We start from the raw sequence: 72,089 nt of genomic DNA on the forward strand, positions 1-72,089 counted from the left end.
TTGCAAAGAGTTTAGGTATCTGCGCTAGTTGCGATTTTCACATTATCTGTGATTTTCCTTAAAACGATTCTCATGAACAATAAGAGAGCCTAAAGTTGACCTAGTTCAAGTGTCTCAATAAATTAACGTGATAGCTTCTAGATCCTAATCCGTCTGACTGCTTTCTCCAGTATTCTGTAAGGGATTGATGATTTAGAAGTGGAAGGGACCACCAGCTCTATTTAACCTAAACTTCTCATTTGACAATGGAGGAAGTTATGGGAGGTCACATAATGAGTCAATAGTGGGGTTGGGAATCTGTAGGTGAATAGGAGGGATTTTCTGATTCTAAATCCAGCGTTTATTCCACTGAAGACATTTTGTTTCAGGATAGCTTCAAGAAAGCTAAACCAGCACTATCCAGGAGTTGGCATGGAAAATACAGCATCAGAAAATTGGCTCAGCCCTCCTTGAGTAATGACTGTATGCCTTTAAGCAAGTCCCTTAACTTGTCTTTGTCTCAAGTTTCCCTTTTTATTAAATGAGGGTTGTTTTAGATATGTTATAATAACCAAAGGATAATATACTTAGGAGCCCTGTGGATTTTTCTGAAATGAAGTATAGTTTTCATAGGAATATCTAATTTTGCCCCCCCAAAAAAAAAGGACCTTTGAGATGATCTCAGTCCAGAAGTGTCAAACATGGTGGACATGCAATGGGATTGCAATACTTCCAAGTAGGGTAGTACCAAATTAAAATGTAATTGGGAAATTAGCAAAATATATAAATATTTAAATTTAATTATTTAACAAAACATATACAAATAATAGAACACACATAATGTTGTTGCGTAGTCATTTCAGTCTTTTTGACCCCTTTTGGAATTTTCTTGGCAAAGATGCTGGAATGATTGGTCATTGTCTTCTCCAACTCATTTTATAGATGAGGAAACTGAGGCAAATAGAATTAAATGACTTGCCCAGGGTCACACAGCTATCATGTGTCCAAGTTCAGATTTGGTCAGGTCTCCTTGACTCCAGACCCAGTATTCTATTTACTGTGCTACTTAGCTGTTTGAACATTATGTTAATATGTGGTTTTCCAAATGAATATGTGGTCTACAGAGACCATTATGTTTGTACCCACCCCACCCTTTATGCTTCAGTTTGATGCCATTGATTTAGTCCAATCCCTTATTAAATGCAGGCATAAATATAGGGACTAAGTACAGAGCATTGGGCATAAAATTAAGAAGGCCTGAGTTCAAATCCAGCCTCAGATATTTACTGTGTAACCTTAAGCAAATAAGAAAAAAAAAAATCTGTTTCCTCAACTGTAAAATGAAGATAATAATAGCACCAACCTCCCAAGGTTATGATGATGATCATGGGAGATAATATTTGTAAAGCATCTGGCACTGGAAGCACTATATATGTGGATGCCCAGATCATCATGACTGATTTTCCAAGACCAAACAAGTAGCAAATAGTAGCCAGGACACAAAAAAAGAGATTCACTGCCTCCAAATTCACTCTTTCCACCATCCTGTGCTGCTTTTACTTATTTCATTAAAATAGATACAAGACAAGAAGTTGATTCCAGAAGGTCAACAAAAATGGAGATTAGGACCATTGGACATTATTCAAGTCAGCAAGCATTGATTAAACACCTACTGTGTACAAAGCACTGTGCTAGGGGTTTAGGATCCAAAGACAAAAAGGAGACAGTTGCTATCATCAAAGGGCTTATATTCTCCTTGAAGATATAAGATTATTCTCTTTTCTTTGTTTCTGTATTTGCCATCTAATTCCAATATGGCTGTACTTCCTCATTAGGTGATTACACTAATTCTGCAAATGAAGTCATTAGTGCAAAGGGAGAATCTCTACTTCATTCAATCAAGGTTATTTTTTCCTTAAAAGTTAATGAAACTATCCTTAAAACTTAATGATAGGGCAGCTAAAGCAAAGTCAGGAAAACCCGAATTCAAATTTGGTCTCAGACACTACTTGTATGATCCTGGATAAGTCACTTAATCCCAATAACCTCTCTGCTTCCCCCCCCCCCAAAAAAAAAGACATTATTAATGATTCCAAAGAACCAACTAATTGATTTTTAATTAACAATGATTGATAGAGGTCATGCTTATCTAAATACAAAAATCAGTACATAAGAAGCCAGGGAATCCTCAGGCTTGATACCAACTCCTAAGGGATATCACCATGGCAGCAGAGGCAAAAAAGCTGAGCTCAAATGGATCAATCTGTATTATTGCTTGCTATCTTTCCCTTGTCACTGTTAAATAAACTTCTCTTTGTTAAATGTTACTTAGAAATTCTACAAGTATCTCATTTTGTTGAGCCCTGAATAAAAATCATAGCCATCCCACTCCCTTTCTTGCCATTAGGACTGGAAAACTAAGTTTTAAAAAAGAGCCCAGGAAAAACTTTACACATCTCACTATCTCCTGCCCTTGACCTTCTTATCTTGATCCCTATCTTGTCAGAATTAAGTTATGATCCTGCCTGGAATCCTCCCAGTGCCCTCACCCCCCTCATCTGCCTTTGTTTCCCCTATAAGATTGTATACTCAGGTTATGTATTCTGTTTGCAAACCCTAGTTAGCCAAAACCCTATATAAGTTCCCTACCTCAGTTTATCTGGACCTAATGCTTTGGACAAGAGTCCTATGCGGTCATATTTTTCTTTTCCTGATTTGTGTTCCTTGAAGGTAGGCATTGTTTTGCTTGTTCTTTGCTTTCCAGTCTCTTAACAATGTGGTTTACATCATAATAACAATAAATATATAATTTATAATAAATAAACAAAAAAAATAATGATGGTCACTATGTTATTGTACTATAATAATAATAAAAACCTTATTATAAGGAGCTGATTTACAGCACAAAGCTTCTCATGTACACACAGGGAAAAAAATGCTCAAAATCAAGAATCATTTTCAAATGTTGGTCAGGGCTCTGAAATGCCACAGTCAGGTTCTGGCCTTAGAATCATACACTTAAAGAGCTGGAAGGAATTTCAGAGGGTTCCTACTCCAACCCCTCATTTTACAGATGAGAAAACTGAGGCCCAGAGAGGGAAGGAATTGGATGCGGTCAACTAGCCTAAACCCTCCACATTAAAGATTAAAAACTAATCTCTGTCTATTTCCTTAGTATTACAATTTCACTTCAATGCAGAACCTGAACTATGAGAATAAGTTAAGCCAAACCTGACCAAGAATGCAATTTAGTCATTTGTAAAAATATATACAGTAAATACAAAGAAATTTGGTGGCGTGATGTAAGACTGGGAGATTACTCAGATAGAGAAGGCACCTTAGTTGAGCCATCAAGGAGGAAGATAAAGAAATGGGGGTGAAGAGGGAGAGTGTTCCAGGAATCGGGAATAACCTTTGTAAAAGTATATATGTAAGAAGTTTAATGTTGGGCAGTGGGAGGAAATAAGTAAGTCAATTTCATTGGAACAGAAAATATAGAAAAGAAATCATGGGAAATGTCAGAGACAATAGGGAGAGGCTAAAGCAGGTATTTTTAACGTATTTTGAAAGATATTGAGATAAAGTCTCTCAGAATTGTGTTTTTAAATTCACAAGACAAAAAGAAGTACAAAGGAAACCAATAATATTGAAATAAAACTGTCATTTTTCTCCACCCAAGTTCATAGACTCCCTGAAATCTATCCAGGCTGAGCCACTTTTCTAAAGCTTCTTAGAGGACATATAGGTGGCAATGGATAGAGTCAGGAAGACTGGTCTTTCTGAGTTCAAATCCAGTCATAACCAGTTGCTAGATGTGTGACCTTGTGCAAGTCACTTAATCCTGTTTGCCTCAGTTTCCTCACTTGTAAAATGAACTGGAGAAGGAACTGGCAAATGACTGAAATCTTTGCCAAGAAAACCCTGAATGAGATTGTGAAGAAACTCTGAACAACAACAAAAAACCTTTTTGATCAAGAGACTGACTAAGTCAGACTTTGTGATTTAGAGATATCAGGGTGGCAACAGTATGGAGGATGTATGGAAAAGAGGAAAGATTAACAATAAGGAGACCAGCGATGAGACTATTCCGATTGTCCATGAGAGGGAGCACAGGGGTCTGTATTAAGTTGATGGCTATGTGAGTAGAGAGTAGCAGCCAGATGTGAGACAAGGTGTGGAGGTAAAGTCAACAAAACTTGCATCTGATTGGAGATGAGAGTGAAAGGGTGGGATAAGAGAGCTGAAGAGCCGATGATCATGAAGGGGTGAACCCAACTGGTCAGAAGGATGGGGTCTGTTAAAGATACCAGTGTCTTAAGTTCATATCAGCATTTTCATGGAATTTTCATTCCCCTTCACCCCAAGATCCACTTTTTCCTACCTTTTCTACCTTCATATTTCTCACATCCAATCCATTTGATATAAATTGTGTCCCCTTTGACTTTTGGGGATCCTGAAGCTTTGTCCCCCTTTTGGGGGGGAAAGTTTCTGAGTCTCAATCTCTCTTCTGAAAGAAGCCCACCCTCAGGAACCCCTGTTGGGTGGTCTCATTCTATTGGAGATCATGGCCAGGGGTATAGTTGAACCCTCTATTGAGTTGAAGATTAGTCCTGTACCACTCCTAGTAGGTCAAACACACAAGATAAATAATCTCTTTTCAATTGGAGATCTAGGCTCCGGGCATTGTCAACTTTGACTCAAACTCCCAGTTAAATAATCTCATTCAATTTTGAATTGAATTGAAGCTTCAGACGGCTGATAAAAGACAACTCTGAACTCTAAGTCCTAAACAGGATTATTCTTGCCAAAGAAGCTGTCTTTTTAGCAAGCTGTCCTGCCAGGATTTTTTGATCACTGATGAAGATATTCTCTTCTCAGTGTAAACTTTTGCTGTCTTCCTAAGAGGACCTTTTTGCCCACTAAGAAGTCTGTCTTCCTAGCAAGCTGGCTTCTCAGTGTCAATAAATTCCTTTTTGCCACACAGGTTTCGGGTTTGCGAATTCTTTCGCATAAGACCTACTGCCTCTGAGCAGAGGGGAGATCCCACTCCAATTCCCTTACCTCATCATAACTACCACTAACCTCGTCATTTGCACCTCATCACCTTCACACAGGTATTACATTAGTTCGGGTGTTCATCACCTCTCACTTAAATTATTGCAGCCTGCGGGCTGGTCTCCTTATTAATGAGCCAGAACTTGGAAAAGGTACTAAGTGGAATTGAGGAGACAATGGTTAAATCTAGTTTAGCATTGATTTAATCCTACAACAAATAACGGTTTCCTAGTGATTAATGATTGGTTTGTATTCAGTGTAGGGCATATATGCTAGAAGCTCTCAGGGCCGGACACAGAAGCCCACTAGAAGCTCTCAGAGACTGAGACAGATTCATTCCATCTTCCACCTTTGTGGTGGCTGGAGGCTCAAGCACAAATTTTTGGATTCAGAGACATTCAGAGAGATTCAGAGAGCAGAGAAGAAGGCAGGAGCTCAAGCTCTCAGATCCAAGGAGAGAGATAGGCCTCTAAGGAAGCTAACCGAGCCCCAGGAAAGGAGACAAAACTTGGAAAGAGATAATAAAGGATTTGGACTTTAACCCTTGGCTACTCTTGTGGTGATTACTCTGAACTGAAACGAAGGCTGCTCCCAAAGACCCCAAAAAAACCTCAATAGAGAACATTACATACACTCCTGGTCTGAAATTTACCCCCAAAACTCTACTCTATTCTACGTACTACTGTTAAAATCAATAAATAAAGATGTAACCATATGTCTCCTTTATTCAGTGGATAGAGTGTCTGGTCCCAGAGTCAGGAATACCTGAGTTCAAACCCAACCCTAAACACTTATTAGCTATCTGACTCTGGACAAGTCCATTAACCACTATCTATTTCCTCTGTACTTTATCTTCACTATCAGTTTCCTTAGCTGTAAAATGGGGATAATAATAGCACCTACCTTCGAGTTATCAGGATCAAATGAGATAATAATTGTAAAGTGCTTACTACAGTACCTGGCACATGTAAGCACTACAGCTATTATGATTACCTTTAGGTTATAATGGAAACTCCTCTGTTTAGCTTTTAAAACTTTTTACAATTTGTCCCCAAAGCTATCTTTCTGCCTTCATTGGATATGGATCCAATGGATTTCTATGAGATGACCAAAGTATTTCTCTCTGTGTTCCTCCCCCAAAACACACCATCTGCCAGGTCAGTGCTTTTGCCCTTGCCATCCCCCATGTCCAGGAAAGTATTTTCTTACTTCCTCTTCAAAGAATACCTTTAGAATGGAATTCAGGCTTCATCTTTTGCATGAAGCCTTTCCTGATTGGTATTGCACAGTTTAACCTATATCTGATTGCTTGCTGTCTTGGGGAGGGGGGAGATGGGGAAAGAGGGAGAAAAATTTGGAAGACAAGGTTTTGCGAAGATGAATGTTAAAAACTATCTTTGCATTTGTTTGGAAAAAATAAAAGACTATTTTAAAATGTTGAATTAAAAAAAATAATAAATCTTTAGAAATAAATAAATAAATGCTCGATTGATTGACCAGAAATCTCTCAAGCACTTGTCCAAGGACACAGGAGCGAAAGCAACGAAAGGATTTGCAGGATTTGAATGCAGATCCACAGGCTCCAGATGCTTAATTGTTCACTAGAGGGGCGCAGAGCCTGAAGTGACAGTCTCCCTGCCCACTCCCCCCAGCCACCGCAACGCAGGGACTCTCCTGGAGCTCGGCCCGGCCAGGTGTGGGCCTCCCCCAGCACGCGGAGCGGGAGCCAGGAGGGAAGGACTTGGAGCGGGCCCAGATCGGCTCATTGCGTGGGGAGGGCCTCTACACGGCTCCGGTTTCTCGGCAGGCTGGGAAGGATCGGATCCTCCCTCCTGGGCGGCCCAGCCTCCAGCCACAGGAGCTGCTGGAGGCGGGGACAGGTGAAGGCGCCGGGCCACCTGCTGAGGCCGAACTCGCCTCCACCGCCCGGGACTCCGCCCGCTCCAGGAAGCGCCAGGGAGCCCGCCCGCGGAACCCTCAGAGAGCCCGCCGCCAGCACCCCGCAGCCAGCGCTCCGTCCGGTGCCGGGGCAGCGGTCGCAGCAGCAGGTTTCTCCCGGGAGCGCGGCTGAGCGGTGCCGGCTGGCTGACCCGCAATCAGGAGCCCAGGCTCTCAGCCTCCGCCGGCCCCGCTGACTTAGAAAGAAGTCGGGGCAGAATCCGGGATCCACTGCGGGCCTGGCAGAGACCGGACGGCCGCTCCGGAGCATGTGCCAGCTGCTCCAGGTACCGCCGGGCTGAGCGCGATGGGCGGGAGGGGGACGGAGAACCGGGCCTTTGCGGAGCTCCAGACAGCTCGGGGAGGGAGGCCTGGAGTTTGGAAAGTGAAACTCGGTCACCTGGGAGACCTGCGGCGGAGGTAGGAGGGAGGCGAGAGGGGGAGTCTGGGGTTTGGGGCTGGGAGGGCTGTAAATCCCGAGAAGGAGGACGGGGCTAGGGGCGGGGTCTGGAGAGGTCTCGGGATTCTGGAAGAGGGAGCGGGTAGCGGCAGGGAGTGGGGCGGGGGGTGGGGAGGGAGAAAAGTGATTGTAAATGAAGCCTCCTTAACCCTAGTGATGGGAGAGACTCTGTGACTTATGAACCCTCGGATGGGGACTAGGAGTTGGCGCTTGGGACCAGAATCTCCTTTACCTGGGGGATGGCGATGGAGTGAGGTGGGGGGTGGGGGAAGGATGAGTTCTGGAACTTGAGCTCTAGTAGCTCGGACGGTGGGTTCCGGGGCATTCTGGGGTGTTTAAATAAAGACTTGGAAACCCGGACTGGGGGAGGGAGTTGGGGGCGGGGCACGAAGTTTGGAATCGGAGCCTCCTTTATCTTGGGGGGGGGAAGAATCTGGGGGTACTGTCCCCTGGGCCGGGGCTGCCCGCTAGATTGGATAGGAAGCGGCTTTGTAGGAAAAGGATAACCTTCCTTCCGAAGAGAAGCTTGCCAGGGGGCCATAGACATTCACCTTGGGGTGGAGAGGCGAGAGGTAGGGCTGGGGCTTGAGGCCGGGACTGGATCCCTAACGGCTTGTTTCCCCATTGCCCCCGGTGGCGGCGGCGGCCCGGCCCGGCCCGGCCAAGGTGTGGGGCTTGGCCGGGAGGGGAGCTCTCCGGGGCCCGCCGTGACAGGTCACCCCGCTGGCACTCGTTGGGGACGCCTAGGACTTCCCAGGAAGTGACTGGAGGTTTTGTGGTGGGTGTAGCGGAGGCCACAAGGCCTGGTGAGAATGCCCAGGGGGAAAGTAGGAGGATGGTGAGAATCCGGTTACTCCAAGAAAGCCTGCTCAGCAGAACCGCCGGAAAACTGAGACTGTGCTGCCTCTGGGGTACTGTTGGCTGGAGGCTGGCTGGAGGCTGCTTGGAGGCTGGAGACAAAACCTGTTGTAAATGTCGATCTTTTGTTCCGCAGATGCCAGACTATGTTTAAACTTTTGGTTCTGCTCAGCAGTTTGCCTGCCATTACCGTTGCGTTTCCTCCCTGCCCAAGAAGTCCTCAGGAGTCTACACATGCTGGAAAAGACGGTAATCGCCTCTTTTTAAAAGAAAAGCAGTTCTGCAACTGTAGCCATATCTTTTTTTTTTCCGTCAAAAATGAAAAAATCCCCTAAAACACCACGTTTAGGGGAATAATCAGCCAACAGGAGCACTATAATTATAGTAATAAAATAATTTCTATAATTTGCAAAAGCATTTTATTTTTTATCCCATTTGGTCCTACTCCTGGCAGATAGATGCACTTGTCTCCATTTTACAGATGAGGCAGTTGAGAGATTAAGTGATTAAGAGTCACACAGCTAATCAGTGATAGATAGATCAGAATTCAGATCTTCCGGAATCTACTTTAACAACCTATTTGGCTTTTGTTTTCCTTTGTTTTAAATTCAAATCAAATTTAAATCAAATCAAATCAAAATTAAATTCAAATTCAAATTCAAAAAAGGGTTTCTTCCCATATTTAATGTGATAAATGCACATTTAAATCCTATCGAAGATTTGTAAGTAATTAAGTACAAAGTGTCTCTGATTATTGCAGAAAGATTTGTGACAATTCTTTAAGTCAGGTCTATATGGTAGTCATAATATGTCAGTCAATATTTATTAAGACCTACTATGTGCTAAGCACACTTTGGAGACAAAGAAAGGCAAAAGATTCAAGGAGCTTCATCTGGTTATGATAGAGAACATGCAAACCACTATGTACAAATTAGATATACCCAGAATAAATAGGATGGGGACTAAGTATAAAGGGGGAGGTTCCGACAGAAGGTGAGGAGGGAGAGCATTCCAGGTATAAGGAATTGGGGAGAGTTGTGAAAATGTCTGAAATCAGGAGATATAACTAAAAGTCCTGGTTTAAAAGAAAAGCAAACAGTTGCTTTTCGAAATCAGGAGATCTGGGTTCTAGCCTAAGACTTGTCTTAATAAATCAGCAAACGTGTTAAATGTCTACTGAGTGTAGAATACTGTGTGGGGTTAAGGGAGATACTAAAGAAAGCAAGGTTCCTGTCCTCCTGGGGATCCTGGGATTATAATTCAAACTAGATCCTCCTCAGAGACCAATCCTCTGATTTTACCAGATTTAGCCTGATTTTCTCATTCTATAGAGGCTTCCAGTATAAATGAGCTACAATTTAGGTACATGACCTTGGACATATGGCACATCACCATTCTAGGCTTCAACGTACTCATCTATGATCCTCAATCATCAGGCAAGATCTCTAAGACATCCTGTCTAAAATAATGTTACTCTGGTAAAGGTGGGAAGTGAAGAAGAAAAGTTAGATTAAGACATTGCTAACTGACATAAATTCTGGATCACTAGAAGCATTTGATACATTTATACCTCTGATGGGTGCCCTGAACAAGACTGAGCCTGGGTAAAATTGAGAAGTGGGTAAAGTTTGTCTGATGCTTGCACTCTCCCACCTAATTCTGTAGTACCCAGGTTCTGAACCTAAGTCTTCCTTCTTTCTCCCATCTCCCATCTATACTTGTTTCTAGCTAGTCAACAGTTAAAAAGAATCCATTGAAATGGACCTCATCCCCCATCTAAGCTCACTCTTACCTAGTCATCTGTTGGAAACTATTTAACAAATCCACACTAACTTTTTAATGATTGATAAGGCTCTGCTAGGGACCTAAGGTCCAGGAGGGCATCCTGCCCAAACTGGAAAGGTGTCAAGGAGAGACATGAAAGTGGAATTCTGTTTTTTCTTTGGGATCCAATCTAGCTAAATTCTTAGAGACTTAATATCAGAGCATGTATTCTTTTAACCACAGCAACATATGAGCTATATACAGAGAGGAAGGGAGATGTCTTGGGACAGTGGAAAAAATACTGGCAATAAAGTCAAAGGACTTTTGTTTATTTCCTTCTGCCACTGGCTATAAGACCTGGAACAGTACACTTTGGGTTTTCATTTCCTCGACTGTAAAATGAGATTAAACTAGATGGCTTTTGTGGATCTGTCTGGCTCCCACACCAATGTAATCATGGTTCCTTCAAAGAGTTGTTCAGTAGATTACTCCTTCTGGGGCAGTCTCCATTTTAACGAGGGAGGATGCCTTATCTCACAGGAATGACATTTCAGGTATCAGAGTGGGAAGTTTTCCTAGCACTGATACAGATCGTACCAAATAGGCAGTTGCCTATGCATAAAGCCAACCAACCCCACCTAGAGTCTGAGCTCCCCACTCCCTTCCCACCCCTCCATACCACAGGAGGGATGCCTGCAGGTGTGATGTGAATCTTTGAATGGAGATATTGTAAGGGGAAATATGACCAAGGAAGGGAAATCTCATTTGGGGGGAGAAGAAAAGGAAGGAAGAAAGGTGATAGGATACTGGGTGATAGGATAACTGGAGTGTTAATCAGTCAGCAAGCATCTATTAGACACCTGCTCTGTGTCAAACATTTGGAAAAATTAAAAGTAGTTTGAAGGGAAAGGCAGGCATGAAAGAAAGGAATGGAAGGTCTCAAATTATACATTTGAAATGTAGGGCTTAGACACAAAGTTAACTATATAATAGCCTAGGTATTAAGCTTAAACTAAATAGGAGGGAGATTTTGGTTGGGGAAATCAAAAGTCTTGTGCTAGGGACATGTTATCAAGAATATCTAAAAGTTAAATGAGGCAACAAGATGTGGAATTGGAAAGAGCTCTGGGTCAGGAGTCTGAGTTTAAATTCAGCCTCAGACACTTATTAGCTGTGTGACCCTGACAAATCACTTATTCTGTGTTTGCCTTAACTCACTGGAGAAGGAAATGGCAAAGCACTCCACTATTTTTGCCAAGAAAACCTCGGGGACAATGTGATCCCACGGATTATAAAGAGTTGGACTCAGCTGAGCAACAATAGTTATATAATACTTTACATACATTATCTCATTGATTCTCACAAGATCCTCATGAGATACAGTTAAGGGAAATGAGGTGAACAGAGACTAAATGACCTGTCCAGGGTCACACTGCTAGTCTGTGGGTTGGATTTGAACTGAGATCTTCTGATTTCATTTTCAGTATTTTAATCCCTGTATCACTTAGCTACCTCCAGGCCAGAGAGGTTTTTTAAAAGTGTCTCAAGAGAAAATGGAGGCATTACTAGTTCAAATTAGCCCTGTTTCCATCAGAAGCTCAAAATGGGTGAACTGGAGGTTTAAACAAAAAAAAAAAAAAAAATGACTACAGTCCTTTAGAGACCCACAAGAGAGATAAAAGAATCAGCAATAATTGACCTTTATATATCCCTCTAAAATTTTAAAATGCTTTGCTGACATCATCTCATCAGAATGTCATAATAACCTGTGATACATTCAACCTTGTTTTACAAATCAGATCACCGAGTCTCCAAAAAGCCAAAGGTAGAATTTGAAGCCAGTTCTTTCTGATGCTAGAAAAGAAGTCAGGTAACCACACCCTTTGCCTACTCTGTTCTAGCCCAGGTCACCTTTCACTCTGCATTTTTGTTTAGGAAGATAACAGTAAGAATTTTCATATCCTATTTTTTGTAGGCTGCTTGTCTTGTCCTTTCACTCTCACTGGTTCCCTAATTGGGAATAAAATCACTCAATTTTTCTATCTTACATTTAAAAAACTAGTTAGAAAAAGAAATCAACAAATTCTCCCATTATTTTGTCTTTCCCCCATAGTCCCTTTCACCCTCTGAAATGTGATATTGAATGATTCTCTCTCAGGGAGTAAAGTATCATTATGGATGTCTCTAATATTTCTTAACTTTAAGGCTATAGGTAGATCACTTTTAACTTCTGTGAGCCTTAGATTTCTCATCTATAAAAGAGACATTTAATATTCACCTCATCGGGTTGATGTATAACTCACATCAGATAATAAATGTGAAGCTTTTGCCAGCCTTAAAACTTTATATAAATGACAGTAAATCTGTCATCCTCCTGATCAGCCTCCCAATAAGTTTGAAGAGGTTCCTGGCTAGAAGACTGATCACACTTCAGAAAAACCATTTCCTTTAGGGAAGAGATGTTGTGATGGGCACCAGCAGGGGGAGGACTTGCACTGACAAAACCATGGTCCACACTATTAACAGTTAATACAGCCTCATTTTGTACTTCAGCCAATGTGTCTATAAAATATACATTGTGTGTGTGTAAGGTTGATTGGCGTAAAGCAAAGTGCTCTGGTCTAAGCCTGGAACCCAAAAAGAGGTGAGAAAACGCAGCTCGGGCAGGGGACCTGAACGTATCACATCACACAGTTAATGTTGGTTCTATTGAACTTTATTTTTTGTTCTTTTGATTTTATTCTTTGACAGTTTTCTGAGCAGTGATGGATATATCCAGAGATAAAGATTATGTGAAAACAAAAAATATCAATGAAAATTTTAAAGGAAAAGAAAGAGTATTGGATCTTAAGAGTCAGAAGAACTAAGTTCTAGTACAATAATACTAGCTTTTGGTCCTGATCAAGTCCCTATGCCTCAGTTTCCTCATCGGTAAAAATGGAAATGCTTTTACCAGCTTTACCTACCTCACAGGTTGGTTGTAAGGAATGGAGAAAAGATCTCTGCTGTGGAAATTGCAGTGGATTGGTTCTAGAGAGTTATCTCAAACACAGAGAGTCTCAAAACTACTAAGTACAGTTGAAACTATTAAAATTTAAAGCTTCATTAAGACTTTTAGGAAATAGTATTAGAGGAAGAATTTGAATCCCAGTCTTCTCAGCTCATAGTCTAGTCTAGTGTGAGAAAGCATTTACGAAAATTCAAATATCACGATTATTAGCTCTATCATATTTATGAATCACCATTTCCTCGAAGAAGATTCATGGAGAAATTGACTAATCAAATCATTTCTTTTTAGGTAGAAGGAAGGGTTGGGATTTCCTGTAATAATTATTGAAGTTGTGAATTTGAAAAGACCTTAAGGATTGATTCTTACAAAGTCAGTCTGACCTTTTACAGATGAGGAAATTGAAACCCAAGGAGATTTTGAGTTTCCCAAGATCCATGTAGTTGACTGGTGGTAGATCCTAGATCTCCTAACTATCATTTTAATGATCTTTTATCATGTCACAGTCTAACTTTGTGCTCAATGGAGAAAATAGCTGGGAAAGGCTTTATCTATAGACTTGGTGTTTGTTTAATTAAATATCTAAAAACAAAGAATATGCCTTTAAAACAAACCTTCCCTTATATATAATAAATGTTCCTCAGATTGTTAGTATTTACTTTACAGAACATATTTTTACTAGAGCAATTCCCTTTTATCAGAAATTAGATATCATTTAGCCACAACAGCAATGTTTTTCCCCACCCTGAACAAAGGCTACACTAGTCTGTGATCATGGGGAAGCCTTAACTTCCATATCGGTATAATTGAAATAATAAAACTATAATATTTGTGTTAAATTGGGGGGGCACTAAACTTATTTTTAATTTAAATGGTCCTCGTTTAAAACCTTTTGTTGCTTCGTTAGTCTTTACATCAAAAAAAGAAGCCAGCGTCTTCATCCATAGACGTCTCCTCCACAATAGATTTGACTTGGAACTCTTCACTCCTGGAGATCTAGAAAGAGAGTGTCATGAGGAACTGTGCAACTATGAGGAGGCCAGGGAGATCTTTGGGGATGACGACAAAACGGTAATGTAGCTGTTTCATGAATTGGTTGGAAGCATTAAGTAGTTCTTCAATAGCAAAATCTCTTTTCTTTGAAAATTATAAATATATTCTTATAGTCTTAAAATGCTTTTAAACCATTCCCTTGATGTATTTCTGTCTCACCAAATATTTTTAGGTACTGGGTCTGTACTAATTACTAAAGTATTGACTTATACGTTTAGGTGAGTTTAACATCTCTTTTACTTAAGGTCAGTTAAGAATAAAAAATTGAAAACAATTTTAGGAGATAACTAGATCTAGTTGAAGGACTTAAGTGTCAAAGTTGATAGAGCACCTGGGTCTGGTGTCTTTCTGATCTGAGTTCAAATGGGGCCTCAGACATTTACTTGCCCATTACTGGGCAAGACACTTCTGTCTGCCTCAGTTTCTTGAACTATAAAGATAAATAATAATAATACCTACTTCCCAGGGTTATTATGAGGATGAAATATTTGTAAAGCACTTAGCAATGACAAAATCATGAGTCCTCACATTATTAACTATTAATAAAGCCTCATTTTGTACTTTAGCCAATATGTCTGTAAAATATATATATAGATAAATATACATGGGTATATGTGTGTGTGTGTGTGTATTCACATATATATATATATATATATATATATATATATATATATGGATAGATAGAGAGAGAGACAGACAGACAGATAGATAGATATGTGAGGTTAATTGGTGTAAAACAAATTGACCCCTAAGTCTGAAACATAAGAAAAGATGAGAAAATGCACCTCACTGCCATGTTTGTAGAGTCAGGTATTATGTAATTGCTTCTTCCTGTGCCCAGTCCCCAGACTGAGGCACATCTCTAGTTTAGCTATGTGTCAAGTTATGATGCTAATTTTAAAGATTTCCTAGGAGTGAGTGGACATTCTCTTATGCCTCTTATTCTTTAAATAACCATTTAATTTCTTATAATAAAGATTCTTCCTTAAATCTAATTAAATTCTCTCTTTCCCAACCTCTATCTTGTTCAAAAACAAAAATCAATGAAGGACCTTACTATAATAACAGGTCTCACACCTCACAATGTTTTTTGCCCCATAATCTTTTATTTTGCAGCTCAATCATAATTTTCCTTAATAATTTTGCTTTGTGTGTTGTTTTTCTTATGAATCAATTAGTCTCTCTAAATATTCTTATGCAGATGTGAAGACCAGGGATCTCTGGTCTTCTCTGTCTGCCACAATTGTACTTAACTGTCTTTACTTTGTATTTGTAGCCTATTTGGGCACACAATGATTATATTCTATATTTATACTGTCTTTTTTAATTTTATCCCAGTCATTTGAAATTCTAGTCCTTTCTTTTAAGTAATGATCTTAGGAATATCTTTAAGATGTACCTTTTTTGATTGACCCTGACATCCTGATAACTGCTGTCCAATTGCAAACTCACCTAGAACAAACTAGGCTAGACTAAGTCTAGAGCATCTTTGGTGGGTCAACCCCACCTCTTCTACTAGGTACCTATTGCCTCCTTGCTTCAAGTTTCTGTCTATGCCAGTATAACTTTCTAAAAGCCATTAAAATGATTTTCCCCTAAAATTCACATATATTTGTCATTCTCTGACTCACTAAACTCCATTGATTCCTTATTGCCTTTAAGATCAATTATGAACTCCCCTTTGTCTTTTGGTTCCCAAACCTTCCTTTCCAGCTTATTGTACATCACTTCCATTCTCTCACACTGGTCCATTATCCATCTTTGTATCTTTGCCAGGGTTTCCCCTTATGCCTGAAATAAATTCTGCCTTCACCTTCTCTCAGAATCTATTTCCTTAAAAAACTTAGCTCTGTATGATGAGTTTCTCAGCCCTCCCCAGCTGCTGGTATGTCTTTGTCCCCCAGTTACCTCTAATTTATTTTGGATTTGTCTCATATAAATTTATATAGGTACATGATATAGCCCACCAAAGTATATGCCCTCCTTGAGTATAAGATCTGTTTCATTTTGGTTTTTGTACCCTAAGTATCTAGCACAGTGCCTGACACATGTAGGTACTTAACAAATGCTTTTTAATTAATTATATTGGTCATCACTAATATTTACTCAAATTGTGGTTGGGTAAATGAGAGAAAGGCTGCTCCCATCTGGTAGTTGGTCATCATCCTGGCTAAACCAGGGCCAAACAGCAACCCTGAGGTTAACAGCCCTTAGTTTATGCCATATCTCTCTCCTTAATTGGTGAGTATGTTAGACAGCACAAAATAGAACCATTAACAAATATCTCCTTCACTAAACTTTGATTTACTTTTGCAGATGGCATTTTGGAAGGATTATTCAGTTCGAGGACCAAGCACAAGATCAGGTGAGTTAAGAATTAATTAAATAGAATTCATTTCTCTCCTTTCCTTTCTTATAATAAACTTCAGCTTTGTGACTAATGATCCTAACATTAAGTTTGCTTGTTGCTCAGTGTTTTTAGTCTGTAGTAGACTTGCATTTTTCTCCTTCCCCTTCTTATAATAACCTTCAGCTTTGTAACTAATGATCCTAACATTAAGTTTGCTTGTTGCTCAGTGTTCTTAGTCCAGGGGTCCTCAAACTTTTTAAATAGGGGGCCAGTTCACTGTCCCACAGACTGTTGGAGGGCAGGACTATAGTAAAACCAAAAATTTTGTTTTGTGGGCCTTTAAATAAAGAAACTTCATAGCCCTGGGTGAGGAGGATAACCGTCCTCAGCTGCTGCATCTGGCCCACTGGCTGTAGTTTGAGGACCCCTGTCTTACTCTGTAGTAGACTTACATTTTTCTCCTTCCCCTTCTTATAATAAACTTCAGCTTTGTAACTAATGATCCTAACATTAAGTTTGCTTGTTGCTTGGTGTTTTTAGTCTGTAGTAGGCTTACCAATTATCTACTCGGGTAGCTGAGGCAAATGGAGGTAAAACTACAATACCCAGGTATTGAAAATCGAGTTTGCTGAGATATTAGGGGAGTGAGATAATAGACTTCCTTCCAACTGACACCACATTTCTAAGGGACTCTTGAAGACTACAGGAGGGAAATAGACAAAGTCTAGACTTGCATTATTACGAGTTGAATACTCTCTGCCAGAGTCAAGTGGATAAATATTTTAATTTTTTTTAACTGCTTAATAAAGTAAGATTGTTAGACTGAGTTAAGAGCCTTTTGGAGAAAGTGATCTCTCTCCTATCTTGGCTGATTATCTCTAGCTGTTATTCCTGCCAGATTTTCTTTCAGTCCCCTCAAGTAGGGCCCCACATGCCTTGTGGACTTTGTTACAATGGCCCTACTTGGAGGGGATAATCATATTTATCCAAGATCTTGCTACTAAATAAAATTGAATAGGCGAGATGCTGTTTCTATGATTTTCTTCCTCTTTGGGTCACATATTATTGATATGAAAATTGCAGAATGATTATCAATCTGCATGGGAAGAGAAAGTTTCCTTACAGTAGAATAAGTCCTGTATCAATGAAATCCGTAAGCAAAAAGGCAAAACCAAATTCAAAAACAATCTCTGAATGATATCTGGAGCTCTACAGATGCCATTTTAAATAATTTAAGTGTTATGCTAGTAACCAGATCAAGATAAACAGATTTGCCTTCAACAGATTTTCAATATTAATAATAATAGCATTTTCATATCCCTTTAAGATTTGTAAAGTACTTTACAAATATCTTATTTGATCTTTATCAGAGCATGAATTCAAATTCAGCATCAGACATTTATAGCTATATGACGCCAGGCAAGTCACTCAACCCTGTTTGCCTCAGTTCTGTAAAATGAGCTGGAGAAGAAAATATTGAGCCATTTCAGATATCTTTGCCAAGAAAACCCAAATGGGGTGGCAAAGAGGCAGACATGACTGAACAACAACAACTCTGGGTGGTGGGTGGTTTTCTCTGTTTTTACAGATAAGGAAACTGAGGCAGAAAATGTTAATTAATTTGTCCAGGGTTACACAACTAGTAAGTGCCCACCAGGCAGTCTTCAACTTGTCTTACTCTTCAGATCTACTACTCTATCCACTGTAGCATTTAGCTGCCTAACTTTAGAAGGATCTGAGTTCAACTCCTGCCTCGGATACTTACTAGCTATATGACTCTGAACAAGTCACAGTGTCAGTTCTTCATCTGTAAAAATGGAGATAATAAAAGCACCTAATTTACAAAGTTGTTTTAAAGAATGAATGAGAATAGGTTTATAAACATCTGCTACATGCAAAGCACTGTGCTCGGTTCTGAGTTTGTTTTCAATAATATACAAAATGCAGGAGAAATTCAAAATTATAGATGTGTTCTGCAGTTGCTATAGGAATATTGACAAGAAGTGATTGAATAATTTCCCTTAAGATGGTGAGAGAGAGAAGATCGATGTTATGGGACTTCTGACTGGATTAATTGTAGCTGGAGTGTTCTTGGTTATCACTGGATTACTTGGTTATTATTTCTGCATCACCAAGTGCACAAGAAGAAGACAGCCATGGTACGTATAGCTGAGAATCCGTTCTCAACAGAACATGACACTGTGTATTGTTAGCCATATGTTAGGAACATAGATTTTGTGAGATAAAGTAAAATGGAGTGATTCTGCAAAGTCAGTCAACCTTTATTAAGCATCTTTTATGTGCCAGTCACTGTATTAAATTACAAATTTAGATACAAAAAGGGGAGGGGAGAGATACTCCCTGCCCTCAAGAGCTGACAATCCAATAGGAAGGTATAGGAGAATCTAGACATGGGAGGGTTTTAAATGCCAAGTTGAGATGTTTGTGTTTTTTAGCAGAAATTATAAAAAGTCAATGAAGATAGAAATCATATTTATTGCATATGAAATGGACTTTTTATTATATTATACTTACTGCAAGGTATAAGAGCAAGATGTAATACAGAAGTGTCAAATGTGCAGCTTCCTAAGCATGTATCTGGAACCAGATGAAAATGTAATTAGGAATTTTTTTCTCAAAAACATTTTCTTTTTCCAAATGCAAATAAAGATGGTTTTCAACATTCATTTTTATAAGACTTGTATTCCAAATTTTTCTCCCTTCCTCCCTTACTTTCCCAAAACAGCTAACAATCTGATATAGATTAAATATATTCAGTCCTTTTAAGCATATATCCATATTTGTCAGGTTGCTCAAGAAAAGTCAAACCAAAAAGGGAAAAAAAACAAACAAAAAGGTGAAAATACTATGCTTCAATCCACATTCAGTTGCTATAGTTCTCTCTCTGGATGCAAATGGAATTTTCCATTTGGGAAATATTTTTAAAACAAACATACAGTTTAAAATGATTGAATGTTGAAATGTTGAATGTTGAAAACTATCTTTACATGTAACTGAAAATAAAATACTATTGAATTCAAAAAATTTTAAAAATAAATATTCAGTACTGTCTAGATAACATCACAGTTTAAAATCAAATCCATATGTGGCCTGTGAGGATTCTTATGTGATCAGTGGTATCATTTCTGTTTGAGTTCGACAATACTGATAAAGTAGTCTCAAAGCTGCTCTCGGAGTAAAAAGAAAGGATGCTAGTTTCCACTGAACTACTACTAGCTGTCAGAGGAAACTAGCATCATGTCTGGCATATAGTAGGTGCTTAATAAGTGCTGGTTGATTGAAACTAGATTTTCCTTATCTCTAGAGGCAGCCAAATGGGTTGAATCTGGAGCTAGAAATCCTAAGTTTAAATCCTGCCTTGGATGCTTACTATTATTTGTGAAGTATATATAAATGCCAATTATTATTTTTCCAAGCTAGCAAATCTGTTAGGTTAAATGACTGTTTTGGTCAACTAAATAGGTTTCATAAAATTCGATCCCTACTTAGAAAGACAAAGTCATTATTGCCATAATGATTGATCTGAGAAGTTTCTGATTTGCAATGGAAAGAGATCTAGATTGAGAGTCAGGGAAACTAAGTTCAAATCCCCATCTTGTCATTTGCTTGTCTTGTGTGACCTTGTACAAAGACTGCTCCATAATCCATTTCCTTACTGTAAAAAGACTAGTTGGATTAGCTGGCTCCTGAGTTTCTTCCTTATCTGTATCAGAAGCATGTGAGAGAATAAGATATAATAGAAAATGCACTGGATTAAGTTAGAAAACTTTTTTGAAATGCTTCCCAAAATCAGCTTTTGGACTTCAAGTAATTCACCTCTCAGAGTCTCAGTTTCCACATCCATAAGAATGAATGGGTTGGACTAGCCCAGCTTTTTAAACTGTGGGTTATGACACCATATGTGGTTGTGCTGAATGTGGCAGTCACAAAATTATGATTATTAGTAAATGTTTGATTTATATTCTTATTTTATATACAAGATATATACATGGGTAATTTTTCAGCACTGACAATTGCAAAACCTTTTGTTCCAACTTTTCCCTCCCTTCCCCCAGACAGCGGGTTGACCAATACATGTTAAATATGTTGAAATTTTATATCTCTTTATAAACAGGGTCACATAAAAGTATCTTGAGTAAAAAGGGATCATGAGTAGAAAAGTTTAAGAAGCCCTAGATGACCCCTAATATTTCTTTCAGCATCTCCCCTTTTTCTATTATTAAAAAATGGTTTATTCAGTACTTTAAAAGTTATAACCCAGTTTCCTCACAAAAATCCTATGATATTGGTGATATGGCTCTTAAATCTCTTGAGTTTCAGTATTCTCATCTGTAAAGTGGACATAACTGATTTACCTACCCAATGACTTGGCTGTAGTAGGTATGAGAATTATGATTCTGATATAGATTAGAGTCTTTTCATTACTCCCATTGATGTACTTCATAACTTTCACTGATAATTTCTCAGGCTAAGAAAGAGTTCCAAGATTTTGGTTTTTTGTTGTTTGTGGTGATGTAATTTTTGTTTTGTTTGTTTTAATTGCTTGTAGTAGGTAAGCAGCAAGATGTAATGGATAGAGATCTAACTTTGAAGCCAAGAATACCTAGATCCCACCTCTCCTAAATACTGGCTTTGGATCCTGGGAAAATCACATAACCTTTCAGTGCTTCAAGCATCTCTCTAAGACTAAGTTGTAGACAGGATGCTGATCTGTATTGATAAAGAAAGTTCTTCTCATGTAAGCACCTAATGTCAGTGAGATATCAACTCCATCCTTATCCCTATAGAGTAAGCATCGGTTAAATGCTTCTTGCTTGGCAATGTTGAGTTAATAGAGAATGTAGGAATCGAGCCTTGGGGACTGTGACTATATACTAAGCACAGAACACAAAGTAAATGTTTAGTAAATATTTGTTGAATTATATCAACTTATATGAATTTGGAAAATACAAAAAAGGACCAAGTCTTGTCCTAAAAAATAATAATATTCCAGAGTAAATAAAATTATCTTTTCTAATACTTGGAATCTTTATCTATCTCTTTTACCGCTTTACAGATCAGTATCCTTCTGATATCATAGAAGAGATTGCTAAGGACATCCTCTTTATAAATTAATGTTTCAATTTAAAATTTTTTTTAAATCAAATTAATTTCATCTGCTGTAAACAGCTTAAGTAACTTACCTATTCCAATGGACCCATTAGAACTTTAACAAAATTAATCAGCAATATAAAAAGAGATATCTTTTTTAAATGGCCTAAAAAGTTCATGAACTCCAGGTGAAGAGCCTCATTAATGTGGTTCAACTTACTTCTATTTTATCAACAGAGAAAAATAAAGCAGAAAGTCAACAATCTTCCTTCTTGATGTTCTTTGCCTCAATAATGTTGTAATCCATCATTTTCATTAAATTTTAGATCAAGGAATAGAAAGATGTGGAATGGCCTTTGGTAGTCCATATAGATCCCATTATAATTGATTACAAAATCCATTGACTATCCAGAGATCAATCTATCAAAGCATAAAAAATACCTGTAGAGCTGTAATTACAAAGTATCCTGTAAGTCTGAATGCAGATTGAAGATACTTTTTTTAAAATCTTATTTTTCTTGGAGTTTTTTTCCTTTGGGCTATTTTCTTTCACATGACTAATATTAGAAATATGTTTTACATGACTGTACATAATAGACCCTATATCAAATAGCTTACCTTCTCATTGAGGAGGAAAAGAAGGGAAGGAGATAATTTGGAACATAAAATTTTTAAAAATGAATATCAAAAACTATTTTTACATGTAATTGCAAAAAAAATTTGAAAAAAACAAACAAAAACCAAAATACTCCTTAAAGAAAAAGAACAATGTAAATGGCTAGAGGAATATTCTGTGTTGATAACTGGGTCATTCTATGTCAGTATAATGGAAGAAGTCCCCCTAGAGCAAAATTCAGAAGGATCTGTCCAGCAACTGTTTGTTTCCCCTCACTCATGTCTCCAGATCTACAGACCTTCAACAGTTTTCTTTAGTCTGTGAAGTTTCCACTAGTCTTCATTTGATAGTTATCCATCCTCAGCTACTAGTGCCACTAGGCTGCTGTTGTTTCTGCAGTTATATATTGCCCACCCTCCCAGATATAACTTTATCACCAATTAACAGCATCCTGGAATAGAATAGAATAAAATGGAAACTTCTTTAAGGCAGGGAACTTTTGTTTGGAGGTTTTTTTAATCTTTTTAACTCCAACCTAGGGCTTTGCTAGGAGTAGAATCTGATAAATGTTGTTGAATTGAATTGAATGGTATGAATATATTAAAAATATGGGAGAGACGAATATGGGAAAGTATATGGAATATGGAAATATGGGAAGTATTGGAAACATGGAAGAGACATTGGGGAAGCAGACAAGTTCATCCTTTAAGAACCTCTTTAGGGATAGCTAAATAGTACAGTGGATGGGGTACCAGCCCTGAAGCCAGGAGGACTTGAGTTCAAATCTTAACACTTAATACTTCCTAGTAGTGTGACCCTAGGCAAGTCACTTAATCCCAGTTGCTTCAGCAAAAATAAAAATTAATAATATGGAATATTAATAATATATAATAAATACTTATTTAATAATAATTTTAAATTTAATTTTATATTTTAAAATAATAATAAATAAATATTAATAATGATAAATTTATTCCATTCTGTCATTTTTACCATATTTCTCTATCCTCATTCATCAAAGTACCTACAATGTTTTATGTTAAATGCTGGGGTATTAAATGACTCTCGTCCTCAAGAAACTTTCAGTCTAGCAAGAGGAATATGAAATATGCTCCTCCCCTTTTTCTTCCCTCCCAACTCTTATAATAAGGAAATGTTTTTGTATCACTTCTAAAAGCCACGTTATCACATATGGTGCTGTTTCTACAGTTATTTGAGTCAGATGGTCTAGCGCTGATTTAATTTCCTACGATTCATACTCTTGCCTGTTACTTTGTCCTTCATTTTCTTCCCTTTTTATCTTTTCTTCTTCCCCTCTTTCTTTCCTCCCTTTTTTTCCCCCTGAAGTACTCCTTCCCTTTTGCTCTCCATATAGACCACAAGGGGAAATGTGGAACAGTTGTCTTGGGTACTTTTGTTCTGTAAAGATTATAGGATGCATGTAATTAAATGTTTCACCTGTTTTGAAAATTATATCCTTTGAGTTTCTGCAGTGTTAAAGTAACAGGATACTTCATTATTGGAGGCGGGGCAGTAAGGTGTGGTAGAAAGAGCGCTGAACTTGGCATACCAGGGAGCTGGTACCAACCCCGTACCAGTCTCACAACGGTCCCTAAATCTTCCTAAGCTTCAGGGTCTTCATCTCATCTGTAGATCTCAGGTTAAGAACAACTCACCCATCCCTGATCTACACTGATGAAGCCTTTTGTGCTATTAAAGTATGTGTGCTAATGGGAGAGAGCCAGAGGAAAGACAAGCAGCCTTCTTTCCTTCTTGGTAACACATATATTTCAGTCATGGCCTTCAGGAAACAATGCCTTACTTTGTATTATCTAACCCAGAGGAGCAACTCAACTGGCCAAACTTTTGACCCAAGGAGGAGGGGGCCGGCCCTCTGCCAGGTCTTTGGGAAGCTCTATTGGGAACCATGCTGCTGCCTTCCTAAAATTAAATCTGAATTTGTCCTGTTTATTTCAGAGTCCTGGCACAAGATAGCCCCTGTTCTGGGGAGATGGTGAGAATTCCTTGGGGTCATTGCCCCCAGGCAGGTCCTTCCCAGATCTATCAATGTGCAGCTGGGTCCCTCTAGCTGGGGCTCCAGCCTCCCCACAGGATCTGAGCTTTGGTGGGGTTTTCCAGAGCTGGGGAGATATCTATAGTTTGAGGCTAGAGGTTGAGGTTCCCCAGCTGTCTCTCAGTGGTTTGTTGTAAATGGGTAACGGCCAATATAAATTCTGAGTCTTAACTTCTTCCTGGGTCCGTTGGGGAAAAGATTAAGGGCAGAGGATTGCTGTGAGGTAAAATTATGCCCTGTCTTTGAAATCTAAAGGCGGGCAAAGTGTAGGAATTAAAAACAAAATGAAACCCAGAGAAGATAGTTGGCAACAACAACAACAAAAAAAAAAAGTTTGAGGAAAACTATGGTATTCAATGTTTTGTTTTTTTTTTGAAAGTTGAAACCAGAGCATTATTACATCATCTTGGCAATAAACACATGCCAGATAAATGGATGATATAAAATCATTTCATTTCTGTTATGTCAGGAAGAAAGTGCCTAATGTGATATTCTTCATTTCAAGATGGGATAACTATGAATTCAGTTAAAATGAGCCCATAATAGTGTTTCTAGAAAATAATATTTAGAATGTTTTTTTTCCTTCTAGTCACAATGGTTGGGTGATATTGTACAGAACACTGGAGCCATTCACTGACTTGGTGATAGAATTGCTCCCTTGTTCTCACAATGAAAAGGCAGATTGCTTTAAGATGACTTGTAATTAAAGCACAACCTGGAATGTGTTTATGATAAGGACTTGTCACTTGCTTGATCCAGCAGCTTAGGGCAAAGAACTATTCGTTTGTCTTATCTGACATACCTGAGCCTTATGGGCAAACAGAGGGCTTGTCTCCCTCCCAAATAGAGGGCAGTTCAGCTTGATTGAGCAGGGGATGAGTATTTATCATAAAGACATTCCAGATTTCTGACACAAGAGGAAGTGTGTTTAATTTGTTTCCAAACACACTTGTGCTAGTCTCACCAGGAGTCCATTATCAGTTATTCCAGAGAGGATTAGCCAGTTTATGAATTAGCCTTTCTTTGCCTCTCTTCTCTGTCTCTCAGTCCCCTGTTTCCCTCTCTCTCTCTTCCTCTCCTTCTCGTTCTCCCCCTCCTCTTCTTCCCCTACACTTTTCCCCTCTTCCTTTCCCTCCCTTACTCCATCTCTGCTTTTCCCCCTTTTAACTGCAGTATTCATCAATTCCTCCCAAAGAAGAATAGCTGACATTTAAAAATGATTCACATTTTTTATTAAAGCATTTTTTTCAAAACATATGCACGGATAATTTTTCAACATTGACACTTGCAAAACCTTGTGTTCCAAATTTCTCTTCTCTTCCTCTCACCCCTTCCCCTAGATGGCAGGTAATCCAATATATGTTAAACATGTGCCGTTCTTTTATACCTATTTCTACAATTATCAAGCTGCACAAGAAGATCAGCTCAAAAAGGAAAGAAAACAAAATGCAAGCAACAACAAAAAGAGTGAGAATACTATGTTGGGATTCATACTCAGTTCTCACAGTCCTCTCTCTGGGTGTAGATCGCTCTCTTCATCACAAAACCATTGGACTGGTCTGTGATTCACAATTTTTAAAGTGTTTTCCTCACAGTATGCTAGAGCAAGTCTGATGCAAGTTGTAGTACCTCCATTTTACAGGTAGAGAAGGTGAGGGCCTCTAAATTCAAGGACTTGCCCAGGAAGTAATTAACTAGAATTCGGGACTTACAGTCTTTTTCTTCTGTGTCCACTTATTTCCTTCCACAATGTCCCCCTGCCTCTTAACCTTCAAAGGCAAGAGAAAAGAAACACAGATCAGTGAATTTCTCATTCAATCTGATCAGGAGGAAATTATACTCATCAGCTGATATGGGGATTAGATATTGCCTCTGGATTTTCAATATCCAGTTTCAAATGACCACAGTCATTTGGACCATTAGTCCATAAATAGAAATCAGTCAACAAACAAGTAGTTGACTGATTATTTTATTTATAATTTATTTATAATTATGTTATTTTATTTTATTAAGTTTATTAAGTAAATACTGTGTTCCAGGTTCCATGCTAATTACTGCAGATACAAAAATATATAGTCACCTTAAGGAACTAGCCACTTAATCATTCAATGGAATTAATTAATTTATGAGTGGCTGGGAAGGAGGTTTGAGAAGGAATGCATGTCCTAATATTTAACAAATAATAAAATTAAATAAGTATAATCTTATATATCAATAAATTGTGTGTTTAAAATGCATACAATAGTACTGAGAGAGATAACCATAACCATAATAATAGCTGATGATAGTTTAAAACACCAAAGCTGTTTCATATCAACCACTCACTAAGTGTTAAGTACCCAATACATTTCAAGTGACTAAACCCTCTGCAAAATACCAGTGGGTAGGGATGGGGACAGATATAAATAAAGATCTTATGGATAAATAAAGCTAACACATAAAACCATACACATTATAGAATAGTAAAGGCATCCTTGACTACTTTGGAACTTATATTTCTCTCTTTTCTTTTTAAAAATTAAATCCCCATCCTGACACATACTGCTTATGTGGCCCTGGGAAAATCATTAACCTGCATTGGCAAGGAAGATTTTTCACTAGGTATATCCTATACTAGGCAGCCAGGTGATAAAATGGTTAGAGTTGTTGGTTTGGAATCAGGAAGCTCATGTTCCCGAGTTCAAATCCAGCCTCAAATACTTACTGGTTGGGTGAACCTGAGCAAGTCATTTAAACTCTGTTTACCTCAATTTCCTCATCTGTAAAATGAACTGGAGAAGGAAATGGCAAACTGGTATCTTTGCTAAGAAAACTCCAGATGGAGCCAAAAAGAATCAGACAGGAATGAAAAAGACTAAATGATAAGAGTCCCCTAGCCTAAGAAAATCAATTCTGAGCCAAAAAATAGTGTCATACAAATTATAAGTTCTGTAAGAGTTGAAAAGAAGAAAAAAAGGAATAGGGAAAGAAAAGAGTTCTTTCATTTAATTCATTATAATATAACAAATACATTATGTATTATATAATATGTAACATTGCATTGTTATTACATATAATTATAGTATATGAATTGTATATAATATATAAATATGTATAATAAATTCATTAATTTATAAAAAGAAAATAAGGAAAAATAAGGACTGAAACTATTAAGGCAGACTTAAGCCAAGCTTGAATGAACAGGACTTGGTGGAGGAAGAATCTGCAATGCACAGTAAATCAAGGAAGGCCTCTTCTCTCACAGTGAGGGCACTGATCTGAGCTAGAAGGTCTTTCAATTTTAGGGAAAAGAAGGAAATAATTAGGTAGGATGAATGATATCAGATTATGGGAGGCCTTGAAGGCCACATAGTAGAGCTGGGAAAGATTTTGAGTAGGGAAATAACAAACTACAAAGACACAAAGATGTCTAAAAAAGATTAGCACATTGAATAGAAGTTGAAGTCAGAGGTAGAGTGGGTGCTCCAGAAATCCGAATTATAAAACCATTCATCAGATCAGGACTGGGAATGATGACAGTGATTATAATGGAACTGAATAAAGGAAAAGATCAGTGGACAAAATCAAATTATGAAAACTACAACTAGAGCTAAAAGAAATCTTAGAGATCATCTCATCATAATTTCAGCACTTACAGCTGAAATCCAATCTTCTCATTTTATAGATGAGGCTACTGTAATTTAGAGAAATTAAGTGATTTGCTCAAAGTCATCAAGTTATAGAATAATTATAAGTAATTATCATAGAAATTTATATTATTTATATAATCACATTATTACTGATTATGAATAATTATAGTGTGAATATTACAATCTTTTATAAATGTTCTCATAATAATAAAATTATAACTAGTATTTATATGGTATTATACAGGTTGCAAATCACTTTACCAATATTTTCTCATTTTATCCCCCAATATTCTTGAAGATAGGTGTATTATTCTATTGAAAGATGAGGAAACTGAGACAGACAGAAATTAAAGGCCTTCTCAAGGCTTATGCTGATAAATGCCTGGGGCAGGATTAGAATTCAGGGCATTCCCATCTCCAAATCCAATGCTCCAGCCACTGCACTTTCTAGCTGTCTCTAGCTATAAAAAAGTGTACTATAAAAAACACAGTCTTTGATATGGCTTCAGACACTTACCACTTCTGTGATCCTAGGCAAGTCACTTCAACCTGTTTGCCTCAGTTTCCTCTTCTGTTAAGGGAGCTGGAGAAGGGAATGGCAAACCTACAGTATCTTTGCCCAGAAAACCTCAAATGAGATCATGAAGAATTGGACTTGACTGAACAACTAAACATCAACCAAACTGATGTTTGAGGTCTCTCCCAATCATTGCTTTCAAGGAAGTGGGCAGTCCACAGCTGTTACACATTATACATGGTTTCAGATTTTTTTCAGTGTATCAGTCTGTTGTACTGTTTTTTCCTCTAAAAATAACTATTTTTTTTTATAGAGAGTGCCTCCCTGGGAAAGATAAGGAGCATAAAAATTTATTTTAAAAAAACTACTCTTTGATTTAGAAATATCACCAACAATGTTTTTTATTAGTATGAAAATGAAATCGGTGCTATTGATATGTCTCTGTTTAGTTCCTCAGCTGTCTATGTAAGAACGGGTCGACACCATCCAACTATTATTTTTAGAAGACATGAGGAATCTGCCTTAACCCCGTCACCTCTTCCCCCAGAGGATTCAGGACTGCCTTCTTATGAACAAGCTGTGGCACTGACTGGAAAATATGATGTTCCACCTCCTCCATATCCTGGACCAGCAAGAGGGTTTAAGGTGTTTAAAAAGTCTATGTCACTACCTTCCAACTAAATCCCATGTCAATTTGAGAAATGGATGTTTATTCAAAGAAGGAGCCATGACTCAGTTCTCCAGTAGCTTAAAGGGCTGGCCATTCCACTCCTGTAAAGGTATTAAGATGCCTGGTTGTTTACTCCAGATATCTGGACTTTTACTCTGACATCAGAATAATGAGGAAATGGGCTTCATTTTGTGTGGATATGTGTGTGTAGGTAGGAGGCAAGCACTGATTTAAATTTAGGAGTATTCAGATCATTAGCCCTAATCAGCTATATTAGGCAAAAGATTACTAATTATAGTGTTCTGAAGGAAAAGCCACATATCCACTATAACAGAAAGGGTTCTAGATTGGTTGTGTTGAGAATTGAATTAATGTTAATACGAGAATTTTTTATTCTGAGGCATCTTGCGTCGAGATACTAAATATTTTGTCCCCTGTTGATTTTAACCATCCAGCAAAAGAAACCTTGTGAAAAGTTTTTAAATCTCATGATGAATCAGTGGTCTTTAAAACATAAAAAGGAATCCTGATGCTTATTGTATATAAAATAGCACATAATATTCCTTACAGGTATTTGTACTTAAAGATTATGTCCAGTTATACAATAGTGGGAAAATACCTTCATTTTGATCCAATGGATGCTGCCATTAGAGCTTGGGGGTCAGAGGTACAGTGACACAAAGTTGCAGATTATAAATCTAATTCTTTCATATCACCAAAAGTGTTTCTAGGACCTAGAATCTCTAGATTCTGTGTGAATCTGCCCATCCCACGAGGAAATAGTTGAATTCCATCTGTATAACTAATATGTTTGGTTCATATGAGATTACTCAGGTTGGAAGTTTTGTTCTAACTTATAACTAAGTTTAATCAGGAAATGATAATTTATTTATCCTCTTATTATCTACATTCTAGTTAAAGATGTATATGATTTTGTCACCAGTGATCCTTTGCATCTCTGGGATATGTTTTCTCAGACATTAAAGCACACTTAAAATGATCACTCAACCCAAATTCCCTAAATATCCTCTCTTCTACTGTCATTCTTTCTTTAAAAACTTAAATGAACTTGAACTTTCTATTTATAGATGTATAGATGTACATATTTTTTCCCCCTGTGGGGTGAGATCAAACAATACCATATCCCTGAGATGGGAAATAGAAAATTCTATTCCTTAAATATTTGTCAATTATTACATTATTTTTTTTTGTTTTATATGATAATTTACAGGGTTGTTTTTTAAGGGGGGAGGCTAGAATTAATTTGTCAATTTGATGATATGTGCTAAACCAAAGTGGTACTGTTGGTTTAGATAATATAAATCACACACCTAAGTTGGAGGGGTTTATATTCTTGGATAGTAAGATCTTATTCAACACAGGCAAAAATAAGATCTTTGCCACTCTAAACTTCTCAAGGTTTTGTACTCTAGGCATGTTTTTTTCATAGTCCCTTCCATTTTTTGGCCCATTTGTCACTAACCTAGTTACAAATTCACAGACTGTCAGAGGTACATGTTTCACATCCTCATTGTACAGAAGAGGAAAAACAAGACCCATAGTGGGGAAAGCACTTGCCTAATACCATCCAATTCATAAGTGGAAGAATCAGAAACTTCACATTTAATTTGAAAAAGTAGCCTTTTCTTTTAACTACACATTACTACCTACCAAAAAATACTATAAATAATTATGCACTAATTTTACATAACACTTCTTCTTGAATTATTATAAATACTTTTTCTAGTATAAAGACTTCATTTCTCTCCCACAACCTGTTTTCTGCCTTTGACAATGGATAATCTAACAGATATCCTTCAGGGAGACCAAAATTTCCCAGGGAGTTCAGGACAGGACTGAAATAGAAATTTTTCTTCAAACCCCGAATTGGCTCACAAGATCACACATTACCTAATGATATGTTAGTCAAAATTTGTCTTTATTTAAAATTGATGATTGAAATGTGCCTTTCTCCTAAATGACAGTAGGAGTTTTTCTTCTGAAATGTTGTGAGTCCTGCCCATTGACACACAAGCTACATCCAAATTAGCTTCAGAGCCTCTGACTCCCTCCTTGCTATATGGCACTTATCATTAATCATAAAACTTTAATATGAAATGAATTAATCTCTGATTCATCTTCAGAGAAACTGTGAAATCCATGGTGTTTGTAGAGTATCTCTACAATTCATGATAAGAGGGAAGACTCTAATTGACAAATGGCTTTATTAAATGCAACATTTCAATATTAACTTATTATAATTTTTAAAGTTGTATCCTATTACTTATTTTTATTCCTTTTTTTTGTCGTTTAGTATTTACTATGAGATCTCTATTGTTTCAAAATGCTATCACCTCGCGTTCCACTGAGCACAAAGTTTCCCAGATAATTAGACTAGGGTTGGGTTTTTTGTTTTGTGTTTCATTTTAAATTAGAGATTGGATGGAATGGAGGCTTTCTTTTCATTTGGTTTGAAAGAAGCTGGCTAATAAATCATGACAGCTTCAGTGTGGTGATTCTGTTGGGCCAACCAAGTCCAGGAGATAAGTGATTCACTTTTACAAAGAATATCTCTTAAAAAAAAAAAAAAAGAATTCTATCTGTGGTGTTTTGATTCTTTCCAGATGTCTGTAAATTTATAATAGAGAGTATAAGAAACTCAAGTTTATTTTTAAAAGTTTAAATAATAAACTATTGTATCTTCATTTGCCATTATGGTCTAAAATAAACTACCATTTTATATGGGGATAGTGGTAGGGGAAAGGATCTTATCCCTTACCTCGGGTAACTTGCGGCAATGTATTCCCCACCAATAAATTATGAATGTGTATGAATGTATCAAATTGTTTATGGTCCTAGGTGACACACTAGCAAAACTAAAAACAGTAACATCTTAAATTGTTCCTCAAAACTCGTTTCCAGAATTGAATTCTAGCACATTCTTGCATTTTTAACATAGGGCATTAATTTCTAGGATAAAAAAGACAGCAAAAAAACCTCACATCCATGACTGTTTTTATATCTTCATTGAATATGAACTCATCTATTGTACTACGCCATTAATTGAATATGAAAAATTTAGAAATATTTGTTTATATATATATATATATATATATATGTGTGTGTGTATATAAAACTGTGTATAAATATATGTGCAGTTGATTTATTTTCTCTGGAGTGTTTGTCATTTCTGTGGATAAAAATCTTCCTGACATTTGGCTAAGTTAGATGGTATGATCTAGATGCTTCTGAATGAATGGGCCAAAACCCATCTCTTCTGCGCACTAAGTCAGCCAGTCAGATAACATTTTAAGTGGCTACCATGTACAAAACCTTGGATCAGACAGTTCTGTTGGATGACAGAGCTTCCATTATAACAGACAGTGACTAAACTGTCATAATATGAAACAATAGAGATAAAGATAGGACCTGTAATTTCATTGATAAGAAAGAATTCCCACATGAGGAAGAATAGGAAATGGTAGTTTTATAAAAAATGGATAAGGTGATAGTGGGAGATCTGTGAGCTAATAATTACAATGAATTTTTTAAATTTCAAGAAGGTTTATTTTTCAAATATGACCCAAAAATGTTCCAGAAATTGTGGGTACTACATATTTAGATACTTTAATGAGGACATTGAGTAATGCTCGTATTACAGGTCACTCATGTCAATAGAAAATTGAAGACTGACCTTAGTTATTGACTCTACCTCCTGTGTTCCCAGGAGAGTCAATTATTCCTCGGGCAGGATTTTGTTCCTACTTTTCAGTGTGTCTATTATTAGAAGAGAGAAGAATCTAGGATGGGGGAAGGGAAGATACTAAGGATGAAAAAGGTTAGCTTTCAGTGACAATTACATTCAGGTTTTTAAAGTTAGACATTACCATTGCTGGGCATTTCTCAAAATCAGCCTCAGGTTCCAAAGATTTCATTCAGGAGAAAGCAAGGGGGAGAAGCTTTAAGATCATGTACTTAAACATAGAATTTGCAAAATGGCAACAAATCACCCACTGTGCACAGAATTAGTTATTAGTAAAAATATTTTAGTTCTGAACTCATTGAGAATGGATTCATTTCCCATGTTTTCTATTCAGTTGCACTTTAAAAGGCTGAGTTTCCACATTAGTGTAACCTGATACTGTAGAGATTTAAAATTTTCTGATCAGTTAAAAACATTTCTCTTTGGTTATGTGAGGCAATCTGCCCAATGTGTACTGGTATTTTTATCCATTAGAACAATCAACTTTTTTTTTTTTTAAAAAGCACATCTTCCCTAAAATCTTCAATGTATCATAAATCATCATTTATTATTATGTACATTTTTATAATATAAATTGTATAATAAACTTGATTTATAATGGCATTTTATACTAAGTAAATATTTATTACTTATTATAGCATTTTAGTAGCTTCATTTTACTATTCAATTCATTGTCATTTTAAAAAAATCAGTTGGTACAAGTTGTTACTTAAATTTGAATATTGGACTCATGTCAGACTGTCTGCCATGTACAGCTTCAAATGGGAATCTGCATGGTAAACACTGAGAAGTGGAACGCTATTAAAAAGGTCTCTTTGAATGATTTTGAGGTTGAATACTGAGGCCCCATTCCTGGAATGCAGGATTTGACATTAGGAAGACTTTGATTCAAATCACTGCTCAGATACATACTAACATGATCCACAGCAAAGGTACCTAACATCTATGGATGTCCAGCAACTATCTATCGATCTAATAGTCAGGCTGCAATCTGCATGAAAGTTGTTATTCCCATCGCAAGAATTGTCTATGAAGATAAAATCACAGATCTTCTCCACAATCCCAGTATGTTTTAAGATATTGTTTTTTCTCTTAGAGTTGTTGTGATCAAAATATTACATTAATTTGTTTTTCTTCTGAAAATGGAAGTCATATCTATGGCCAGCAACTGGGTTTAATCCAAATACGGAAAAATACAACAGAGCCATATTATATTTCAATCCACATCTTATATTTACTTAGAGACTTAGATAAATACATTTATCATAGTTACAGTAATGCAATCTTCATAAAGTCAAGAATGCTGGTCATATTCAACATTGATCTGTGAACACATTAAATATTTACTACTTGGAAATAGGTTGTGAGCAGCCTGGGATGTCAGTTGCAAATAGGAACATGAATACAATCTCTCTTCATCTTTAAATTTTATCAGCATGTCTCTATTATCACAATCCAGTTCTCTACAAGATAAAACAGGCTGTCCACATCTACAAACTAGTCCATTCATCTTGACATATTTGATCAGTCAAGCCAATAAAACAAAAATTCACAGCTTAGATGAGCTCCAAAAAGATGCTGGCCTGGTCTCTAAATTTAAAATACTGAATTTTATTTTTAAAAAATTTAAATTGCTGTTAATACATAATTTCTATTTCTGTTCTGGCCTATACAAGTTTGTCCTCTCAATGTGGTGGTGGAAAAGATATAGTAGAGGCAACTAGCATTGCACCTGGAATAAGAAAAACCTAAATTTTAATGCTGCCTCCTATATTAGCCATGTGACTAATATAGGGAGAAAAGAGTTAATGGCAATATGGTAAAAAGAAAACAAAACAAACAGGTTTGTAATTTCTTGACCAAATATTATATTCAAATGCCAGAGTATGTTAATTAGTGTAAGGTAGATAGAGAGAGAGACAAAGAGACACATACATACAGAGAGAGAATGCTGAGGGGGGAGATATGGCCGGTCTTGCTCTGGGAGAATACTTACTACACTAAGATTGATTTTATTATTGGTCTCAGAAATTGAGTTAAAAGCAAGCAGGAGAAGAGAGGGACAACAATATGCCTGGAGAGCAACATGGAGGTTCTGGGATAGGTATATTTGGTGAGGAGTGTGGCTCTAAGAAGCTACAGCAGATTCAACTGCCATAGCCCAATAAAATTAGACAAATAGACTAAAACAAGTTGAGGGTAACTGACAGGTATGAAGCCTGTTGGAGAGTTAGGGGGATGTTTCACCCAAGTATAACCCAAGTATATGAAGACTTTCTTTCAAGATGAGTGGATCAGAATAATTTGTTCCAATAACCATGAAGGTAACTGAAGACTTAGAGTTTAATCAATCATCGAGCACTCCAAGGTGATCCATGTCTTTCTGGGCCATTGCCAGTCACCTGAACTTTTGTCCTGCCACTAGACTTTGATGACACTGGAAGATAGAGTGAGACTGAAGACTTTGTGCAACTCTGTCTCAGCTAAATCCAATTCACCTGCAAATCAAGACATCACCCATAATGTCATTGATCCTTTTTAAAAAGAAAGGACAAACAGCAGATTTGGTGAATTTTTATTATTTTAAAAGGATCAAAGAGAGGCAGCTAGATGGCCCAGTGGATAAAGTGCCAGCCCTGGAGTCAGGAAGACTCACCTCTGACTGGCCAGTTATCCAAGGCAAGTCACTTAACTCTATTTGCCTCAGTTTCCTCATCTATAAAATGAGCTGGAGAAGGAAATGGCAAGCCACTCTGATATCATTGCCAAGAAAACTCCAACTTGTGTTACAAAGAGTTGGACATGACTGAACAACGGCAACAAAAACTATCTGCCAAGACAAACCCTTCTGGGTTTGTCTAGATGAATATAATCACAAAATTCTTTTCACCTAAAGAAGTCAGATCTAAACAATCTAAAGCCCAGCCAATATAATAAAAAAAAGACAATTCTACCTAAATTAATTTACCTATTTATTGCCATACCAAACCACTTTTAATGTCTTTATGTTATGTTAACCCCAAATGGGACCATGAAGAATCAGACATGACTGAAAACAACTGAGTAACAGAAGCAGGAGAAAAGCGAGAAGGATCCTCTTCATATCAAATTATTCATAGCAGAGCTTTTTCTGTCAAAACAACAACAAAAAAAGAAATAAATTTTTTGTCCACTAGTGGGGAATAGCATTGTAATATATGAACAAAATAGAATAATTAATTGGTTTAAGAAAAGATAATATGGGAATTCAGAAATTATTAAGAAGACTTCATGTGGAATGCAGTAAGCAGAACCAAACAATATATAAAATGGCCACTACAATGAAAATTAAAACTACATGAACTGCAGCATTCTGTGGATCCCAGAGAAAAAAATGATGAGACATACTTGCTTCCTCTCAGTGGAAGGTTGCATATTGTATCAGATCTGGTCAAGCTCTGGTTGGTTTTGCTTAACTGTTTTTTATTATTGTTGTTGTTCTTAAAAGTTCAGAGAAATATTAAGAAAAAACTGCACTTGGGAAGAGAATGATTTAAAGCAGCAAAACCCCACAAGGAATATATGAGAGGAAAAAGGTACCATGAGTCCAGACCCTCATGCCCCACAAATTTTGTGTGTGGGATACTCACTTTTTTTACCTTCTTGTCCATTCATCAGTCTGCCTGAATTATTTTCAAATGTCTAGCTTATCTTTGCTACCATGCAACGCAGTTGCTATTTTTGAAGTACCACTAAATACTAAAAGAACCATATAAAATATTTCATAGTACATTGCTTAATAGAATGTAACAATATTTAAAGAAATGAATTGGATGTGACCAAACAAGCCTTGGCAGCAATTTGAAATCATGGCTCCTCCATGGCAGAAGTAAATCAACTAAAGTTAGGGGTTTGATCAGTTTCTAATGATTGCTTTTCCTACCAATATATGACATTCAAAATTAGCTTCAAATTTTTGCTCTCATCTCAGCTAGACCCTGGAACTTCCTTAATCCTTACATCCACCACATTCTGTCTTCTTCCTCCTTGTCTCTTTCCCTTGCAAAATTGCCTATGAAAATATGGAAATGGCTTGCTGAAAGTCCTGGATTGCATCCAATTAGTTCAACACTCTTGGACTGATAGTACATCTGGGCCTAGAATGGAAAACGAGAAGCAAAATAAACTGGATTGCCTTTGGGAAATTGCAGAGGACCTTTAATAACCTTCAAATTTCTCCCTGAAACAAAATCTTAACTTTTTGAAACCAATGGTTTTATGGGATAGTGACATACTGTAGCTATACATTGTGAAATATCAAGTTCTAAATAATAAAAGTTACAGGTCACTTAAATGGCAATAGCGAGATGTATTGGGGAGGACATGGGATATTACCAACATAATTTTCCAGAACAAATAATAATAATTATAATAATAACATATATAATAATATATGATATCCTGGCTCTGGAATAGAGACTCTGGACCCCTAAGATATCAAGGCACCCTAAGGACCTTTAGAATTCACAAGTTATGGAGGCTCCATTTCCTTTATCTAAAAATAAAAAGAACAAACATCAAGGCAAGGATCCAGGATTCCCCTTTAAAAGGTCATGTGGCCTCAGAGTGGAGGCAGATCCATTGTGTCTCTCCCTTAAAGTGTTGTTTTTCCTGGACAGTGGAAGTAAAAGAGTCCCTAAAGGAAGCCATAAGAATGTGAGCAAAGTTGAGACCATTTTGAATGATTTTTTAGAAAATCATGATCTCCGTCTTTAATCAAGAATCAGCTGGCTATAGCCTGTTCCAGAATAGCTATATATACAATTCTGTCTTGTCAATGTAATGTAATGATCAACCACAATTCCAAAAGACTGATGATGACATTTGGCATAGAGATGATAATCTCATGATGCAGAATAAGACATCTACTTCTGGATGTAGTAACTGGAGGAATTTGTTTTTGCTTGACTGTGTGTATTTATTATAAGTATTTTTTAATTCATTTTTGTTTCTGGTTTTCCAATAGGAGAAAGGTGGAAGAGTGAGGGATAAGAGAAATAGGATGGCAAAAACAGAAAAGAGTATAGTTAAAACAATTTTTATGCAAAGTTTTGAAGTATTTTCAATGCAGAAAAAACATGGACGAATAAAACAGCTTTGAAAGATGGTTTAAATTTATCATATAGTTCAAAAGAGAATTCACTGTATATATTAAAGATCTGTAATTTCATATGTAATCCTCCATATCTTGGCACAGTTTATACCTTCTTTAACTCTCATTTAGATTTATATACATTTCGCACCTAAAAATGGTTTGCATTTTGTCTCTCCTATTAGAATGCATGCTCCTTGAGGGTGGGGATACTTTTTTTGCCTTTCTTTGTACCCTCAGGACTTAGCACAATGCCTGACACACAGTAAGTGTCTAATAAATATTTGCTGTTATTGTTTATATTTTACTGTGTACATGGAAATATCCATATTATTTGTTGTTTCTCAGTTCAGAATAAATTTTTTTTTATTAAAAAGGGCTAATCACTACTTTTTTCCTCTAAGAAGTAAATTGAACTGAATTAAATTCTCTCAGGCTGAGGTGAAGATGGGAAAATCAAAATCACTTTAATCTTTGGGGAAGCCTGATAAGGAGGAGAAATGAAGATGGAAAATTAGCTATGCAGTTTTGGCATAAACTTTTCCATGTCAAGTCCTTGATACCTAGCCATTGTCATCACTCAAATTGTGCTTTTCCCAAAAATCTTGTCCTCCTAAAATTCAGTAACCTGAAGACACTTGCCCTGTTCCCCATGGGCCTCTAAGAAAATGTCCTTTAAACAAAAAGATGTGAGAAGGATCAGCCAATGCACACAGACACATACTTGTTTTCTCTATCCAAACTTTTCTATCCATAGGAATTCTCTATTTTCCAGATTCATCATTGTTATATGAAATTTTCTTCTTCTTTTCCCTTGATGGCCTAATAGTAAGTATTAAGTATTAAGCTTGGTATAGTGGATAAAATACTGGAATTGGAGTAAGAAAAGACTAAGTAAACCACTTAATCCCTATAAACCTCAATTTCTTCATCTGTAAAAAGGGTGTAATAATAATAGCACTAATACCTATCTATGGAGGCTCAAATCAGGTAAAATATATATGTGTGTGTGTGTGTGTGTGTGTGTATATATATATATATTGCAAACTAAAATATTACATTAATGTCATTTATTATTACTGAAAGTTGTTACTGATTTATTCTCTCCTAGGGATTGGTAACATCACTCATACAGAAGGTTGGGAGGTCAAAGAAAGAAAAGGTTAACAAACATCACGCAATTCCTCATTTTGCATAAAATCACTTTATCTGTGACTAAATAAAATCTGTGGGCAGAGGTATTTTTATTCTGCTCAGCATACCATCTCCACTAAAATCCTGTTTTGATGCTTAATTGTGGTGTGACCGGTCCCTGGCTTCTCAAAAGTTAAGTAAGCAGGCCCTAAGCTCTAGCACCAGCAAACAGGGTTAGTGATAGTGTTAAAAAAAAAAAAAAAGGCTGGGGAGAAGAATAGCAGACTTAATAAGCTGGAAATACATTAAGAATGGGTTTAGGAAGACTCATCTGTTGCCTAAAGACCAATTTGACTAAACTTGGAGGAACTCATCATCAGCTTGGCAGGACAAATTTTTCATTTACAACTCTCTAGATTGCCTTTTGTCACAGAACGTTTGTTTGTCAACAAACAGACAAAACAACACATTAATTAGAAATCTTAAAGTATGGGTTCCTTACCCAGCTTCCAGGTTAGGTGCCTGATAGTGTCACCCTCAAAGCCCTGTTTTTCTCAAAGCACAGACTGCCTGGTCATAAGGCAGGATGTCTGAGTAACAAATAAGTGGACCATCTGACAATTTCTAAAATTTCACAGGAAGGAGATACTTCACTGTGGTATGGAGTAGTTAAGGAAGGCTTCACGGAAGAGGTGAAACTTGAACTGGTTTCTAAAGGGTGGGTAAGACTTGGCTAAGTGGAAAGGAATGAAAAGATTTTTTTAGAAAGAGAAATAGCACCCCAGAAAAAAGAAATTAAATAACCCAAATCTGGAATTGGGGTGTACATGGGGATGACACCAGCCAAATTAATGCAATCTGGAACAGAGTTCATACAGATGAATTATATTAATTGATAGTAGAAGGTAAATTGGGAAGAATATTGTAAGAGGGCTTAAATAGTGATGTTAAGGAATTTGGATTGTATCCTACAGATAATGAGGACTCATTGAGTATTTTCAGTATAATAAAAACATGTTTTAGGAAGACCTTCCCAACAATTTTGTGCAGAATATGTAGAAAGAGAGAGGCTAATTAGGAGACTACAGCAGTACATGAGGTAATGAATGTCTAATCTAAATTCATGGAATTAGAAATAGAAAGGACAGATGCTACATATAATAAGTGACTGATTAGATATAAAGAATGAGAACTCAAAGATAAATAATCATGTTGAGCCTGGGTCACTAAAATGATAGGAGTATGACAGAAACAGGAAAGACAAGAGCATGAGCCAATTTTATGTTTGTATTTGAACTTAGCTTCTGGCCTATTCCCAGGAAGACTGAAATCAGGGTTTGGTCTTTAGAAGAGTGAGATCCATAGCAAAAGATTATTAATAGCACTGCTTGGATATATTTTATTTTAATTTTTTACATTTTTGTTTTTTCATGGTAGAAGGAAAAAGAAAGAAATGAGAGGTCTGCTGCTCTTTATCACATGCTATATAGGCTTTCCGCCCAACCCCCTACAGTCTTCCCAATAGGTTCAACTGCAACAAACACAAAGCACTGGTACTTTGCCAGATCCTGGGAGAGACATTTCAATTTTCTTTAGGGTAGGGCCAAATGTTAGTCAAGTTAATTTTGGAGAGATTCAGGTTTTAGTGAAAAAGTAAATGTTATGGGGCAGCTATGGGGTGCTGCAATAGATAGAATACTGGGCCTGCAGTCAAGGAGAATCAACTCTATGACTCATGGCAACTCACAGCCTCTGTTTGTCTTGGTTTTTTTCAGCTATTAAAATGGGGATAATAATAACACCTACTTTCCGGGGTTGTTTTGAAGATCAAATGAGATAAACAGCACCTAAGCTAACAGTATTATTAATATTATTAATAATTATTATATTATATAATTATTTTATATTTATGTTATATGTAATATTATTATTATTAATCCAGTGCCTTGAAGATAGATAGTAAGAAGTTAATTGGTGACATTTGCCAGCTTCCAGTTCATTCTCCTTTTTCAAGAATTTCAGATATGGACTACAGTCTTTTCCACTATTCCAATCCCTGCTCATAATTAAAGATTTCATTAAGATCCCCTCAAACACAGTGGCTTCCCAGTTCATCAATCTCCTCAACTCCCATATTTTCAGCTTTATTTTGCTTCAGCCACTTCAAGGGGATACCTATCTTTTGTTACTTCTATAATATGTCACTTGTTCATAATCTCTCTCCCTCCTTCCCTTTCTCTTTCTCTCCTTCCCTCCTTCTCCTTCTCTCCTTCTCTCTCTCTCTCTCTCTCTCTCTCTCTCTCTCTCTCTCTCTCTCTGTCTCTCTCTCTCTCTCTCTCTTTTTCTTTTTCTATATCTGCCTCTGCTCTGTTTCTGTCTCTCTCCAAACTCATCTCACTAGTTCTAAATCTTTCCTCTTCCTAAATATCATTATATCCTTGGAACGTTCCCCATCTCCTTTTTCTCCTAGTCCAGCACCCCACCTTAGCCTGTTTCCCTTCTTCACAGTCTTGACTTATTGCCAAGCTGTACGCTGCTTCTCACCTGGGGATCTTATTTCTCTTTGGGTTACTGCTATTTATACTCCTCTAATCTTCACTTTTGAGATTTCTCCATTCACCTTCTCATCTACTTATTCCTATATTTGTAAATACAGCTAAAAGAATTAATATTCCTAAAATAAGTAAGGAGATATGAAGAAGGCACCTAGCTACCCTTGATGAATTCAAGTCTGTGACTATGTCCTCTGGTACTCAAAAAACTGGCACATAGGACTGCTGAGCAATTGCCAATGATGTTTAAGAGATCTTATGGGGTTAGGAAGGTTCATCAGGACTAGAGAAATGCAAATATGGCAATTTTCACAAAAGAGGAGAGAACATAGAGGCTGCACCATATAAACCAGTGAATTCAAGTTCTGAGACAATTTTATATCTTTTTAAAAATAATAATAACTTTTTCTTTTTCAAAATACATATAAATATAATTTTCAACATTTGCCCTTGCAAAAATTTGTTTTCCACATTTTTCTTACCCTTTTTTCCTTACCTCTTTTCCCTGCTCCTCTGGACAACAAAGAATCTAATACAGGTTAAATATGTTAAATTCTTCTAAATGTATTTCCACATTTGACATGATGCTCAAGAAAAATCAGGTCAAAAAGGGGAAAAAACACACACACACAAGGAAAAAAAGCAAACAAACAATAGCAACAATAAAAAGGTGAAAATACTATGTTTTATCCACATTCAGTCTCCATAGTTCTCTCTGGATGCAGATGGATCCTTCCATCACAAGTCTATTGGAATTGCCTTGAATCACTTCATCGTTGAAAAGAGCCATGTACATTATAGTTGATCATCACATAATCTTGTTCCTGTACGTAATGTTCTTTTGGTTTTATTCACTGCACTTAGCATCAATTCATGTAAGTTTTTCTAGGCTTTTCTAAAATCAGCTTGCTCACTATTTCTCATAAAATAATATTCCATAACATTCATATAACATAACTTATTCACCCAGCTTATGGGCATCTACTCAGTTTCTAGTTCCTTGCTACTACAAAAAGATTCACTACAAACATTTTTGCACATCTGATTCCTTTTCCCTCTTTATGATCTCTTTGGGATACAGGCCCAATAGAGACACTGCTAGATCAAAGGGTATGCAGTTTGACAGCCCTTTGGGCATAGTAGAACAGATTTTTGGAGAAAGTGAATATGTAAAAAAAAAAAAAAAAAAAAAAAAAAAAAAAAAGGAAGCACAGGTGACAAAGAACTAACAAGATACTGAGAACAGGTTATGGCAGAAAAATCTTTTTTTTATTGTTTCTAACCTAAAGGCAAATAAATCATGCAGTGAATAGAGCACTGGACATGGTGCAGGAAGACCTGAGTTCACATCTTCTATTTAGATACTTACTAGTCGGTATCTCTGGACAACCTTTCTATATCTCAGTTTCCCTATCTATAAAAAGGGACTAATAATAGTCCTTACTTTCCAGGGTTGTTATGGGGATAAAATGCAAAGTGTTTTGTGAACATCAAAACACTATATATAAACTTTTGGACAGTTACTAACCTGGTCAATCAGGAATTAAGGTAGATAGGATTTGTGTAGATTTTAGCAAAGCGCTTCATTTAGTATCACATGGATTTTTATGGGAAAAGATGGAGAGATATTGACTAGGTAATAATTAAGACTTACAACTGATTGAATGAACAGACTCAAATGAATGGTTTGCTGTCAGTTTGATAGCTCTCTAGTGATGGGCTCCAGGGACTAGTGTTGGTTCTTTGCTGTTTGACATTTTATCAATGATAAGGCTAAAGATGCCATGAAATGCTTATCAGATGTGCAGATGACATCAAATTGAAAGGCCCAGCTAATATCCTGGTTAACAGACTCAGGATCCAATTATTTTTGACAGTTTAGAGTATTGAGTTGAATCTAAGAAGATGAAATTCAGAAAGAATAAATGGAAAATTGTCCCCTTGGTGTATCTTCACCAATGTAGAATGAGAGAAATATTGTTAGGCAATTATTGTCTTGAAAAAGATCTGGGGTTTGAATCACCTAGAAGCTCAATATAAGTCAGGAGTATGGAGTGGCAGTGAAAAAAGCTAATATTAAGAGAGTTGTAGCCTCCAGGAATAAGCAAAAAAAAAAATTCTGTTAGGCTTTGAAAGGCTTCCATAACCTGACCATTTTTTACTATTCCAGTATTCTTCTATCTCTGTTCTTCAGTGTCATTTCTACTTCCATTCACAGCACATTGTGGAGTATAATGCTAGAATCCAAGTGGGATGGATTTTTATTACCTAACAGAATGTTTTAGACTTTCTATACATTTTTTCATGTTTTGTTTGTCTATTGTCTTTTTCCTAGTTTTATCCTTATATACTCTTGAGATGATTTTGCTTGGTTGGGTATCCTGACTTGTTTTCTCTAAATCTGTTCCTTTCGACTGATTCTTCTTATTTCTTTAGATGATATTGCTAATAATTCTCCAGTACCAGAAGGATTTTTTCCTAAATGAGTTTATATTTTAAACTGGTGTTGGCCTGAACTATCAGAGTTCTCCACTTTTGGCTGAGGTTGTTTCCAAAGTTATTGCATTTTTGGTCTCCTTTTCCTGATCCTTAATTTACACTGGTTAAATTTCTTTAGGAAATTATTATAACCATATTAATGCCCTTTTCTCCACCTATTTCATACTTATTTCACAATGTGTTTATATCAGGTAGAAGTTGTTTTAATTGCACACCATATGTGTGCATTTCTCATTTCATTTTCTCTCATTTCATTCTTTATTCTAGTTTTGTATTCATTTTTGATGTTAACTTTAACATGTTAGTGATCTGGTATAGTTAATTTAATAATTAAATAAATATAGTTAACATATAATATAATATATAATATATTAATATAATAAATAGATATAACTAAATCAATAATAATGTTTCATGTCAGTAAAAACAATAGCAATTGTACTGGAAACAAAGCGGGTACCCATCAGCTGGGGAATAGGATTAACTGAGTAAATTCTGGCATATGTATATAATGAAATATTAGTATGCTGTAAGAAATAATTGAAGTGATAGAATCAGAGAAATTGGGGAAAACTTGTATGAACTGATGCAAAAATAGAAGCAGAGAAACCATTTATAAGAGAAGAAAACAACTGTGAAAAACCCAAAAATGTTGATTATTGCAATGAACAATCAGCCACAATTCCAGAAGACCAATGATGAAACATACTACCTACCTTCTGACAGAGATACAATGAACTGGAGGTATATAGAATGAGACATACATATTCTGACATGTGAAATATATGGATCTGTTTTGTTTGACCATATTTATTTGTTACAAGTAAGGTTGCGTACTTCTGGTTTATTTGTTTGGTAGAAATATTAATAATAGTTTGCATTTACATAACAATTTAAAATTTGCAAAAATTTTATCCACTTAATCTCATTTGATCCTTATAAAAACCAATGAGATAGGTGCTATAATTATTCTCATTTTATAGACGTGGAAACTGAATCAGAGAGAAATTAAGTTTCTTGTTCAGGGTCACACAGTTGGTAAATATCTAAGGTAGAATTCAAACTCAAGTCTTTCTGATTCCAAGTCCAGAAACTGCACCACCTAATTTCCCTAATAGTGATGTCAAAAAAGAAAAAGAAATAAAAAAGCATTAATGAAACACTGATAAACTACACAAGAGTAGAAGTTCAGAGAAACAGTAACTAGTAGGACTACTGGAATTATTTTGTTAAAATCATTGAACTTATTACTAAGTTAAAATTATTTAATATAGTAATATATTAAATTCATTTTTTAAATGCTATAGATGAGACTCAAGGTTTGCTATGTAATTTTCTTTCTGTCCTTTGTGTGGAATGATAATATTTATTGATGTCTATCAAATTCATAATTTTAAAAGGGAAAGGGAACAAAACTCGAACCATGGTCCTTAACTTTTATGATAGTCATGGGTGGAATAAATATATACATATAGTGTATTCAATTTCATTTTTCTGAGGTTATTTATATATGATTTTATATACATATATGTATGTATATATATGACTGCCTTGAAGTTTGTCACATCCAGCATTCCTTTACTATTTTCTAGAAGAAAATATTTATGATGTAAAGGTTATAATGATCTAAAAGTCTCTGGCCTCTCTCAATTGTTATTCCTGAACCATATTGTCCAACATATACATGTATATGCACACACACACACATACGCACACACATTTACTGTGCTCCTCTAGGTCCACCTTTATGGGATATGACATAGTCATAGATCACTGAGGTATATGTTACTTTTTTTTTTTTTTTTTTTTTATTTAATAGCCTTTAATTTACAGGATATATACATGGGTAACTTTACAGCATTAACAATTGCCAAACCTCTTGTTCCAATTTTTCACCTCTTACCCCCCCCCACCCCCTCCCCTAAATGGCAGGATGACCAGTAGATGTTAAATATATTAAAATATAACTTAGATTGAGGTATATGTTACTTTCATTTGGAGGGTCTTAACAAGCTATTCACAGGCTTTCTGTAATTTCCCACCTCTTGAAGCCAATGTTTGGATGTAAACTGCAATTATTTCCTTGGTATCTTTTTGCAAGCACTTTTCATGAGTCCTCTAATATAAGATAGTGAAATATTCCATTAAGTTATGCTTCTTGTTATCTTTGTATATATAATAAAACCAACCCCATCAACCCCTTTATTTCTCTCTTTTAGAAGAAGTACCAGAGAGCCATTAAAATACAATTTATAGTGAAAATTTCAAGACAAGCTCTGATATTTTCATTAGGAATAATTCAAAATCCTCTATTTCATTAAGCACCCACCTGTTCCCCTTCAGGATAATGTTCCATTTTGTTGGATAAGTTATTCTTAGCTATGAGTCTATATCCTTTGCCTTCTGGAATAGTATTCTAAGCTCTCCCCTTCTTATAGTGAAAATATCAATCTGATATAGTTCAGTTAGTTACTCCAGTAGAATGTCTGCTCATTGGTTTTTGGATATAGACTTCACATTTGGAATATTAACAACCAAGTTAATGTTTGTGGAGGATATAAAGAGTAGGTGATTCTTAGCATCCTCTATCTCTCCTTTTTCTTTTTTCTAATCAATTCACAAATATTTGTTAAAAGGTGATTGAATAACTAAACTTGAAGCTAGGAAGAACAGGATTCAAGTTTTACCTCTGACAAATCCTGGCTATGTGGCTCTGGGCAAATCATTTAACCCCTCAGTGCTCTAAGCAGCTAATTCTATACCTTATAGGAAAACTGCCAACTTGCATTAGCTGGATGAGTTTCTTTACCCTGGAGTCTCTTGTACCAAAGAAATGATAGATCTAGTCCTGTTTTTTGTCAAACTAGGTGTGAGGCACTATGCTTGGTGCTAAAGATAAAGACAAAAAGATAAAATAAAAATAAAAAATTAAGTGAGAGAGAGAGAGAGAGAGAGAGAGAGAGAGAGAGAGAGAGAGAGAGAGAGAGAGAGAGAGAGAAAGAGAGAGAGAGAGAGAATACTTCAGCCTGCATTCAGACACAATCAATTCCTTCTCTGGTTAGAGAGAGGATTTTTCATCATAAATCCTTCAGAGTAGTCGTGGATAATTGTACTGCTGAGCATAGTCACTTACAGCTGGTTATACCAGAACATTGTTGAGTCTTGATAGAAATTAGAATTCCCCAAAATGTAGTGGGGATGAGGGAGAGTGTTTCAGGTGTGGAAGATAAACAGTGTAAAGGTATGGCAATAGAAGATGGAGTGAGGAATGTGTGAGGAATGGCAAAAAGGCCAAAATAGCTAGAGCAACGCTTCTTAAACTGTGAGTTGCAAACCCTTTTGGAATCATATTATTGAACGTGGGGGTCATGAAATTATGATTATCAATAAATGTTTGACTTGTATACCTCTTTTATATACATATATACTCAGTGTCATATAAAAATTTCTTGGGATGAAAAGGAGTCATAAGTGGAAAAAATTTAAGAAGCCCTAGAATAAAACAAGCTGAGTAATTTTTTTTGTTCTAATTTTAAATAAGAGAGATAGACAGAGACAGAGAGAGACATGCAGAGAGAAACACAGAGGAAGAGAGATGAAGAAACAAAGACAGACAGAATTTCTGTATAACAAATCACAAGAATCACATATGCAAATTGGGAGGTAAGGAATCTAATCTTGTTTAATCCTTTGTAATTTTTCATTCATATTTACCTTTTTATGTTTCTCTTAAATCATGTGTTTGCATGTTAGAGTTTCTACTCAGTTTTAATCTTTTCATCAAGAATGACTGAAAATCCTCTACTTCATTAAAGATCCATTTTCTCCCCCTGCAGGATTATGCTCAGTTTTTTGGGAGGTAAGTTAATTGTGACTTTGAGCCTATATTCTTTGCTTTCTAGAATATTTTATTCTAAGCGCTCTCCTCTTTTTTAGTGATGATTGCCAAATAGTATGTGATTTTGATGGTGATTCTTCAATATTTGAAATCTTTCTCTTTGGATGCTTGCAGCAGTTTTTATTTTGAAGTTTCTTTCAGAAGGTGATCAGCATATATTCTTTCTATTTCCCCTTTCCCTACCTCTAGTTCTAAGAATCTGGGCAGTATTCTTTTAAGATTTCTTGAACCATCTTAACCATTTTTTGGTCATAGATTTCAGGTATTCTAATCAATCTTATATTTTCTCCTTGATCTGTTTTCTAAGGCAACTGTTTTAAATAAGATGGCTTACATTTTCTATTTTCCCAATCATATAACTTTGAATATTTCTTGTTATTTCATAGTTATTGACTTTTATTTAGTGTATTCTATCTTTTAAGAAGTTTGTTGTTTGTCCTTCCTTTGTAAATTCCTTTTCTAATTCTTTGTTAATTCTAATATCTTTTCCATTATTTTTGTTCCAGTGCTCTCATTTCATTTGAAGGAAGTTTTACTTCTTTAAACAAATAAAAAACAACCTCTTGCTTCATTTCTTCTAAGAATTCTAATTGACTTTGTGTTCAAGCCAAGCTTTCCTTTAAGGCTTTGCTTGTACATGTTCTGGAATCATTCTTTTCTTTTGGGTTTCTGTCTTAAACATCTCTGTCATCATAATAGCCTTTAAATATAGAATTGTTTTTTGTTTGCTCATTGTTCTAGCCTAATTCCTGACTTCAAATATTTTGTTACAGCCAGGTTCTGCATACTTCTGGAGGCAATGTCTGGATTAGTCCTGGTATTGTTTTCTTGGAAACTGAGTACTGAGTTATTTGAGTTATAGCTCAAGGATAACTCAGTTCTAGTTCTCCCAAAAGAGTCTGATCCAGGGCAAAGTCATATTGCTCCTTTCCCTGACCTCTGTAAGTTTCTGGTGTGTATTTGGGTCTGAACAATTGGCCTCTGAGTTTGGTTGTTTGGAGTTCTAATAGACATAACTACTGCACTCAGGCACTATGAGCTAGATAGAAAGTTTTGCTAGTTCAGAGGGATAGAATTTCAGGCTTCTCTTTAGTCTAGTATTACTGCCTTGATTTTCCTGCTGTAGACTTCCAACTGAGCTGGAGAACAGAATTGAGATGCCACTCTGCTTCTGGAATCTAAGCCACATAGCTACTGCTTACTTCTGAACTTGCTCCCAACTCATACATAGCCTAGTACCTATGACTGCTCCTCATCCTGGTGATTAAAATATGCCCTATCATCTCAAGCCCAAACAATTGCAATAGTTGCTGATGGGTTTGGTTGCCTGGAGTTCTCTCCCTACTTCAATCCATTCTTCATTTAACTGCTAACATGATTTTACTAAAGTCACTCTCTTAACTCATTTAACTCCAGTGGCTCTTTATTGCTTCCAGGATCAAATACGAAGTCCTGTGTTTTGGCATTCCAAGTCCTTCATAATTTAACCCACACCTATCTTTCCAGTCTCCTCACATTTTACTCTCTAATATGTACTTTTCAGTCCAATGATACTGGGTTCCACAAACAGGATATTTCCTCTTTTGGCTCTTAGCATGTACTCTAGAACCTTTTCTACTCAAGCCCCCTTTTCACCCAAAAAATTCTTATGTGACCTTGGGTATATAGGTATATAAAATAAGTGCACAAATCAAACATTCACTGATAATAAATCATGACCCCCACATTCAGTAACATAACTCTATATGGAGTCAGGACCCACAGTTTAAGAAGCTGGGCTCTAGAACACTCTCTCTTCTTAACCCTGACTACTGATCTCCCTGGCTTCCTTTAAGTCACAATTAAATTCTCACTTTCTATAGGAAGTCTTCTCTAACTCCTCTTAATTCTAGTGCCTTCCTTCTGTTAATTATTTTATTTATTTATTTATCCTATATATTGTTTATTTTGTATAAATTTGTGTATTGTCTCCTTTATTAGATTGTAAACTCCTTGAAGACAAGGATTATTTTTTAGCCTTTTTTTTTTCTGTCCTTTTGCCCTGGTGCTTTGCATAGTGCTTGGCATCTAGCAGGCACTTAAATGTTTCTGGAGAAAACAGCAAACTACTCCAGTTTCTGTCACAAAAACCTGAAAAGGAATCATGAAGAGTTTGACATGATTGAAAATGACTAAACACAATAAATATTTATTTACTGAACTCTGTCTCTATTGTCCTCAGAACTCTTTTCCCCTATACTGACCTGGTCAGAAATATGACTCACTGGGACTTTTAATATTGAACTTCCTAGTCAGGAAGTCCAATTAGGACTCAATCTGGTACCTTTTCTAGATTTGTTTGAAGGACGTATTTTTTGTGTGTGGGGTGGTGATGATGGGGGAGCTCACTGTACTTTTTCCTGCTACGCTGCCATTTTGATGGTAAGATTTCCAATCCCTAGCACTGTACTATGCAGAAGAGTATTCATTCAATTGCATTGAATTGAATTGAATTTTCACCATATCCCTGCTTTATAATTATTAAAATCAATTTTTCTGCCTACCATCTTTATAGCCTGCCTACCCCATTCTGTAGAGACAGAGGTGGGATGGGGAGTATTGGAAGAAAACAGGCCCTCAATTCCAGTGTATGGTAAGTCTTCCCAACACATTCCCATCTCATATACCCATCCACACTTCTGGACACAGCCCAATCACTCCCTTTTCCCTTTCAACATCCAGAATTATGTTAAATGTCACACAGGAGGAGACTCAGATTAGGGACAGAGGTTCTGGTCCTTTTGCAAATATGTCTCTTTTTGCTGTCATTGTTGTGGGAGTGGGATATGGTTGCTGTTCATTACCTAAGGATAATGGCCCAGAAGGGACAAGCAAAGCAGTTGTTTTGTTATTTAATGTCACATGCAAAAATGAAAATTTGGTTAGGTAAATCCAAAATAATATGTGTAGAGAATGGGTTGCTTATTTATTTAAATAAAGATCTGGATTTTTGATGTTGTGGAGGGCAGGGCCCAGAATTGTTTGGATAACTTTGAACATGAAATTTAGAGTTGAGAATGTTAGGGCACACTTTAGCAAGAATTGCCAAAAGTTTTTGTAAAGGTTTTTTTTTTTTTTTTTTTTTGGTGGAGGATGTTAATCTACTGATGCTGTTGGTATGCTAGATCATTGATGATCTAATGTGTAATTGTGCTACTCTTGTGAAAAATAAGGACATCTAATTTAACAGGCAAAATGTCAAATCAAGTCAATGAGCAAGCGCTTATGCACCAAGAAAAAAAGGCAAAAACAGTTCCTGCTCTCAGAGTTAATCATCTAACATGGAAGATAATCTGTAAATAATGTACAAACGTGACAACACAACATATATTGGAGATAGTCTCAGAGGGAAAACATCAGATTAAAGAGGATTAGGAAACCCTTCTAAAATATGTAGAAAATAGGGCTAAGGATGGGACATAGGATCTAATTGTATAACTTCCATGTTAGAAAACTCCTTCTATGCATATTGGCATCTTCTTTGCAATTCATAATCTTAGAAAGATCCCTAGAGAACTGAGACTAAATGATTTGCCTGTGGTTACTCAGCTAGTATGTCAGAGGCAGGATATGAATGAACCCAGCCCAGGTCTTCCAGACTATCTTTCTGTATTCTACTAAGTCATACTTCCTCTCTCAAGATTCTCTCTCTCTCTCTCTCTCTCTCTCTCTCTCTCTCTATATATATATATATATATATATATATATATATATATATATATAGTATGTATACAAACAACTAATTTAGGGGATCAAGAACAAAATAGCCATGTGAAGTGTGAAAGCTTTATAATCATTTGTCTGCATATTGGTATAGCCTGAATAACTGAGTGTTAGTTGGGGGCATCTCAAACTCTGTGTAATGAAATACATATAGACTCCATCATCACCTCCATTTCCTACACAAACCTTTATCTTCCAAAAAAAAAACGTGTTTTAGAATATCAGTGAAAGCGCTTAAAATATTCAGAAGTGTGTTATGTTGTAATGGAGATTCCTTTCCCTTAGCCTTAGGAGCTGGTAAATTCTTCCCCACGGAAATGCTACTTTTCAAAGGCATCCACAGTAAGAAGTACGAGAGAATTAGCATAAAACTGGCAGGGTCAACAGTGTCTTCACCCATCGGGATTCATTTGTAAATAGCGATAACTCTCTTTCTTCTACGATTCTTCTCTCAGACCACAACCAGGTTCCAATCAATCCAGGTGCAAATAGACTTGCAAAAAAGGGGTGTACTGGAATAAAAGGATGTAGGCGTCAGGAAGAGGAGAGGATGGATCGGGACCAAACAAAATATTTTCCGGAGAGTTGTAAAAACCCAAATACCTTGGGTTTTAATGCAACAAAATTACTGGATGGGCGTGGAGAAGGTCGAACTAAAGAGAAAAATTACGTTTCATAGAACGAGGGTGACGGCTGAATAGGTCATTTATAATCAATTACTCTACTATCCAAAGTCAAAGTCTCCAGTCAGCAGTCAGTGATACTGTAGCAAGTTTATGCCTTTTCTTCCAAGGGTTCCTAGATTTGTTCCTCAACGTTCACTTTCTGCACGGGCTCAGATTTCAGGGCTGGCTCCTAACCGAGGCTTAGTAATGTTCCACTGACTGACTGACGGGGAGGGCATTTTCTAGAACTAATTAATGGCAGCATCTCAGCATCTGGAGGGTTCATTTTCCTCAGCGTTCAGTCAGGCTAAAATACGCAAACGGACAGCGGCCAGAGCTGGTCTAACGCGGGCCCGGGCCTTCGGAAACAAAGCAGTAACCCCCGGTCCGCGGTCCCGGTCAGGTCTCCCCGGAGACCCTGGCGCACAGGGCAAGGCAGCGCCCGCGGCTCAGAGCTAGGGCAAGCCCGCGCCGGCGCCGTGGGCAGCTCTTTGGCTTCCAGCCCCGGGGCCCGCGCGCGGTGCGCCCCGCCTCCAGGCCGGCCTCCGGGCTCGGCAGCGCCCCCGGGAGGGAGGGCCGGAGGGGCCGGCCGCACGCGGCTCCCACCCCGGCCCCCTTCAGCCTGCGGGGCTAGCTCAGGGAAAGTGCGTTTCCGCGGCGCCTCCTCCAGCCCCCGCCCCGCCTCTGGCCCGGTCCGGGTCCGCGAGGCGAGGAATGCGGTCAGCGGCGGCTCCGCTAGGAAGAAGTTTCCCTCAGCCCAGCGAAGTCCGAGAGCCTGACCCCGCCAAGCTGGAAAGTGGCCGGACGTAGGGGCGGGGCGGCGTGAGGGGGCGTGCGCGCGCGCGCGCGGGGGCAAGGAGGCGGGCGGGGCAGGGGCGGGCACGGGGGCGGGGGCGCGGGCGGGAGCGCGAGGGGGAGGTGCATCCTGGGAAATCCAGCAACATGGGGAGAAGCGGCGGCTCCTGCTCCTCCTGCTGCCGCCGCCGCCGCCGCCGCCGCGGGTCCGGGCCGCCGCCGCTGCCGCTCCCGCCGCCTCCGCCGCCGCCGCCGTCTCCGCGACCCTGAGCGAGCCGGGCCGGGCCTCGGCGCCGCTGCCCGCGCCCCCGGGCCCGCGAGCATGTGAGGGCTGCCCCGGCCGCCGCCGCCTCGTCTAGCCTCGCCTCTCCTCCCCGTCCGGGCCGAGGGCCGCCCCGCCGCCCGCTCGCGCCCTCCGCGGCCCCGGTATGGACAGGACCTACCCGAGCCCGGGCTTCGCGGAGCCGCTACAGCTCGGGCCGCCCGCTCCCGCCGCCCCCGCTCCTCCCGCCGCGGCCCAGCCCCCCGGCCCCGCGCCCGCCCCGGCCCCGGCCTGGGCCTACGAGCCTCGGGGGCCCGCGGGGGGCGGCGGCGGCGGCGGCAACGGGGGCGGCGGGAGCGGCGGCAGCGGCGGGAGCGGGGGCGGCCCGAGTCCGAGCCGCGGCCCCAGCAGCAGCAGCAGCAGCAGCGGCAGCGGCAGCAGCCTCAAGGCCAGGTAAGGGAACCGCGAGCGTCCGGCCCGGGGCCCATTGTTGTCAGCCGATGCCGGGCCTGGGCAGCGGATGGGCCCGCCCTTTAAACGCCCAGCGCGGGGCCGGGGAGTCCCCGGAGCTGCATGGCCGCGACCACGGGGGAAGGGCTGCCTTGCGAACAATGCCGCGGCAGCCGGCGCGTCCGGCCGGGGGCCTGCGGCGAGTCCGGGAGCGTGGCGCCCACCGCGGCCGGCTTACGCACGCCCCGGCCGGTGTGGCCGAGAGCCCGGCGCGTACTGAAGGGGGGGCGGCGGACCTCCGCCGCGGGAAGCTTAGCGGGGGGCCGGGGCCGGGGGCAGCGACTCCCCCGGGACAGCCCCGGCTGCGCCGGTCCGGGCGCCTGGGACTGCGGTGCCGCTCCCGGGCTGAGGCTTTGTGCGCTGTATTCGGCCGAGTCAAATGAGTCTCTTTTCACCGAATACCAGCGATTAGGGAAAAATTGTGATGCCTTTATGTATTGCAAGTTTTTTTCTGACCATGCAGATTTAGGCTGAAATGTTAGCTGTTGTTACTGACCTTGTTCATTTTAACTGATTCGTTCTGGGAAGCGTGAAACTGAATTCTACTTTTGACATTTACCAAAGTTTTTTTTTTTTTTTTTTTTTTTTTTTTTAAATGAATAAATATACACGTAACCTGGGTTGGTCTGGTTGTAAACCCGTTTTTAAAAGGTATTTCTTGCTTAATAGTTTTTTAAATCCCTCCCCCCTTCCCCCCCCCCCCAATATGTGTATAGGGGATTGTTTTGATTTTTGCTATTTTGTCTTTTGAATCTACACAGTTAAAAGTATACTGTGATAATGTAGCGTTCCTCCTTCCCCCCCTCCCCCCCTTTTGTTAATGTTTCATGTTAGGATCAGGCAATCTGTACGGTGATCTGCATTCTTCTTAATTGCACCTTATTACATCTTTTTTGTTGTTGTTATATCCCTGACTCCTGTACAGTGTTATATTTTGGATTTACTATAACTAAATTTTAGAAATGAAATTTATATCTTGTAACAATATATACCCATGCAAGATTTGCCGTTCTGTGCTTCCTTATTACTTAGTTTTAAAAGCCTGTGTCCTGTTTGACATAGGGTCTGTATATTTGTTGAATCCCTTTGTGAAAATTTCTGTGGAGAGTGCAAATTGGCACCAGTTTATACTGATGTAATGTGGATACTTATCCAGAAGGAATTAGATTGTCTATCACCTTGTTTCCCATTTGTCACAAAATAGCTGCCAGATGATAATGATAGACAGTTGTTATCAATCTGGGGACATTTCTAGGCAGTTTGGGAAACAGTTGGGCATAAAATTAAATTTTGTCTAAAATAGCTGCACCAAACATAAAATACCTCATATTTTAGTAGAGGAAAATTAAAGGTCTAATAGAGAAGTCAGCCTCTTTTTGAAAATGGATTGTGCCCCTACCTGAAAAGTTCAGAAATAAGTTTTGGCTGTATATTATTGTCTACCCAGTTAAGGTTAGCCTAGATAATTATAGTTACCAGAATTGAAATTTTAGGTAAATTCACAACACTGCCTTTCCTATGCTTATATAAAGTGGAATATTGAAATATTGGTGTATTGGGAATTTTTAGTGTCTTAACATTGTTTAGAGGCAAAGTAGGTGTTGAACCAGTTGCATGCAGGATTTCTGTTCATTTCTATACCTGATATTTGTATTTTGTGTAGATGAGGAAATGACAGGTTCAGTTTACTTAAGTAATGAAAGATGAAGTATTTTTATTTGAATGTACACTACTGGAGAGTGGTTGAATGGAAATGATTGCTTTCAAAGCAGATTTACATTTGTTTCCTGCTTCCCTCAATTGTTCTTCCTCCCCATCCTTTTTGATGCTAAAGAGCTTTTATGTATTTAAACAAAAAAAAGTCCACTGTGATAATAACATAAATGGGTAAAAAAAAAATTGGAAAACTCCTTTACATGAAGTTTATAATTCCGGTCTCTAAGCCTTGTGAAAAGGACAACTGTATGATTTTTCATACTTACCTGAGTGTGAGTAGTTCCTAACTTAGGAGTTGTGTTCTGATGTTTAATTTAGTTGTTTGTAAGTAATTTCCCCCACATAAAGTTTGTAAGCGGTGATTTAAGTTTCCAGAAAACTTACAAATGTACATTTAACTCATAGTGTACACAGACTAGTAGAATTAGATCATTTATGATATTACTTACATGAGAAAATATTCCTAATACTAATTTAAGATATTGAATCACATTTTATATATTGTCTTCATTATAGATTCAGGGACTACATCTTTCTCTATACTCAGTAACAGGCCTTCAGAATTTGAGACTGAAATTCACTAGAGGTCTGAGTTATTTTTTGCAGAGGAGTTTAATAGTGTTAAATTAGGGACAATAGATGAAATGAGGCAATAGGAATTGTCAGCACAGAGGGGAGAAGCCAAGAGGATTGAGTGTTCCTAAATGTGGTAGGAAGAGAAGGATGTAAATAAAGTCCTGGGGCTTTTTACTAGTCACAAGATCTTGGGTTCAACAAGGAGTTCTTCAGGGGTCTCTTTTAAGCCTTTCTATGAAGGATAGTTCAATGCGGGGGGGGGGGGGGGGGAGGGGAGCAGAGGATCTCTTGGAAGAGAAAAGTAAGACTTGCCCTTGCAAAACTATTTTTCTTTAATTTTCAATCTCTCATCTTTTGGCTTGTACGTTTCTACCCATAAATATGTACTTGTCTCCCTTGGTCTTTAAAAACCTTACTTGACCCTACCACCCGTCTAGCTGTATCTTTTTCCTTTTCTTGGTTAACCTAAAAATACTTCCTTTCACTTGTCTATTTGATGTTCAGGCTTATCACTCTGCTGGAATTGCTTTTCAAAGTTATCAGTGATCCTTTAATTGCCAATTCAGCTGACCTTTTCATCCTTCTTGACTTTTCTGCTGCATTTAACATTACTGACCACCCTTTTCTTTATGGATTTCTCTTGATTGTTCTCATACCTGTATATCCCCTTCTGCAGGCTCATCATTCATCATTTATATTCCATTTCCAAACTGTCATAGGGCTTCTTTTCTCCCCTCTACATTTCTCTAAGTGACCTCATCAGCTCCCATGAATCCAATTATCATCTTTATGCAGATGAGTTTAGCCTTAGGCTCATTGCAGAGATGCAAACCCTGCATCCCCAACTGACTAGAGAAATTTTTTTGGCCAAATCAAATGACTCTGTTCACCGAATACCAGTAATTGGGGAAAATTTTTGTGATGCCTCTATGTATTACAAGTTTTTTCTGACCATACAAATTTAGGTAGAAATGTTAGCTGTTACTGCTCTTTTGTACTTTTTGCACTGAGAAAACATGAGTTTGCATCTTGATTCAGCTTCTTAATGCCAAGGCAGCTTTGAGCAAGTCCCTTCAACAGGATATTGGATGTCTTGTAGATATTTTCAACTCAACAAGTCTGAAGATGAACTTGTTATATTTTCCTTAGAAGCCTCCCCTTTTTTCTTAATTCCTTTATTTCAGATGAAGACACCACTATGCTTTCAGTCACCCACTTTTAAAACTTTGCAGTCATCCTCAATTTTCTCTTACTTTCCTTTAAACTAGTTGCTAGATCTTGTTGATTCTATCTCTTCAACATTTCTTAGTTGTCTCTTTTCTTCTCTTGGAATTGCCACTCTACTATACTCTACTTATTATTTCTCTCCTGGACTGTAGATATCTGATTGTCTTCCTCCTTTTTAATCCATCTTCCATATTACTGCCAATTGATACTCAAAGTATAGGGCTGACAGCGCCATTTCCCAGTGCAAGAGGCATCAGTGACTTAATACTCTGTGATATAATACAGATTTTCTGTTTGCTTCATATTCTATCTCCAGGCTGGTTTTTCTAGGCTTAGTGAAAATTTCTCTATATTTTGACCACACTAGACAACTTGTTCCCATTTTACAACCAACTATCTCCTGTTCCTTGTCCCCCATGCCACCTTTTCTACCTGGTCCTGAGTGGCTATTATCTTCTTTCCTGTATTACTCCATGGCACCCTTGGTATTTACTTATGTGTTAATGTTGTTTTTCCTCAATGGAGCATAAATTTTTCAGGTAGAGACTATTTCATTTTTGTGTTTGAATACAGAGCACTGACCTAAAAATATGGCAGAACTTCAACTTATAGATTGTTGGTGATGGTTCCTGGAGAAGAAAAGGTGGGTGAAATGGCATTTCCTGGGCACAATGATAAAGAATATTGACACAGCTGCTCCAGGTTCAGATAATATGATGTAGAGCCAGAGATTCCAGAAACCATCTATACCAATACCTTGATTTTGTAGGATGAGGAAACCAAAGCATGGGATGTTTAAGTAGCTTGCTCAAAGTCAGACAGTCTGTCAACTGACTTTAAAAAGCACTTTTAACTGTGTACCAGGCACTGTGTTATGTCCTGGAGAAAATAGTTCCTGTTGTTTATGTTGAATATGGGGGCACACAGAAAATGTAGAGAGAGTAATAGGTAGAAAGCACTCTCAGAAGAGAAGACGCTGATAGCTGGGAGGATTAAGGGAAATTAACTCACGAAAGGAGAGAAGGAAACTACAGGGAGATATTGTAGACGTGAAAGATAGTTTGGAGAAGTGTCTAGGGGGATCACTAGCAAGGAAGCTATTTATAGGGAAATAAACAATAAGAAGGGACTTGAGGAGGGCTTTAAAAGACAAACTACATCCTGGAAATGCAGGAAGCTACTAGAGCTGACCAGACTTAAGCTTTAGGAAAATCACCTTGACATCCTTAACACTCATTAGTTGGGTCCATCACTGGAGTTATTATGTATATTTCTCCTGTCTGGTAGCTAAACTTGTCAAGAAAGCCAAGTAACTGCTTGTTACTGTTACTGCTCCATTTCAACTTTGCAATCTGGCTTCTATCCTCACCAATCAACTGAAATTCTTCTCTTCAAAGTTACTAATGATCACTTAATTACCAAATCCAGCGACTTTTTCTTAATCCTTATTCTTTTTTACCCCTCTAGTGTTTTACACTTTGATCACCTTCTTGCTTTGAGTTTTTTTTTTTTTTAAAACTTGGTTCTCTTGTCTGACTGCTTCTCAGTTTGCTAGTTCTTCATTCAGTTCTTTTTATCCAACCCTAACCTCTTTCCTGATATTTAGTCTCAGTACAAATTTCCTCATACGTCTTCAATTTAATATTCTTTTTCTAAATCTTTCCCTCACAAAGCCACCACTCTGGGACAGGGCTTCATTATCTCATGCCTGGACTGTTGAATTGATCTCCCTGCTTTAAACCTTGCCTCCAGTCCAGGCTATCCTCCACTGACCTGCCAAGATGATCTTCCTGAAGTTCAGGTCTGACTGTCACTTTCTCATCTCATCTTCTGCTTGCTTAGCAGAACGCCTTTCCAGTTCTTCTAATCATATTGTATAGATCTTGTTTTATATAGTTGTTTACATGTTGCCTCCCTTGTTAGAATGTACAGGTCAGGGATTCTGCTTTTTTGTGTATCCCTTGATTCTTAGCATGGTGCTTGGCACAGAGTAAGAGCTTAATAAATGCTCATTGAATCAACAATCTAGTAGAGAATCGGTTAGAACAGGCAGGGAGACCAAGCAGAAGGCTGTTGCAGTTGCCTAGAGTGATAGTTGGGAGTAAAAAAAAAAAATAACATTTTAGAGAAAGATGGTGAAGGTAGATATGACAGTGTCTTAGAAATGTGTGGGATAAGTGTGGGTATATCCCTGGGTATATGATGATGTCTTTAGCAATAGGGAAGCTTGGAGGAGGTGAGGATTTGGGTAGGGAGGGAAAACAATGAGTTTTGTTTTAGAAAGGTTGAGTTTGAGGTATTTAAGGCAATTTGTGATATGAGCTGGAGAGACGAGGCTGGGGATATAAAGATCTGGGGATCATCTGCACAGAGGTGATCACTAAACTCACGGGAGCTGAGAGCATCATGAGGTAGAGCTTATAAAATGGAAAAAAGAGGGCCAAGGATATTTATGGTTGATGAATGTGACCTGGATGAAGAAGTGGCAAAGAACACTGATATGGAATGGGTTGAACAGGTAGGGAAATTGGGAGAGAACAGTGTCATGAAAACCTACAACAGATGGTCTAGCACAAGAGGGTGCTCAACAGTGTTAAATGCTGCTGAGGTTAAAAATGTTAAGGATAGGGAAAAGGCTGTTTGATTTGGCAAATAAGATATCATTTGTGATTATAGAGGAAGAAATTTCAGTTAAGTGGAAAGGTCAATGGAATGGGAGAATTAAAGGTAGGAGACAGTTTTCTCAAGTGTAATTGCAAATATTAAGAGATATAGCGTGATAGCTAGCAGAAATGGTAGGATCAAGTAAGAGTTTTTTATGTGTATTTCTAAGTAATAGGGAAAAGAACCAGGGCAGAGATAATAGGACAATCTGCAGGAGAAGAGATAGGAAGAGATGGGATCAAGAATGCATGTAGAGGGATCTTCATAAGAGGCAGAGTGAAGTCCCTGCTTGAACTTGAGTTTTTTCACTGAAGTATGAGAGGAGATCTTTCCTTGAAGAGATGAAGAAGGTAATGCCATTAAAAACTTGTAGAGGAACAAATAGCTTCCAGGGTGAGTACCTTTCTATTGAGGTAACTTTCTGGATCCTGTTGAGATTATATCATATAAATTTATTTGGGACCCAGTCAGGACAATTTCATCACTTTTCCCAGCAATAATCAGCACTGCATAAACAGTAGAGGTCCTATAGGTAGAAAGCATCAGAGGGAAGGATTTGAACTGAAAGTCCTTTAATTCTAGAGCCAAGGTCTTAGAAGGGCCAAAGTGCTGGTGCATAATTAGAAACATTCTGTTAAGTACAAACTTTAAATCACTAAATCAGGCAATAATCTTTGATTTCTTGTTTCTTACTGACTTGTTATGACTCCTCTCCCCATGCTCAGATATTATGAGGGGTATCTGCTTTATACTTCAGTTGCTTTATTTAAGCAAATTTACAAGAATTTTAGGTGAGTTCTAAAATAAATTCATGTCATATTGTGGTTTTCATGGATTCAAAGATTGATTGTAGCCTTGTATATATTTATTTTTATATATGGATATGAGGTTATCTGGTAAACAAGAACATCAACCTTCAGCCAGTCTTTCTTAATCTGAATCTCTATATTTGGGGCAGCCAGACTTGGGAAACATCCTGGGTATGACATCTATCATGTGCTAATTTTTAAAAAGCAGCAGCATATGGCATAGCACTGAAAGCTCTGCTCTGCTTTATTGGAGTGTTAAAGTGAGTTTGGGTTCTTGAAATTTATAAACACAGAGTGCAAACTCAGGTGAGCCTTACCAATCTAGAGAGCCTTTGAGTACTGGCCCAGCATTGAACTCTCATCTGTGGACCAATCTTGCTAAATTCCAGGAGACCTATCTCCAGAAAGTTGGCCAACAAGAGATATTTATTTCTGGTCAAAGCAGCTTACTAAGAATTGTCGAACTGTATGCAACACATCAGTGTCATAGATCTTAAGAAATGTTGATATTAAATTTAGTATTGCCCTGTATTCTCTTTTGAATAGCAGAGAGGAAACAATCGGTGATAAGTTGACACTTGAAGTGCAGGCTGTTTTTTGCCATAGATTATTAAAATTTTAATTGTATAATGAAGACTTTTTTTCCTTTTGCTTGAAAATCCTACTAATTGGGATTTGAGGTGTATCACTCATTTCCTTATTCTGACCTTCAGTACTAGGAATTTACCTATGCCAAGATACAGGATGATGCAGATTTAAGGCAGAAAAGTTTTTTCATTGTATATTTATAGATAGCAATCAAGTTAACTTTGACATAGTCTTTAAGTATTTTAAGTTTCGCACTTGTAAAAAGTCATCATTCCTCTTGTCTATTCTTTGTGGGGAGGGGGCATGCTATTTCTTCTTCTACTAATATTACTCTTGGGTCTGGGTATTTTCTCTGACTATTCCCAATGCCTAGAATCCTGCTCCTCCTCATTTTTGCCCACTGGCTTCCCTGGCTTCTTTTAAGTGCTAACTAAAAATATATTTTTTTGCAGGAAGCCCTTTTAATTCTAATTCCTTCCCTTCCCCTTTTAAAAAATAGTATTTTATTTTTTCAATTACATGTAAAGATAGTTTTAAGCATACTTTTTTTTTTTTTAATTTAATAGCCTTTTATTTACAGGTTATATGCATGGGTAACTTTACAGCGTTAACAATTGCCAAACCTCTTGTTCCAATTTTTCACCTCTTACCCCCCAGCCCCTCCCCTAGATGGCAGGATGACCAGTAGATGTTAAATACATTAAAATATAAATTAGATACACAATAAGTATACATGACCAAAACATTATTTTGCTGTATAAAAAGAATCAGACTCTGAAATATTGTACAATTATAAGCATACATTTTTGTAAAACTTTGTGTTCTAAAATTTTCTCCCTCTTTTCCTTACCTCTTTTCTCCTCAAGACAGAAAGCAATCTCATATAGTTAAACAAATACAATCCTTTTAAATACATTTCACATTTGTCATGTTGTGCAAGAAAAATCAGACAGAAGGGAGAAAAAATGAGAAAGAAAACAAATAAAAAGGTGAAAATACTATGCTTCAGTCCATATTCAGTCTCCATAGTTCTTTCTCTGGATGTGTTTGGCATTTTCAATCCCAAGTCTATTGGAATTGCCTTGAATCCCCGAATTCTTTTGAAGAGCCAAATCCATCAGAGTTGATCATCACTTAATCTTGTGCAACGTTCTGCTTCTATTCACTTCATTCAGCATCAGCCTTTCTAGGCTTTTCTGAAATCAGCCTGTTCATCATTTCTTACAGAACAACCATTACCTACGTATACCATAACTTTTTCATCCATTCCCCCACCTGATGAGCATCCACTCAATTTCTAGTTCCTTGCCAAAACAAAAAGAGCTGCTACAAACATTCTTGCACATGTGGGTCTTTTCTCCTTAATAATTTTCTCTTTTGGATACATATGCAGTAATGAGACTTTAGGATCAGAGTATGCAGTTTTGTAGCCCTTTGGGCATAGTTCCAAATTGCTCTCCCTAATGGTTATATCATTTTCACAATTCTGCCAACAATGTATTAGCCTTCTCTCCAACATTTATCATTATCTTTTTCTGTCATCTTAGCTAATCTAAGAGGTATTAAGTAACATTTCAGAGTTGTCTTAATTTGTATTTCTGTAATCAATAGTGATTTAGAGCATTTTTTCATATGATCAGAAATGCTTTCACTTCTTCATCTGATTCCTTTCCCTTGTTAATTGTTTTCTGTTTGTCTTAAATATAACTTGTTTGGAAATATTAGTTTGCTTTTTGTCTTTTCCATTAGATTTGTGAGCTTTTCAAAGACAGGAACTATCTTGCCTCTCTTTGTGTCCCCAGAGCTTAGCACAGTGCCTGGCACATTTAATAAGTGCTTTATGACTGACAACTATTATTGAAATTGATACAAGGGAGTATTGTAGTAGAATATCCTCATAGAAAAGCATATTCAGTTAGGCTATTTCAACAAATATTAAACCCCTGCTATGTATTAGGCCCTGGGGTAGACAAAAATAAAGTAATCCCTGCTTTTAAGTTTGTATTATGTTCAATTTCTTTGTAAAAATTAATTTACTATGGAAAGCAAATACCATATTAGAAAGTAGAGATATTGCTTGCTGAGTTTTTTAAGACCTGGCCTGATGATGGATTTTTAAAAATATTATTTAGACTGGACAGATGAAGAATTTGCCTTGATTTATTGTATTTGCACTGGAAAGAGATTTACTAGTCTTTCAGAACTTGAAACTGATATTCAAAACATATGTAGAGTTGGCATTTGTTTTTGAAAACTCTGATATTATTGAATAGGTGAGAGCTGGTAGAAAGGGAATGTAAAGAGGAAAGAGTCAAAGACTCTTTAGACTAAACTTTAGAATGAGGATTCTTAACCTTTTTGTTTCATGGATCCTTTTGACAATCTGATGAATCCCATGTGTCTCTTCTCAGAATAATATTTTTAGATGTATAAAATACTAAAGAAACTTATTATATTGAAATAAATAATTAATTGTCTTTTCCCATTCAAGTTCTTAATATTTCCTGAAATCCTAAGGTAAGAACTTTAGGGAATACCTCACGATGGAGACAGTAGGAAGAGAAGGAAGTAGTGCTTGCTTGCAAAGGATTCTGAAGGATGTTTTAGGGAAGAGAAACAGTCAATGGAAAGAATTTCAAAATTCTTGAAAGATTTGAAATACAGTTCTCAATATGAAGTTTCTATAGTACTCATTTGAATTAGCAGCACTATTGTTCCCCCTTCTCTCCCTCCCCCCGCCCCCCACTCCCACCTGGGAAGTAGCTATGCCATAAGGGATAAAGAGCCAACCTCATCACTAGGAAGACCAGTAGAAGTGTCACCTGACACATATTGGCTGTGAGTTCCTGTGAAAGTCACTCCTTTTCTATACTCTAGAAGACTACTGCAGAGGAATGTGTTGATATGCATTAATAGAAAAAGTCTGAAATCACAAAAGTTACCATCTTGATCCTTTTTTTTTTTTTTTAAATGATAGAATTTCTCTAATTTTTGGAGCTAACTTGAGTCTGTGAACCTGTGTCATATTGTATGTCTGCCCCAAGATATGGAGAGTTTAGAAAGTATACGATGATATTTCACATTCATTTTCTATTCTGAAATGAAATAAGAAAATGCCAAGTGTTCATAGACAAAATTACGTCTGCATTACTGTAAGAGCCTTAGTTTGTTATTGTTAGAAATGACATAAGATTGATAGCTAGATATTTGACATACTTTTGTTGAACAGTTTTCATATAATCTTTTTAACTAGATTATTGCTTTACTGATGAGCTATTGCTTTCACACATATCAGCTCATTTCTATAATCTTAGACCTTGCCACAGAGGTTTATGCTGCCTCTTCCTTGCTTCCAGGATAACAGTAACACTCTCATGTGCTGGCAAAAAAGTAAGTGTGCTTTTGATATGATGTGGTATGCTCAGTTTGATAGAAAGTATTAGGAGTCTAACACGCTCACTTAATCAAAATCATATAATGTTAGAGTCAGAAGAGATCATAAAGGTCATTTGTCCTCACTTCCTAATCAATGTACAGAGTACTCTCTATGATATCCTTGACAACACAAAGAATCTACTGCCAAAGAATACAGCCTATTTAATTTTTAATAGCTCTCATCTGTTAAAGAGTTTTCTTTCCTTTTTCTGACTCACAGTGTGTCTTCCTATGACCAGTAGGTATTAGTCTTAATCATGCTTTCTGGAGTAATATTAAAAAGTTCTATTTAGATTTTTTTTTCAGGTTATTTCAAGTAGCACATTCTTTTACATATTTTGTTTTGCAGACTAAAATGTTAATTTTTTTTCCCCCTGTTCTTCATATAACAAAGTGTCTATATATACTAGTTTTGGTCACTCTCCTTTTTATAGATTTTAGTTTGTCAGTATCCTTTAGAATTATACAGTGACATATTCCTGATGTGATTTGACCAGTGCTGAATTCAGTGGATTTGTTATTACTTGTTTTGAACATTGTACTTATATTAATATAGCCTAAGGTTAAATTTTTTTTTTGGTTAGATTGTTTAATACTTCTCATTTTGATTCTGATAGATAAGTAATATACTTGTAAAGTAGGTAATATTTTTAACTTAAGTAGGTATTAAGCTATATGAGAAAGTTTCCTTTCTCCAGACCCATAAAGACAGATTATTGGATTAGAATCAGATCACAAGCATGACCCATTACCAAGAATGGGGATTTAGTGGTCAGAGAGGTCTTAAAACAAGAATTGAGACTTGGTTAGTTTCTTTGATGTATTTTGGAAGAGTTTCAGTGTTTCAATCTGAAGTAGAATCATATTTTTAAAAACTATTTGTTAGAATTAGTTGCAAGATTTACCTTTAATTTGATTGTGACTTAGGAAATAAAGGATCTCAACCTATATCTGTGTGTTAACATATATCTGATGTACATGTATGTGTATTTAGATATATATGTATATGTATAACTACTGTTTTCTTCTTTCACATGACCAACTCCTAAATAATGGGCAGTCAGCTTTCATGCTCCACTTAATTTTTTATCAAGGTTAAGTATCTTTCTCCTTCCTTCAGTTAAAACTCATATGATGTTAACTGGAGGTCCTTAATCATCCTCATTGCCTTTCACATATAAGTACCAGTTAAAGAACCTTTTCTTCTTAAGCTATACTCAAAGACAAATCTTACAACTAATTCTATTAGCCTCATGTAGCCACTGTAACAAATAACTACTGTATTCACATGTGTATATGTTTCTATAGGCATATATACATATACACCTGGCCATAGGATATGGAACTTCCTAATAGTATGTTATTTTTCCAAATATTTGCAAAGATAGTTTTCAGCATTCATCTTTGCAAAGCCTTGTGTTCCATTTTTCCCCCCTCTTCCTCTCCATTTCCCCTAGACAGCAAGCAGTCTGATAAAGGTTAAACATGTGCAGTGGATATAGGACTTCTTGACAGTACATATGGTTGTTCCACTTATTGGCATCTCTTGAATCATAGGACTGAAATGATAAGATTGTTTATTAAAGTTCATTTATGAAATTGTAAAAACAGTATTTTTCTTGATAATGTCAATTCATTACTTTAGGACTTGCCTTTTTTCCAAAGTTCCTGTTGCCTTTGAATTATTACTTCTATAGAACTTGAAACAGCTATGTCAGATTTAATTATCTGAAACATTTTAAGACAATAATTTTGAATCTGTAGTTATCTTAACCAACTTTAGTGTATTTAAAATGCATTCTAATGCAGCAGTGTGATTCCACTATGTAATCTTTATGCATAGGCGTATTTCTGAGCATTTTAATTGAAATTCAGTGTGTCCACACCCCTATTTCTTCCAGATTTCCCTTTTTCCATTTAGGGTGCTATTCAGTTGACCAACTTCAGTACTTCCCTCTTCCTTTCCCTCCAAATACAATTAATACTAAGCCATGGAAGTTCTAACTCTACAGATATCTTATTTTTATCTTCTCTTTGCTACTACCCTAGTTGAAGTCTTTGATTGCCTCTTGCTTGGGTTATTTTAATAGAAAGATATCCCTTCTCCTCTCAGCTTTCTCCAGTATCTTCTCTACACCAAATCAAACCCAAATGGAAACAGTCTGAACATAAGGATCTCTGCAGCAGCATATTGACTTAGTTTCAAAATGTAATGTTATCTATGTTTTTTTTTTCTTTTCTTTTTGGTTAACTATTTCCCAATTACTTTGTATTGTGGTTCAAATGCACTAGAGAATATTTTCAGCTAGAGATACATTTGACATCTTTGTTCCTCTTGCAGTGTCTTAACAATGCTATTCCTCTGCTCAACAGACCTTCAGTGATTTCCTGTGGCCTCTGGGATCAAAAACAAACTCTTCAGACTGGGGTTTAAGGCCTTTCACAGCCTGGTGTCATTCTACTTTTCCTGCTTAATCTTAACTTCACATTTGTCCCTCTTCTTTATTTTTTCTAATCAAGCTGGAATTTTCAGAACAATTAAAAGGGTACTTCCAGGCTATCAAAATTTAAACTCCTACCTGAAAAAGAACCTATCTACACAATACCTAACATGTAGTCATTCCACACTTTTCTTGAAGACCTCCAGTGAGGAGGAGTACCAGACAGCCCCTTCTACTTCTGGAAAATTCTCATTGTTAGGAATTGTTCACATTAAACATAAATGTATTTATTGGCAACTCTTAACCTGTCCTCTAGGAACAACAAAGACCAAGTCTGTTCTTTCTTTCATACAGCAAGCCCTAAAATTACATGAAGTCAGCCCTTGTATTCCATTTAACTGTCAGCCCTTGTATTCCATTTAACTATCTTATCTGGGCTAAACATTTCTGTATAGATACCTCCTCTCCTCCCCCTACCTCCAACTATCCTGAAGAATCTTATATGGCCTGAATTTGAAGTACTTAATTATACTTGTTGCCTTCCTCTTGACACACTCTACCTCATTAACACTTTTCCTAAATTGTGACTCCTAAAATTGAATGCATTCAATAATACCCAGAAATTGGAAAAAAGACAGCAATGAATAAAATAAATAAAATTTTGAAAAACTCAACAATGGTTACTGAATTGAAGAAGATCATTTTACTGAACAATTGAACTCATTTCACAATCCAGCAAGATTATGCTTAATATTCTGCAATACTAGCCTGCTCCAGCTAATGTGAACCAAGAATTATCAGAAGAGCAAGCTGATTTTTGAAGAAGTAGAAAAACCTGGAGACTATATTACCAATATTCACTAGATTATGGAGAAATCAAGGGAATGCCAGAAAACATCTACTTCTGCTTCATTAACTATACTAAAACTTTTGACTGTATCATCACAAAAAGTGGCAAGTCCTTGCAGAAATGGAGTACTAGATTGTCTTTCTTGAACCCTGAGAAGCCTGTATGTGTACCAAAGAAGCAATAGTTATAGCTGAACATGGAAACTGATTGGTTTAAGTTTGGAAAAGGTGTAAAACAAGGTTGTATGTTGTCACTTTATTTAACTGATATGCAGAGTATATCATTAAAAAAGGCCTAACTACAATCAGAAGCTGGAATTAAGGTTGTCAGAAGAAATTTCAACCATCTCAGATGATACTACTTTGGTTGCAGAAAGTTAGGAAGAATTAAGAAGTCTCTTAAAGTGGGTAGAAGAGGAGAGTGTAAAAATTGCCCGGAAGCTTATCATTAAAAACAAACAAACAAACAACAACAAAAAAACCCCTAAGATCTTAGCAACTGGTCTTTTCACTTCCTGACAAATAGAGAAGAAAAGGAAGCAGTGTCAGATTTTATGTTCTTGGGCTCAAAGATCATTGCAGATAGTGATTGTAGCCAAGAAATTAAAAGACATTTCTTGGAAGAAAAGCTATGACAAATCTGGACAACCTAAAAAGTGGAGCCCAGAGATCTTATATACAAAGCTGTAGTTTTTCCAGTAGCAATGAATGACTGTGAGAGATATACTATAAGGAAAACTGAATGATGCTTGAGAATTGTGGTGTTACCTGTCAGATTGGCTAAGATGACAGGAAAAATTAATGATGAGTGTTGGAGGGGATGCGGGAAAACTGGAACATTGATACATTGTTGGTGGAGTTGTGAACCAATCCAACCATTCTGGAGAGTAGTTTGGAACTATGCTCAAAAAGTTATCAAACTGTGCATGCCCTTTGATCCAGCAGTGCTACTACTGGGCTTATATCCCAAAGAGATCATAAAGAAGGGAAAGGGACCTGTATGTGCACGAATGTTTGTAGCAGCCCTCTTTGTAGTGGCTAGAAACTGGAAACTGAGTGGATGCCCATCAGTTGGAGAATGGCTGAATAAATTGTGGTATATGAATATTATGGAATATTATTGTTCTGTAAGAAATGACCAACAGGATAATTTCAGAAAGGCCTGGAGAGACTTACACGAACTGATGCTGAGTGAAATGAGCAGGACCAGGAGATCATTATATACTTCAACAACAGTATTATATGATGACCTGTTCTGATGGACCTGGCCATCCTCAGCAACGAGATCAACCAAATCATTTCTAATGGAGCAGTAATGAACTGAACTAGCTATGCCCAGAAAAAGAACTCTGGGAGATGACTAAAAACCATTACATTGAATTCCCAATCCCTATATTTATGCACACCTGCGTTTTTGATTTCCTTCACAAGCTAATTGTACAATATTTAAGAGTCTGATTCTTTTTGTACAGCAAAATAACGGTTTGGTCATGTATACTTATTGTGTATCTAATTTATATTTTAATATATTTAACATCTACTGGTCATCCTGCCATCTGGGGGAGGGGGTAGGGGGTAAGAGGTGAAAAATTGGAACAAGAGGTTTGGCAATTGTTAATGCTGTAAAGTTACCCATACATATAACCTGTAAATAAAAGGCTATTAAATTTAAAAAAAAGAGAGAGAATTGTGGTGTTAAGGAAGACTTTTTTGGAGGAAGAAGGAGGATACTTTAATAACTAATTTGTCAAGTAAATACCAAGAATACTGGTATTTTCACCTTTTTTGGTTTGTTTTTTCTTTCTCATGGTTTTTTCCTTTTCTGATTTTTCTTTCACAACATGACAAATACAGAAATATTTTAAAATGACTCTACATGTATAACCTGTATCAGATTTTATTTATTTATTTGTTTTGCTGTCTTGGGAAGGGGGAAAAACTCTAGAACTCAAAGTCTTACAAAACTGAATGTTGAAAACTATCTTTACAGGTAGTTGGAAAAATAGAATACTATTGAGAGAAGTAAAAAAGAGGCCATTTCTTGGGGAAAAAAAATCAAATTCAAAAGTACACAATGAAAGAGGCACAACTTGGCGTTGTACTTTTTTACCCTAGTAGAATGACCCTGGGATACTTTGTTATAATTTGGTATTATTCAGTCATGTCTGATTCTTTGTGACCTCATGGCAACGGCATACCAGGACCTCTTCTAGTGTAGCTCAGAATCTTATCCAAATTCATGTTTATTGTTCCCATGACATCATCTGCCTCATCCTTTGCCTTCCCCTTTTTCTTTTGCCTTTGGTATTCCCCAACATTACTATATTTTCCAGAGTCCTGTTTTCTTGTTATATGGACAAAATATTTAAGCTTTGGTGTTGCTATCTGACCTTCTAGTGGATAGTCTGAATTTTCAACATTCATTTTTGTAAGATTTTTAGTTCTGACTTTTTCCCCCTTCCCAAGACAGAAAAAAAAAAAATTGCTACAGATTACTATACAGTCATTTAAAAATATTTACGCATTTGTCATGTTGTGAAAGAAAAATCATAACAAAAGAAAAAAAAATTACAAGAAAGAAAAAACAAAAAAACCAGGTGAAATTAATATGCTTTTATCAGCAGTTTTCATAGTTTTTTTCCTCTGGTTGTAGATGGCATTTTCCATTCCAAGTCCATGGGAATTGTCTTGGATCACTAAGAAGAACCAAGTCTGTTAAAGTTGATCATCACATAATCTTGCTGTTACTATGTACAGTGTTCTGGTTTTGCTTGCAAAGTTGATTTTTTTAAATGGAAGAATAAGATGATTTTTTGTTTGTTTAGGAAGTTGGGGTTAAGTCACTTGTCCAGGATCACAGATAGTAAGTGCTAAGTACCTGAGACTGGATTTGAAGTCATATCCTGATGGGGGAGGGCCAAGATGGCAGAGAAGATGCACACTTCATTCTGAACTCCTTTCTACCCTCACTATTGATTACCAAATTCAGCCTCTGAAATAGTGCTTGACTGGTAGAATCCATGAATATTAGGAGTACAATGAATTACCAGCTGAAAATAATCTGGAAGATCTCCAGAAAAGGTCTGTCTTAATCTGGTGGGAGGAGGCCAGCATAGGCAGGGAGACAGAACACGGAGGCTAGTGCAAGCTGAGCGGACAGGGGACGGGGGCGGGGTGCAGTCTATAGGGGTGGAGAATTTCCAGGGAGGGCGCTACCACAGGTTGACTGTTCCGCTTTGGTTGCAAAGCAGTAGATCAGGAGAGAAGTTACACAGACCCCAAAATACCAGAGTTTCACAGAACCTGGCCACACGGCACCCAGCACTGGGAGTGACTCAGGACAGACTACAGCGCAGCTGTACAGATGAAGCTGGGAACCTCCTTGCCTGAAGGAAGACCTCTAGAGCTTTTTAAAAAATGAGTAAAAAAGCAAAGTGAGCTCTAATGATAGATAGCTTCTATACAGAAACAGAGCAGGTTTCCAACCCTGAGGTGACTAATAGCAGACAGTATCCAGACAAAACCCCCAAGTGGGATATAACCTGGTCCCCATCACACAAGGCTCTCCTAGAAGAAATTATAAAAGATCTTAAAAGAGAGCTAGAAGAAAAGTGTGGAAAGGAAAAAGAAGCTCTGCAAGAGAGTATGGAAAAGGCATATAATTCACTTAAAGAAAAATTTGATAAAGTGGAAAAAGAAAACAACTTTCTGAAATGTGAATTGGATAAGGT

At 37.4% G+C, this 72,089-nt stretch overlaps 1 protein-coding gene across 1 annotated transcript; it reads left to right on the top strand.

Annotated features, from left to right (window-relative positions):
* Window positions 1–6,939: 6,939 nt before the first annotated feature.
* Window positions 6,940–33,442, top strand: PRRG4 (proline rich and Gla domain 4). Its single transcript, XM_003773666.4, has 6 exons — window positions 6,940–7,259; window positions 8,427–8,539; window positions 13,969–14,132; window positions 16,431–16,479; window positions 18,491–18,623; window positions 28,862–33,442. Exons 2-6 carry the CDS (start codon window positions 8,437–8,439, stop codon window positions 29,091–29,093), a joined length of 681 nt encoding a protein of 226 aa, XP_003773714.1. The 5' UTR covers window positions 6,940–7,259; window positions 8,427–8,436; the 3' UTR covers window positions 29,094–33,442.
* The last annotated feature ends 38,647 nt before the right edge of the window (window positions 33,443–72,089 follow it).

This window comes from Sarcophilus harrisii, chromosome 6 (genome assembly GCF_902635505.1).
Source record: "Sarcophilus harrisii chromosome 6, mSarHar1.11, whole genome shotgun sequence".
Classification (NCBI taxonomy): Eukaryota; Metazoa; Chordata; class Mammalia; order Dasyuromorphia; family Dasyuridae; genus Sarcophilus; species Sarcophilus harrisii.

What these genes read in the sequence shown, in the direction of transcription:
- PRRG4 (XM_003773666.4), top strand. Translation starts at nt 8,437, where the DNA reads ATGTTTAAACTTTTGGTTCTGCTCAGCAGTTTGCCTGCCATTACCGTT. An exon ending in TACACATGCTGGAAAAGACG is followed by an intron (nt 8,540 to 13,968) that starts GTAATCGCCTCT and finishes TTGCTTCGTTAG; the next exon opens with TCTTTACATCAAAAAAAGAA. An exon ending in AGGACCAAGCACAAGATCAG is followed by an intron (nt 16,480 to 18,490) that starts GTGAGTTAAGAA and finishes ATTTCCCTTAAG; the next exon opens with ATGGTGAGAGAGAGAAGATC.